This window comes from Apium graveolens, chromosome 5 (assembly GCF_009905375.1).
Source record: "Apium graveolens cultivar Ventura chromosome 5, ASM990537v1, whole genome shotgun sequence".
Lineage (NCBI taxonomy): Eukaryota > Viridiplantae > Streptophyta > Magnoliopsida > Apiales > Apiaceae > Apium > Apium graveolens.
The window spans coordinates 187066305-187127421 of record NC_133651.1 but is presented as its reverse complement, the minus strand read 5'-3'; the positions used below and the strand labels follow the sequence as shown (position 1 = coordinate 187127421).

The 61117-nt window shown below is 36.1% G+C and overlaps 2 protein-coding genes and 1 non-coding gene across 4 annotated transcripts; 1 reads left to right on the top strand and 2 right to left on the bottom strand.

Annotated features, from left to right (window-relative positions):
• The first annotated feature begins 11914 nt into the window (after window positions 1-11914).
• Window positions 11915-16232, top strand: LOC141724669 (protein arginine N-methyltransferase 1.1-like). 2 transcript variants are annotated; one of them, XM_074526892.1, is made up of 9 exons: window positions 11915-12151; window positions 12235-12245; window positions 13104-13259; window positions 13496-13559; window positions 13643-13785; window positions 15039-15126; window positions 15227-15342; window positions 15510-15660; window positions 15826-16232. In XM_074526892.1, exons 1-9 carry the CDS (start codon window positions 12013-12015, stop codon window positions 16029-16031), a joined length of 1074 nt encoding a protein of 357 aa, XP_074382993.1. In that variant the 5' UTR covers window positions 11915-12012; the 3' UTR covers window positions 16032-16232. The 2 variants fall into 2 exon arrangements, with proteins under 2 accessions (XP_074382993.1, XP_074382994.1); XM_074526893.1 differs by lacking the exon at window positions 12235-12245 and having other exon boundaries at window positions 11960-12151.
• Window positions 16233-16393: 161 nt separating this feature from the next.
• Window positions 16394-19481, bottom strand: LOC141724670 (uncharacterized). The gene is made up of 7 exons (XM_074526894.1): window positions 19183-19481; window positions 18846-18956; window positions 18500-18568; window positions 18245-18376; window positions 17217-17294; window positions 16985-17113; window positions 16394-16854 (listed from the first exon to the last, which is right to left on the bottom strand). The coding sequence occupies exons 1-7, from the start codon at window positions 19366-19368 to the stop codon at window positions 16684-16686; spliced, it is 876 nt and encodes a 291-aa protein (XP_074382995.1). The 5' UTR covers window positions 19369-19481; the 3' UTR covers window positions 16394-16683.
• Window positions 19482-25804: 6323 nt separating this feature from the next.
• LOC141662492 (small nucleolar RNA R71) lies at window positions 25805-25911 on the bottom strand. The gene has a single exon (XR_012550607.1). It is a non-coding gene; the product is annotated as a small nucleolar RNA R71 (small nucleolar RNA).
• Window positions 25912-61117: the final 35206 nt, after the last annotated feature.

Sequence of the window (61117 nt, the reverse complement as noted above, 5' to 3'; positions counted from 1 at the left end):
TAACCCTAATTCCTTTTTCTTTTTATTTTTATTTTCTGATTTTTAATTATAATTAACTGATTTAATTAATAGTAATTCAGGTATTTATATTTATGAAAATAATACCCCTAAGTAAAATTAAGGGTCTAATTACACTCCTAATAAAAATATTTGGCCCCTGTTATGGATAAAAAACGAAAGTTATTATATGCTGTATTTATTACTAAGATTCGGGAGCTCAAGGCCTTTAATGGCTGCTCTCGTGTTTCGTGACTCAATCTGCCTTTACGAGATGCCTACGTATCTCTGTGAATTAGAGAATCAAGCCAAAAAACGTAGTTCTGATTGGTGGGGGTGAGACCCCTTATATAGATGTGGGAGTCCTTGATTTGGACTTGGTATAGGAGACTTGGTGGACAAGCCTCTGAATTAGGATAGACTTAGGAGTCCTAGGAAGTAGGAAGCTGATCCCTTATCCTTTTAGATCCCCTTGAGGCTAATCTATAAGGATTTATATCCTTATCGGGACTCTTCTCAATAGCTGATTTTTCCCTTATTAATTAATTACGAAATTAATTAATAATCAGGGCTTTTGGGCCTTTCTTATTCCACCAGGCCTGATCTGGTCCATCAGGCTTGACCTTTCTGGTCTGAGTTTCATATATCTTTTTATTGGGCCTAGCAGCCCACAACTTGTACAATTAATGCAGTATTTAATTATACAATCATAATTTATTTATCCCTATCATTTGCCCCCCAACTTTTGGGAAACATTGAATAGGTTTCGCAGAAGTTAAGTCTATTTGTTCCCTTACAGGGTTTCGTTTTTCCGTAAAGTGTGGAGCGACCTACACGTTTACAACGAATTTTTCCTTTTATTTAGGAATTATTTTGATTTCCAGGAATTTTTCCCTTATTTCCGGGATTTTTCCCTAATTTCTGGATTTTTCCCTAATTTTTCTGGGATTTTCCCTAATTTTTCTGGGATTTTTCCTTATTTTTCTGGGATTTATCCTTAATTTCTGGATTTTTCCCTTAATTTCTGGATTTTTCCCTTAATTTCTGGGATTTATCCTTAACTTCTGGGATTTATCCGCAATTTTCTGGATTTATCCGCAATTTTCTGGATTTATCCGTAATTTTCTGGATTTATCCGTAATTTTCTGGATTTATCCGTAATTTTCTGGATTTATCCGTAATTTTCTGGATTTATCCGTAATTTTCTGGATTTATCCGCAATTTTCTGGATTTATCCGTAATTTTCTGGATTTATCCGCAATTTTCTGGATTTATCCGTAATTTTCTGGATTTATCCGTAATTTTCTGGATTTATCCGCAATTTTCTGGATTTATCCGTAATTTTCTGGATTTATCCGCAATTTTCTGGATTTATCCGTAATTTCTGGTTTAAAATGCATACAAAATTGATTAGGATGCAGAAGAAATTGATCAGGATTCAGCCAAATCGATCAGAATTCCTGCTCGATTTCGATCAGGATCCTGATCGAATTAACTCAGGATCTTACACTCTGGTCGACAGGATTCCTGATCGATTTCGATCAGGGCTCTGATCGAATTGATCTTCAAAGTGACACCCTAGTCGACTGTTACACGTGCTTAATCGACCAGGATTCCTGATCGATTTCGATCAGGACTCTGATCGAATTAAGTGATTTTCTATCATTCTGATCGAATGGAATATCGATCAGGATTTTCTTCTGTGTCGATCAGGACTCTGATCGATCTTAGGGGATTTCTTCCCTCCTGTTCGAATAAAATATCGACCAGGATTCTCTTTGGTATCGATCAGGACTCTGATCGATCTTAGGGGATTTCTTCCCTTCTGTTCGAATAATATATCGACCAGGATTCTCTTTTGTATCGATCAGGACTCTGATCGGATTTTTGGGATTTCTTCCCTTCTGTTCGAATAATATATCGACCAGGATTCTCTTTTGTATCGATCAGGACTCTGATCGGATTTAGGGGATTTCTTTCCTTCTGTTCGAATAATATATCGATCAGGATTCTTTTTGCGTCGATCAGGACTCTGATCGATCTTAGGGGATTTCTACCCTCCTGTTCGAATGAGATATCGATCAGGATTCCTGTTTTTGCGTCGATCAGGACTCTGATTGGTCCAGTTTAAAATTCTGGTCGATTTTTGACCATTCACTTTCCATAGGAGCCTCTAGATTATTCCTGATATTTCTAGTAGATGGGCTTTTAGGTTGGGCCTGTCTGAATGGGCCTAGAAACGCCTCGTATTCCGAGCTTTTCGCCTATATAAGTGTAGTGTGAAGTGAGAACCCTCACTTCACTTCTCATTTCTCATTTCTCATTTTCTCTCATAAACTTCTCTAGAGTTCTCCCTTTGAGTAGGCGATTTCCGGCGAGCTCACAGCCACCGTAGCTTCCACCGTTTTTCAAGCATTTCTGGGTTTCAAGCTTTTAAACGAAGCACATCAATGGCGGACCGCGACTTGGCTCGTTTGCAGAAGATGAATGTCTCTAAGAGAGGTACAAACATTCAAATTCAATCTCCATATACTTCTCTCATTGACATGATTAACTCGAGAGGTGATGAATATCCTTCTCTATCTGAGTTAGATTCGTATAATCATGGTAACACTTTTCATGAGTTAGATGGTAGAATAGAATCTATGAACACCCTGTACAGACTTCCACCCCACCTTAGGATCACTCCAGCCGCCCCTGGGGATAGGACTTGTAATTGGGAGGGGGATACCCTGTTCATTTATCGAGGAGCCCTGACCGCAGGTCTTAGGTTCCCATTCCACGAATTTATTCCTCGTTTATTAGCCGATGTACAAATCAACCCTTGTCAACTCCCTCCCAACGCCTGGAGGAATATTATCTGTTTTATGGTCCTTTGTCTCAGGAATAACTTCCCTCTTTCCGTAGCTGTCTTTAGGAAAGTTTTCCAATTCTATAATAGCTCCATGAGTCAACCGGGATGGGTTTTAATTCGCCAACGACCCAAAGTTCCCCATATCTTTGATAGTAACTCTATAGTCGAGAACAACCCTAAATGGAGGGATGAGTTTGTGAGGCTGACCTGGGCTGGGGGTGATTGGGCCACACTCTTCCGTAGGCCATTTTGCAAGGTATCAGATGGTAGTCCTGGTAGTATCAGATTGACTGATGAGGAGGAGGTGGCCTACCAGGCCTTAATTTCAGATGATGGGAAAACGGATACCTGGACCCTTTTAGAGGAGTTTTCCTTGAAGAAAGTTGGTCTCTCCCAGGCCAGTGATAAGGGTAAATTTATACCTGCGTAATTATTTTTCCTTCTCTTTAATCGCACTTTTTCTTTTTTTCTGGATTTTAATGTTCCTTCTACTTTTCCTTTCAGCTTGCGAGGCCATCAATAATGTTAACAGGCCTAAGGAGGGGGAGTCAGGCCGTCAGAAAAGGGCCAAGCTAAACAGGGACCCTAGGAGCAAACCTGACGGTCCTTCTTTTCTTAAGCCCCACGTCCCGGTGGTCGAGCTGGGGGACGATGTGGATCCTCCACTTAAGGCACATTCCTTCAGGCCTAACTGGGGCTTCAGGAGGAGCGATACGGTGGTTGGATCCACCAAACACGCTAAAGATTGGTCTTATCACTCCGTCACTCCCCATGACTTTACTGACATTGTTACGGGGAGTGATATTGAGACTATTGAGCTGCTGGGTTCTCAAGCCCAAGCTGCGGTAATTTTCTTTCTCTCCTTCTTTGAATCCCAACTTTCTTGTATTCCAACGAACTTGTGCTAACTCATACATATTTCTTTGCAGAGTAATACCTACTTCCAGGCGGCCCTCCATCAGGCTAGGTCCTGGAAGGGTAACTCAGATGGGTTTGAGAAAGAGATGAAGAAATGGGAGGAGAGAGCCAAGGTCCTGGAGAAGAAGCTGGACACGAAGAAAGAGGAGCTGGCTCAGGCTCATTCCGAGCTGGTGAAACTTAGGAGCGATAAGGATAAGCTCATTGATGACTACATGGATTCTGACAAGTTTAGGAATCTCATGGAGATTCATGATGAGGGTCTTTACTCCCTACAGTTCACTCAGGGATGGGATGCGGCCGTGAAGGCTGTTTCTGAGAAGTACCCGGGCTTAGTCGACCCTAAGGACTTTATAAGTCCTGAGCAGGCTGAGTCAGAGGACAGCATAGACGCCCTCTTCGACTCTCCTCAGCCAGATGATCGCATCTTGGATCCTAACACTGCTTCTCCTCCCGCTTCTCCTGCGAAGGACGCTGAAGGCGCTGATAAGGAGAAAGAGAATGAAGGCTCCCGCATGGAGGAGTAGTTTTTCTATTTTGTAATTTTATCCTTAATTTATGTCTGGACTTTTGTTTGTATTAAAACTTATTACCCTGCGGGGCTATGCTACTTTCCTTATTTGCATTCTCTCCTTCATTTTTCCGATACTTTAATATTCAAACTTGGCTTAATGGGCCACACAAGTATTATCACAACTCAAACATCCATAGGTTGAAATAATTTTGAACTCTTCAATTTCAAGTCTGGTTTTCCAAAACCTTACATAATATGGGTTCGACCCTGATCTATAATAGCTAAAAAAGAAAAATACTATGCAAACAAAGCTTCAAGGTGCTTTTAAACCTACTTGTCATTATGACAAGTGAGAATCGTACTTCGACCATGTTACACGTAGTAAACCTTCAGGTTTTGTGCGTGCCAGGTTCTCGGGACTTCAAAACCATCCATAGTCTCCAGCTTGTAGGTTCCTCTACCCTGAACGCTCTTGATTCTATACGGCCCTTCCCAATTTGGGGCAAGCTTTCCTTTCTGTCCGACACCAGAAGCCTCTATTTTTCTCAAGACTAGGTCACCTTGTTTGAAAAACCTCTCTTTAACCCTTAAGTTGTAGTAGAATGAAGCTTTTTTCTGATATTCTACTATCTTTGCATGTGCTTTATCTCGCACTTCATCAATTAAATCCAGGGCTAATCTCTGCCCTTCCTCATTTTCTTTCTCATCGAAAGCCTGAATCCTTGGAGAGGAATGTGATATCTCTACAGGAACTACTGCTTCCGCCCCATATGCCAACATGAAAGGAGTTGCATCTGTCGTGACTCTACAGGTAGTCCTATAAGCCCATAATATGGGAAGTATCTCATCTACCCAATTATTTCTCGACTTTTCGATCCTCTTCTTCAGTCCATCCAGGATTATCCGATTTGCTACCTCTGCTTGCCCATTGGCTTGCGGGTGAGCCACAGAGGTGAACCGTAACTCAATTTCATTTTCTTCGCAATACTTCTTGAATTCCTCATTGTTAAATTGTGTTCCATTGTCAGTGACGAGGATACGGGGAATTCCATATCGGCACATAATGTTTTCCCACAGGAATTGTGCAACCTGCTTAGTTGTGATTTTGGCCAAAGGTTTGGCTTCGATCCACTTGGTGAAATAATCAATGGCTACAATCAGAAACTTCCTTTGTGCTGTGGCCATAGGAAAAGGCCCTAGAATATCCATCCCCCACATAGCAAAGGGAATAGGTGAGTTGATAGAGGTCAGCATCTCGGGGGGTTGTCTGGCGACTGGTGCATGCTTCTGACAACGATCACACTTCTTTACATATTCTTTGGCATCAGCCATCATTTCTGGCCAATAGAAGCCTAAACGAGTTATCTTATGAGCCAAGGCCCTGCCCCCCAAGTGTTGCCCGCAAATGCCTTCATGCACTTCCTCAAGAGCCAAGCGTGCCTCATCGGGCCTGAGACACCTCAAGTAAGGAACCACGAAAGATCTTTTATATAGAATCCCATCTATCAAAGAGTACCTTAGTGCTCGAACAGTTAACTTCCGTGCCTCAATTGTATCGCTTGGCAACCAACCGGTCTGAATGTGAGCCTTGATGGGATCAATCCATGACGTCCCCAAGCCTACGGGAGCCACAAGCTTAACATCTATGCTTCGTGTCTTCAAAACACGGAAGTACACACTTCCTGAACTTTCTTCAATCTCAGATGAAGCAAACTTTGATAGCGCATCTGCTTTAGCATTTTCTTCCCTTGGAATGTGTTCAACATGGCATTCATTAAATTGGGTCATCACAGCCCTTACTAGGCGAACATACTTTGCCATCGTATCATCCCTTGCTTCAAATTCTCCCTTTACCTGGGATATGATCAACTTCGAGTCTCCACGGACCTTTAAGTTTTTGACTCTAAGTGTCCCAGCTAGACCAAGGCCAGCAATCAGGGCTTCATACTCTGCCTCATTGTTTGTGGTTGGGAAGTCTAGCTTCATGGCATACTCAATTAAGAATCCATCAGGGCTTTGCAAAACCAACCCTGCTCCACTGGAATGTGTTTTTGATGCTCCATCAAAATAGAGAACCCAATATTCTTTCTCCTTGTCCCCATTGTCGACTCCCTTGTCTTGAGGTGTGGTATCTTCCTGCCCCCCGACTTCTTGGTTGGGTATGGTACATTCCACCACGAAGTCAGCTAGTGCCTGGGCTTTTATGGCCATACGTGGCTTATACTTGAGATCGAACTCTCCCAACTCTATTGCCCACTTAATTAGTCTCCCACTTGCCTTGGGACTGTGAATGATATTTCTCAGTGGCTGATTTGTTAGCACTTCAATTCGGTGAGCTTGAAAATAAGGACGCAGCTTTCTTGAAGCCATCACCAAGGCTAAAGCGAATTTCTCAATGGCTGAATAATTCAACTCAGCACCATGCAAAATTTTGCTGACATAGTATACGGGTTTCTGGACTTTCAGTTCCTCCTTAACCAACACCGCGCTCAAGGCGCTTTCTGAAACAGCCAAGTACAAGAATAAAACTTCACCCAGACCTGGCTTGGCCAACAACGGGGCCTGACCCATATACTTCTTTAACTCTTCAAATGCCTTCTGATTTTCCTCACTCCATACAAAGTCTTTAATGTTCTTTAATGACTTGAAGAATGACAAGCACTTGTCTCCTGACTTGGAGATGAATCGTCCTAGCGCAGCAACCCTTCCTGTGAGTTTCTGAACATCCTTGACAGTTTTTGGGGGTTCCATGTCCAGGATTGCCTTTATTTTATCGGGGTTAGCCTCAATTCCCCTCTTTGAGACCATCAATCCCAAGAATTTTCCAGATCCTACTCCGAAAGCACACTTCGTGGGATTCAACATCATCTTGTGGTACCTCAGGACCTCAAAAGCTTCCCTCAAATGGGTTATATGATCAGTCTTTACTAGACTCTTGACTAGCATGTCATCAACATAGACTTCCATAGTCTTCCCAATAAGATCCTTAAAAATTTTATTCACCAACCTTTGATAGGTGGCTCCTGCATTCTTGAGACCAAACGCCATAACAAGATAACAATAAACACCAAAGTCAGTGATAAATGATACCTTTGGAATGTCATCCTTATGCATTTTGATCTGGTTGTATCCGCTAAACCCATCCATGAAACTCAGCATCTCATGTCCAGCGGTGGCATCAATCAAAGTATCAATTCTAGGCAGTGGAAAACAGTCTTTGGGGCATGCATCATTCAGATCGGTGAAGTCTATACACATCCTCCACTTTCCATTAGCCTTCTTCACCATTACAGGGTTTGCTAACCACTCCGGAAATTGAATCTCCTCAATGAAACCAGCCTCTAAGAGCTTTTCCACTTCCTGCTTTATAGCCTCTTGTCTTTCCGGGGCAAAATTTCTTTTCTTTTGTTTCACTGTCTTCCGACTTGGATCCACGTTTAGCTTGTGAGTAATTAACTCCGGGTCTATGCCTGGCATATCAGCTGCTGACCATGCAAACACATCACTATTTTCTTGCAAAAATTTCACTAATTTCCCTCTAAGGGGCTCCTCTAATGTGGCTCCAATGAAAGTCATCCTCTCCGGATTCTTGGGATCTAAAGGAACCGAAACCAATTCTTCTGCTGGCCTTCCTCTATTCTCATCATTTTCTCGAACATCCATATCTTCAATAGGAAGAACCTGCCCCCCGACTCCATCTGCCCTCAAAGAGGCCACATAACAGCTTCTAGCCATTTTTTGATCTCCTCTCTCTTCTCCAATCCCGTTTCGGGTGGGAAACTTCATGACTGAATGGTAGGAAGAGGGGACTGCCTTGAAGGCATGTATCCCTGTTCTCCCCATGATAGCATTATAAGTTGAACTAGCCTTTACCACTACGAAATCCAGCATCTGCGTTGCTTGCCTTGGCTCCGTACCTATGGTGGTTGGCAACTTGATTATCCCTTCCACAGGACATTCTACTCCAGCAAATCCATATATCGGCATGTCGGTTGGTGTTAACTGGGAGTCGTTATACCCCATCCTTAGAAAGGTGTCGTGGAGCAAGATATCCACAGAAGCACCATTATCCACAAGGACCCTCTTAACCGGGCTATTTCCTATTATTGGTGTTATGACCAGCGGGTCGTCATGGGGAAACTTCACACCCTCTAGGTCGGAATCATCAAAAGCCAATGTTACTTCTGTCCTGGCCCTCTTCGGGGCTTCTCCAACAATATGCATAACCTCTCTAGTATATGCCTTTCTGGAATTTTTGGACAATCCAGCAGCAGTTGGACCTCCAAAGATCGTGTTTATCACAGGCCCTTGAGGTCTCGGCCCTCCATAAATGGTGTTTATAACTGGTCCTCTAGGTTGGGGATTCCGCCCCTGATCATCTTGGTCCCTCCTACGATCTTCAAAGTTCTTCCTTCCATTATTATTTCTGTCCCCTCCATCTCCAGTATACTTATTCAATCTTCCTTTTCGAATCAAAAACTCAATTTCATCTTTCAATTGCCTACACTCATCGGTGTCATGGCCAACATCTTTGTGAAACCTGCAATACTTGCCCCTATCTAGCTTGGCGGGATCAGCCTTCAAGGGCTTAGGCCAGCGAATATCTCTGTCTTTCTCAATCTCCATCAAAATCTGACTTCTGGGAGCGTTCAGCTTAGCGTATTCAGTGAACTTTTGCCCAGGTCCTCCCTTCTTGGGGGTTGAATCAGGGTTTTGTTCGGTTCTAGGATATTTGTCCTTAGCGATATACTCCAAATCAGTTTTTCGTTTCTTGCCTCCAGTGGGCTCATTACTTACTACGGTCTTCCTCATACTTTCTTCAACCTTGATATACTTCCCTGCCCTCTCTTGGAGCTGCAACATGCTCTCAGGGGGTCGTTTGGCCAAAGACATCTTAAAAAACTCGTCCCTAGTTCCTTGTTGCAATGCTATCATGGCTACCTTATCATCAAGATCTGGGACTTTTAAAGCCTCCTTTGTAAAACGATTCAGGTAATCTCTTAAGGATTCCTTAGCTCCTTGCACAAGACTCATAAGAGATGCTGAACTTTTCTCATGGACCCTTCCACTGATGAATTGCTTAATAAAAGCCTGACTTAGTTCTCTGAATGATCCAATAGAATTTGGGGGTAGGCGACTGTACCATCTTTGAGCCATACCCGACAGGGTTTGAGGGAAGGCCCGACATTTTATAGCATCATTCACGGGTTGCAGCAGCAGTGCATTAGAGAATGTCCTAACATGATTAGCGGGGTCTCCCGTGCCATCATAGGCTTTGATAGTGGGCATCTTGAATTTTCTCGAGATATGGGCATTCATTATCTCTTCTGTGAAGGGTGGAGTTGGATCATCAGGATCTCCAAGGGGAAGGAGATTGCTTGGATCAGTTCTTGGGACAGCAGCCCTTCTTCTTACCGGACCATCCAGGTCTATGATAGGAGGAGGATTTCTCCCCCTAGGAGGTATGTGGGATCTGGTGGCTTGGTGAGCCTCCAAATCACGCCTCAGCCTTTGGATTTCAGCCTCATGAGCCCTGATCTTTTCCTGCACTTCTTGGGGATTCGCCCCTGGGGTGCTTTGGGGGCGTTGCCTTCCATCGGCCATTGGCTCTTTTCCAGGGCGCCTCCTTCTCGGGGCCACTTCATCATCCGAAGATTCGGAGTCTCTCTCAGTGTATGGACCAGAAAATTCCCGATCCTCAGGGATAGGATCCAAACCTCGTATATAGGGGGGCGACCGCCCTCGTGCTTCGCTTCGCCCAGCATATCCACTTCCTCCAACCTCAGGGTGAAGGGGCATCCCATAAGGGGGGTTAGTAGTAACAATAGTTGAATATTCATACCCGACGGGTCGAGAATTCACAGGTATATGTATTTGTTGAACTTGAGGATTCGTACCTTGAATAGTCGGGGGAGTTGTCCCTTGTGGCTGAGGATGAGTTGCCCCTGTCTGGGCTTCCCCCTGAGTAGATGCATAAGTTGAATGGGGAGGAACCTCCACGGTTGATGAAATCACCTGGGTCGTCCCTGATGGTGTTCCCTCCTCCAGAGTGCTAGTTGTTCTCCGTGTTCTCGCCATGGTTGTTGTTCCGTTTTCCCACAGACGGCGCCAAATGTTATGGATAAAAAACGAAAGTTATTATATGCTGTATTTATTACTAAGATTCGGGAGCTCAAGGCCTTTAATGGCTGCTCTCGTGTTTCGTGACTCAATCTGCCTTTACGAGATGCCTACGTATCTCTGTGAATTAGAGAATCAAGCCAAAAAACGTAGTTCTGATTGGTGGGGGTGAGACCCCTTATATAGATGTGGGAGTCCTTGATTTGGACTTGGTATAGGAGACTTGGTGGACAAGCCTCTGAATTAGGATAGACTTAGGAGTCCTAGGAAGTAGGAAGCTGATCCCTTATCCTTTTAGATCCCCTTGAGGCTAATCTATAAGGATTTATATCCTTATCGGGACTCTTCTCAATAGCTGATTTTTCCCTTATTAATTAATTACGAAATTAATTAATAATCAGGGCTTTTGGGCTTTTCTTATTCCACCAGGTCTGATCTGGTCCATCAGGCTTGACCTTTCTGGTCTGAGTTTCATATATCTTTTTATTGGGCCTAGCAGCCCACAACTTGTACAATTAATGCAGTATTTAATTATACAATCATAATTTATTTATCCCTATCAGCCCCAATTTTTATAATTTTTGGGTATTAATAATGAATTTTTTTAAATATCCAATAAATACAAAATAAATACTAAAAATTCCCAAAAATTGTGAAAAATACAAAAATACAAAGAAAAATGATATATGATAATTTCATAATCATATAAAAATAAAAATGTGATTTTTGTGGGGTTTTTGGTACCCGAAGGGGTCCGGAAAAGTCGTTTTTCGCGAAAAAGGTCAATTTGTAAAACGTTTAGGGGTTCAGAATAGCGATACGGTATAGGGCATTTTTGGCAAAATAGGGCCAATGATTTTGTTTGAAATACGGGCTTTTAAAACATAGTTTTGAGCTGTACAGGTTTTGATATAATATATATAACTGACGATAGAACGCTCAATAAATATCCAAAACACGTTTGGATCAAAACAACCAACACATAACACATAGCAGTTAGGGTTCAACGACTTAACACATTTAATCACATAATAATACACATAATTTATTATTATTATAATATAATACAAGCGTAATTCCTCGGTCGTTACAATATAACTATAATTATATATAAGTAATTATTTTATTATTTTTTATTAAACATATAAATATCGTATATTTATACAAATACATTTTAAATATAGCATTTTTAAGCAAATATTATTTTTAAAATATAAGTTTTGGTTATGGTCAATTTGAGAAAGAAACTAAGAAATTCCATGATATAATTGTTTAAAATAGGAAATATGTATATTCAGTTTTCTGTTTATTTTTATAATTTTATAAATACTTTTTGATTTTTTATCAATAAGACCAATTTTAACTGATTATCCAGTTTTGACCGACTAATCAAATTTTTGCCGATTTACAAGCTATATTAATAAAATTCGCTTAATCGGCCATGATGTCCCGGGTGTTTGAAGTTGGACAGTAAATTTGACTTACAGCCGTAACGAAAAAACGAGGGGGAGGGGGAGGCTAGCAAGTTGAACCCACTGGCTGCTGCAACTTGTATTATAAAAGCAACTTGAAGTGAACCCCCCCTCAAACTAAAACCCTAGAAATCTAAATGGAAATGCAAAAGAAGCAAGATAAACAGCAGCCTTCACATGAAAACATGATGATGATGATGATGGACATTGAAGACGCTTCTGCTTCGGATGATAAAACCAGCGCTGATTATTACTTCGACTCCTACTCTCACTTCGGTAATCTCCTCCTCCGCCTCCTCCGCCTCCTCCTCCTACTTCTTTCTTGTCAATTTAATTTCTCTTCCCTTTTTTCTTTGCAGGTATACATGAAGTAAGTGCCTCTTCATCTACATCTCGATCATTATTGCCCTTCATTACTTGTCATCCCTTTCTTTACCGACTCCCCTATGCTTATTGTTGTTTGTGTATTTAACCCCCCTTATCCACCAACAACTTTAAATCATAGGATGTTAAACTTCAAATTTAGTTAGTGCTGGATTCAATTGAACTGGGCTGAGCAAAACTGAACTGAAACCAAAAAACCGAACCGAACCGTGCTAATTCAGTTCGGTTCGATCCCCATTTTTCAGAAATTCTCAGAAATTCGGTCTATTTGGTCAGAAATAAAATTTGGTTCGGTCCGGTTCTTGTAAAAAATATTTCGGTCCGGACCGAATAGACCAAATCATAAATATTATAATTTTAAATTATATATATTTTACATATATCTTAAAAATTATAATAATAAATTTTAATTTGTAATTGTATTTATACACTCTTAGAACTCTACATATCACGTTACTTTAATTATATTTTAGATTTTATAAATTTTGATTTAAAATTTTTAGAGCAATTTTATTTTTTTCAAAAAATTCGGTCCGTCGAATTATTTCGGTTTGGTCCGGTCCGGCCCATAATATAATTTCGATCTGGTTCGGTCCAAGAAAAAAAAATGATAAATCGGTTTTTCAGTCTATTCGGTTCAGTTTCGGTCTACCGGACCGAACCGACGGAATGTTCAACCCTAGGATTGAAACTTTGTTGACTTAAACTTAGGTTACAAATTTAAATTCATGTCATGTTGATTTATTATCTCTTATAAATGTTTTTTGTTCGTCACCTCACCTCTAATGGTTAGAGATTTATATTTCGTATGTATATACTCTTTTAACCTCTTTTTGAATTGCAGGAGATGTTAAAGGATGTGGTCAGAACAAAAACTTACCAGAACGTCATTTATAGGAATAAGTTTCTTTTCAAGGACAAGATTGTTCTTGATGTAGGTGCTGGCACCGGGATTTTATCCCTCTTTTGTGCTAAAGCAGGGGCAAAACATGTTTATGCGGTATAAAATTACACAAATTTACATTTTGTAATTGTTATGACCGACTAGTTTATTAATGAAAATAAACCAGTTAATACATTTTAAAAGTAATTATTTGTTAGTTTTCAGTTACAGTCTATACTTTGCAGCATTACAATTATTGTTTTAGCTAATCGTTGATGTCATGTATAGTAGCATCTATACATGGAGCTTTTCGAGGCAAGGAAATAATTGACAGCTTACTCCACTGATTATAGGTTGAGTGCTCCCAGATGGCGGACAAGGCACAAGAGATTATTAAAGCAAATGGTTATTCAAATGGTACTAACTTCATGATGATTTAACAACTGTAGTGAGACCTGGACTTAATTCGCAACTAATTCGTTTTTTTTCCGTATATAAAGTTATAACAGTTTTGAAGGGAAAGATCGAAGAAATTGATCTTCCAGTTGCACAAGTGGATATAATTATTTCTGAATGGATGGGGTACTTTTTGCTGTATGAGAACATGTTAAACACCGTCTTGTTTGCCCGGGATAAATGGCTAGTAAGTTGCTGTCATTTTTTTTAGCACTCGTGATTCAAGTTTTGTGTTTTGTTAAGATTTTAAGCTGCTGCATTCATTGCAGCAGGAAACTTCAAACAATTTTGTTCTTTCTCAAGCACAAGAATTATAATGTTTGAAACTTTTATTTTTCCTTACAAAGATCAGTCAGACTCTGCCAATGAAGTTACTTAGCAGTCTGTTTGTACTTTGTAGAACTCCTGCAGTTCTCTAGATTAACTATCACACTTTCAATGTACATATTATATATGGCCTTGGAGCAACTCCGATATAAAGTCTTAGTTCATTTCTTTTAAAAATATTGGATCTTAGTAACTTGGGATATAAATAGCTATTTTGAACTCCAATAATGTTACTTTTATCCATTCCTTATTTCATATTATATTATTAGAAGTACTTTCCGTACACTATACAATAGAGCGGGAAAGATAGTACTTTAATATTCTATTAAAAATAAAAGTTAGGAGAATGAGGATGTTGCGTATTTGTAAGTAATGGATGAAGGATCTTAGTCAAAGAAGAAACCACTAGGATACTATTAGAACACATTTTCTACACTCATTCCTAAAATTATAACTTACGATGACAAATAGCTAATCTCTTGGAGTTGCTCTTAGGTTTTAAACAGAACACAATAATCAGGCTCATTCCTTGTAAGTAAGAACAGACCATAATCTTGCCGTTCGTATTCAGTGCTTCTACCGATTAAATGTAACAATTTCCGCGGCCATTTAGTACTGAACAGGGCTCCATATCATTCTGTCAGTGGTCACTGTTCATTTTAATGCCTTTTCTCATTTCTTATTCGCCGTTAAGGTTTCATTTGAAAGAGCTCCGAGTAACCAACTTCAGGAGTTGCTCTGAGATAGTGGTTATGTTGTTTACTTGAACTAGTTTTTCGGGGTTTTTTTATAAATTGGAATCCTGTGCGAGTGGGAAGTAGAATTGTCTGCTGCTTTTTGTTATTGTATCGGGATTTGCTTTATAGTATCTTGTATCTATTAAGTATGTGTCCTTTAACCTCTATAATTTGTGAAATCATTTCTATATCTGTTCTTTTTTCCGTAACATTTATAATTATTAGACACATGGTTCTCCACTTTCTTGATCCATGGTTCTTAAGAACATAATGCGAGAAGGAAAAATAAAAAAGGAACATTTCACAAGTGTCTTTTGTAAGTTCATATTTATCATTTATGTCTTTTTTTTTTTAATTTCCTTGTCTATTTGTGTAGATTAACGACGGACTTGTGCTGCCTGATAGTGCTTCGCTCTATGTGACAGCTATAGAGGATGCAGACTACAAAGAAGAAAAAATTGAGTGTGAGTTTACCACTCCTGAACATATTTAATAATGTTATTGGCGAGTCTTACTGCAATACTTAATTTGTGGGCGTTCTTGGCAATGGTTGGGTGGCTCCAGTTTGGAAGGATGTGTATGGCTTTGATATGAGCTGCATCAGAAAACAAGCTATGACAGAACCTCTTGTTGACATAGTTAACCAAAATCAGATTGTTACAGACTGCTACTTACTCAAGGTTAGGAATATGTGAAAATTTAGTGGTAATTATGTGTTTGGCAAAGTTTGAATATATTGTGATTATAGTTCTAATTGCCTTTGGCTACTCTGTTGGGAGAGGGCTGAAGTGTGGCTATTTACATATATCCTTGCATCCAGAAATTGACTTAATCTATGCTTGTACAGACCATGGATATTTCGAAGATGACTACTGGGGATGCTTCCTTCACTGCTCCTTTCAAGCTAGTGGCGGAGCGTGACGATTACATCCATGCTCTTGTAGCATACTTTGATGTCTCTTTTACCCAGTGCCATAAGCTGACTGGCTTTTCAACAGGTATGCCGTTTTTTATCTTGTATTTTAGACTTGTTTTTTCTCGCATGAGGTGGTTTGACCCAATATTCGGGGGGGGGGGGGGGGGGGGTATTTTTAAATTGATTGGACTAGTGTTGAAAAAAATATAATTAAGCATAAAAAACTTGTTTGATTTTGTTGTTACAGGACCAAAGTCGAGGGCCACGCATTGGAAGCAAACAGTTCTATACCTTGATGATGTGCTCACCATATGCGAAGGAGAGACAATAGTTGGAAGCATGACTGTGTCACAGAACAAGAAAAATCCTCGTGATATTGATATTTCCATCAAGTATTCATTAAATGGTAGACGTAGCCTGATCTCGAGGACTCAGTCTTACAAGATGCGCTAATCTTTTGCAATACATAATCTCAACTACTCAATCTTGCAAGATGAGCTAATCTTTTGCTAAATGCGTCAGATCTGTAACATCTTTATAAACTCCCTGGAGGTATCTGGGGTTGCTTCTATATTGCTTTCAGTTAACATTTTTTATTGGTGAGATGCTTCAAGTTAACGTTGTATGACATTAAGCAATTTTTTTTTTTTTTTTTTTTTTGCCTAATTTTGGCTTATAGCCTTACAAATGAGTATTCCTTTCTATTAGTCCAAGAGTTGTAATTCAACTATTTATTTATGATTGCAGTTATTATATTTCATAATCAGTTACGAAGTTGACTTTAGCTTCCCTTACTATATCGCCAACTTAACAAAAACAATGAAACACAGTGACCTAATCTCAATATCTCATCATGCGGTACAACGTACAATCAAACAAATTCTTTTCTTTAATATTAATGCTTCAGACTTTCGATTCTGAACATTTAAAATTGAAATCTGTTTCTGAAAGTGGCTATGCAAATCTCTGTTTCCTATTATCAAAAATAAAATTGTACATGTGAGAAACTAAATGCCCAATGGCTTGTATGTTTTGGCAAAGTTGAGTCATGGCTCTAAAGTTCAGCTTTGCTAGAAGTTGCTTTCTTTCCAAGTTGAGTCATGCTCTAAAGTTCAGCTTTGCTAGAAGTTGCTTTCTTTCCTCTCCACCACTGTCGTACTCGGTGAGAGACTTTGTTTGCATGGTTTCGTAGTACTTCACTTGTGTCTTGGATTCCTTTTGTAATCTTCTGTTTCCAGTCATCCTTTTTAGCTTCTTTTTGCCTCAAAACTTTTCCCTGCAAGAGATTTTAAAAATATCAGCGCTGTTTCACAGTAAATACTGTGCATTCCCCTGCCCAGTTAGTTGTTACACCCATCCTTCATCCACAAGCAAACTGATCTCTAATATGGTTACCCTTCTCTTACCAAGTTCGAAGGGAAGTCAGACTCATCATCATCTTCTTCATCATCTGCATCTTCATTTCCGAGATTCTCCATGTTGTTCATCAGATCTTCCTTCGAATACATTTTCATGCCAGGTGCACCAGGCATACCCTAGATCATAGTGAGAGATGAGACCCCGGAAGCCAGAATTATTAAGAAGTTAAAAGGGAACAAATACTTCAGCTTTTTTTAGATACTGGATATGTATGCATACCTCCATGGATTTCATCAGCTTCTCCATTTCTGCCTCTTTCACCGATTTCGGAATAAATGCTTCACCAGGAGTCCTTCCCTGATTAAAAAAAATCATATATTATGATACCAATACTGTAAGATTAGTATGTGTAAATGAAAAAGACATTTGAATTTAGTTGAACACTCCAGGCAGCTCAGCGAATGAAATGCCATAGTTGATTAATTTACATGATGAAATATAAACTCGACGAAACACAACATTTTGTTTTGGAGCATTTTATTGCTACTTCAGCAAATTTACACGTAAAAAGTTCCTAGAAATTGCATGTGATGTTTCACTTGATACATAGTAAAAATTAGAAAACAAAGGATATGCAGCACAGGACTACAAGACTAGGCAAGATCTTCCCATTCAATACATTTTTCTTTCATTTAACGTCATTTTATGTTCCTAGCAACACTTTCTGATAAAAGATAGCATAGTTAAAGCATGCGCACTCATCTTGCATCCATTATAGGGAAATGATGTTTGGAAATCATATGATATGGAAGAGTGGGAACTGGCAATATTTTCCAGCCTGGAGTCTTGGAAAAAATTATCATAATTTGAGAGAGTTTAGCAATAAATACCAGGAGTCAAAATATTGGCCCAAAATACCACATTGGACCTTCATGTGGGAATTGTAAGAGGAATCTTTTTGACTATTTTGGGGAGATCAGCATCTCCCAAATGCGAAGCATATCCCTCAAAACTCATGTTAATTTCCACTTACCATGTGATCTTGTACCGAGCTTTAATTTTTCTCTCAATTATGGTGCTTCTTTTTTTCTTTTTGCTAAATATTGGGGTGCTTCTTAACATCTAGACATCTTTCTTCCCAACACAAATGCTACACCTAGACCTAGACACAGTGATACTGAGAAAAGACGGTCCGTAATTATAGACAAATACAGAGAATGAAAATTGCAAAGCTCCAATGATAATACTAATGGTTATGCTTGAAGCGTGGATATCATTCAAGATGCAAATGATACAGTGCTTTTTACCTTAGGAACTGGCGGTGGCTTGGTACTGCATGCTTCACTGAGGTCTTTACAGAGATAATCAACCAATTGACTAATCTGAGGTTTTTTCTTGTACAAAAATTCTGCAACATCTGTATCATAATACCCCATGACCTGCATTTAGCCAAGAAAAATAAGTAGGTAATCTAGTAAAAAGCAGAATTCCAGTAAATTTCAAGCACTAAACTACAGTGATATTGCAGCAATAATACATATCAATGTCATCAGGAACATCACCTCTTGACAAGCCCGCTCAATTGTTTTGCATTCTGAATTGCACTGTCCTTCAGAGTCATATTCAACAAGCTGAAACAAGAAACTTTTTAGGTAAGACTTGAGTACAGTTACCTAATAAGTGTATAAAATTGAGCACAATAAACGCAGAAAAGATTTGTGACATTTGTCTCTACAAGATACAGAAAATCTCTCGTCTAGTTACACCATTACAGCTTTCATTTACAATGGTTGCTACTTGGTTCTCAAATAAAAAATATTCTCGCTCATTCACATTTAATAATATCTAACCAATGATCACAATTCACAAGTACCTTTACACATTAGAAGCCAAAGACAGCATTCTTACCTCCAATCTATCTCCTTCTTCAACAATATCAATTTTGAGAATCCAATCAGCTTGTTGCTTCTTCAAGTTACAAACATTTTCTGATATCTCTATAATTTCATACTCGGAGATCTGATCAAACATTCAAACCCCCAAGATTAGCCAATACTCAAAAACTCAATAACATATCAAACCCAATAAACAATCAAACAGAACATCAAAATGCACAAAACCCAATAAACATATCAAACACATACTAATATATAAACTCAAATTTGGTCAAATTGGCTTCAAACACACTAATCAATCCTCTAAAACAAATCAAAACAGCTGACCCAGTTGCTAAAAAAAAGACGACCTTTTTAGGAGAGATCTGTTGTTGTTTAGTCTGAACTTGATGATACAAATGATATGCAAGTTTTTGACAAACCCCACATTTTATATATGGAATGTCTTCTTTTCTTGCTACCCCATCTGGTTTCTTGCAATAACAAGGTACCCATGTACATACAAACATTATATATAAAATAATTAATGTATTCATTCTTCCTATTTTTCAAGCTTCAATCAATGGGTTCTTTTTTTGAGATTTTGGTAGTAGTATTCACTCTGTTGAGTACTCGAGTTTTGTATGTTCGGTTAGTTCCCCTAGTTTGTTATGATTAGTGTAGGAAACGGCGTCGTCAAATTGTTGACTGATTTGTACGTGTTGTTCTGCTTCTCATTGGCTTATTGAAGATTACGTGGAAGTGGACCAACATGTCTAGCCAATAGAGGGAGGTTACGTGGCATTTTATAATAAAATATTAAATCAAATTTGAATGTCGTCCACGTTCAGCAATCTCATAGAACAGGAGCATTCATTCACACTAGCATCCCATCCCCGAAAACATACCAGTGAGTTCCTAAAAATTTGCTCATATTTTTTTTTATATCTCAATCCCCATCCCCATCCCCATCCCTATCTCTATATTTTATTTTATTAATTCTTTCTCCCCCCTCTTTTCATAATTTTAACCATTAACTATTATTTTATTATTTGTTACTCTAAATCTACACTTAAACTTGTATAAAATATAAATTGGGGAATGAAAAACAAGTCGTAAAATACGGGGACTCAAATGCTTATCCCTAAAATTTGGAACCGGATGTAACATGATATTTGAGCTAAATTTCATAAATTTCATAAATTATGGGATCGGGGATGGATGGGAAATGAGATGAGAATGCTCTAATACCGTGTTCCCGAAATAGTTGTACCAAATAAAAGAAAAAAAATGTTGCATTTAAATTTATTTAGCTTGTTTCCAAAAAAATTTTAAGAAAGAGAAAAAAAAATCTCTAAAAATTTGAAAGAAAAATTCTTGTATAATTGAAATACCAAAAAGAGAAGAATTTTTTTGTATATTTATTCCCAAAATCTTCTTCTTACTTTTGGAAAGATTTAGATATAAAAAAAAAATACTCATCTTTCTTTCTTTTCTTTTCCTTCTTTGACTTTGGAACAAAGTGAAAGAAAAAACATTTAGCAATCTTTATAAAAAAATGCCTAATATGCAATACTTTCAGTTTTAATTGTTTAAAATATTGATTGACGGTATGTCACGTTCAAAATACCTAAATCCAAATTCTAAACATATGTATTCAATTTTATTTTTTTAAGCAAAGATATGCATTCTGTACGGACATATTTCTTCTAAAACATTAAAGGAATATGCATTATGTGAATGTGTATTCATCAAAAGATAAAAAGTAAATACACTTTATTGGAATGCGTATCCTTTAATATATATATTTTTAAAAAAATAAATACGCATCTCCCATATACGTGTTTCGTAAATATTTTGGGCGAACACTCTCGTCAATTAGTATTTTGGGCATTTGCACTCCTAAATAATGAGTATTTTGGTTTTTCACCTACATTTTTTTTTGAAAGAAATAAATTACATATTATTATTATATATTACAAATTTATAAAATTTTCTTGGTCACAAGTTCGAATCTCACGGGAGGAGAATGTATGATTATGTCTCATGAGTCAGAGTTTGTCGCTTAAATGCGGGTTACCTTGATTCACGTGGTATGCAGGCTATTGCGTGATCCCGTGTTTACCCAGTGCGCACCCAAAGGATAGCGGCTGCGGGTTAACTACGATAAAAAAAATTCCATCGTATAAATAAAAATATAAGGGCATCATTATATTTAATTAAAAAGTAATTACTAGTATAGATAGTCATTTTTGTTCTTGGAAAGAAGAAAATTTAAAATTATACATGCTTAACTGTTATTTCATATTTGTTGATTTTTGAGATTATTAGAATTATATTATTAAATATATTTTGTTAATTCTATGCAATTATAATTTTATCCATAAAAAATTGTATAGTACATAATAATACTTTTCCATTACGAACCATCCCAACTTTATATAGCATATATTAATTTATCATTTAACATTTACATATTTATTTATACAAATACATCTCAACTTAGCCGGTAAAAGAAAAGTGTGCCTTAGAGTGACATACATTTAAATTTAACATAATATTTAAAATAATTAAATTTATAATATTTGTAACAACGAGACTTTTTAGGTAAAAGATATTTATGATTGAAAATACTTTGAAGATGTAACATATGAAGTTTGAAATCTTTATCCCTATCATCATCTATAACAAAGATTACTATGAAGGTCTCATAGACAAATATTGATAATTTTTTTGTTGATCTCACTATTTTTTTCCCTAATATGTCTCGTTAGATTGAAATTGCAAGGATGATCTTCTATGATCGTGTCGACTTATCAGTCATTTTGGGAAATAAAGTATCTAAATTTCAGAGAGGCGTCTTTGTAAGTACGTCCCATGTAAAAATAACTATGGATTCAGATTTGTCTCATGCACATCGAGCCAAAATTCTTCACGGAAATGGTCTCTCTACTCTCCGGAGTAAGAGCATGATCTGCATACATATTACCCTTTCCTAAAATTGCTCTAAGCGGATTTTAAGGGTTAATTAGTTGATGTTAATCAACAAAGGGAAACAGAAGCAAGAGACCCTATTCCCTTTGTTGGTGTTTGTTTTATAAAAATAATCATTCTCTTTTCCCTATTTTAGTTTTAGGTTTATCCATTTTTCCTCGATCTACATTCCTCACCTCTTGCTAGGTATTTTCTTTCCCTTTCTCAAATTTTTTTCATTTTCAATTGTAATTTCTATCTTGAACCATAAAAAATATAAATTAACATGTAAATAAATTATATTGTTATAGATGTAAATTTTTTTGATTTTTTTAAATTGGGTAATGTCATAAAAATAAGATATAAAAATAATAATGTAATTTTTCATTCCGTTTCTTAATAGGGAACCAAACATGTAAAATAATTCAGCATCATTTATTTCCTTTTTGGTCATTTCCCTTTTCAAATTCCATTATGTTTCACTTTTACGAACCAAAGGCCCCCAAGTATGTTTGGTTAGATTTAGTTTGACTATTTTTCGATTCCCTAGTAATTTATATGAAAAACACCAAACATTCTTCATTGAAAAATATTGGTCACTTTGTAACAAAATAGTAATATAATATGACACAATCCGACCATCTTCTCCTAATAATTTCATCTAACTTATTTCAAGTAGTTATATTAATACAAGTTTATACATTTGTATCCTCACCAAAAAAAGTTTATACATTTGTACAAAACACTACTTTTAAATGTAAAATTTATATTTTTCATGTTTGCATAATAAATTTTTTAGTTTAAATTTTTGCAAAATGTTGAGTTTGTTACACTACTAATTTTGATGACAACAACGTTGATTTGACTATATCAGCAAGCTATTTAACTGGAAGTGAAATATATTAGAGAAAGTATATTGTGCATGTTTCTAATTCTATTTTGCAAGACATAGTATCGACATATTTGTAACACTGATAACAATGATGTTATCAATATATATTATATGTAAACAGATCATGTAAGCAATTAAGCTATCAGTCTGGAGGAAGAGCCTGTCAGCAAGCTGCGAACCTCCGCCTAGAAGTTGTTGCAGATCAAGTTAAACTCCGTTTTTCAAGGAGATTTTATGGGATTTCACTTGTAGGGACTCTAATACAGATATATATGTTATCTATTATATTAAAACTCAGTTTTCAATTAAATACTTTATTAAAATCTTTATCCTACTTAATATGAGTTTGTTTATTTCAAAACTCGTATCCATAACAAACTTTTAGATACATGGTTAGTATATTTAGAAGGTGTCTTTTATAAAAATATTTTTATTCTCTAACCACCTTCAATATACATACAATATAGGTATATGTTAGGGTTTAAATTATTCAAATGAATCAACAGAAGAGTTGGATTCAAGACCATTGTAATCTGGTTTGGATAATCTGAAAAATAGCTTATGCACTATATATTTTCAAACTAAACTGAAGACCTGGTCTTAAACATTTTATCATCTTATCTTCAGTTTAAACCTAGTTTATAAGCTGTTATTATTCAAATCATCATAACAAACAAATGTGGGAGTTTGACTCAAGACAGTTGTATGTTGTTTGATTATTTTAACATTAATATCTTATAAATACATAGTGGTATGTTCATTTACAACTGATCACATGATACACACAAAACTTTCTGAAAATACAACTTCACACTTCATTGAATATCTTTTAGTTGAGCTCTATTATATACATATATATCTATATTGAGTTAATAGTTTGAGTTGTAACTGTTTATTCAACTTGTATTGCTTAAAGTGTAATCGTGTTGCTGATTAGTTGAACTCTGATAACAAAAAAATAGTGAATTAGTTTGCTAGAGAAGGCTTTATACTTGACTTAGTATAGGGCTTAGAGTATATTTGATACAAGGAAATAAATGTATCAGTAAGTTGTTATTAGTGTCTGATAAGTGACATTTTATACAACTTAGAGCGTCTCATAACGGCTTGAATTGGTGTCTTGAACTCAAGTATTTTATGTGTTTAATGCGTTTTTTAGTATTTTTGCATTTCAGGGTATAACTTGCTTAGATAGATGGTTTTCATCGAATAAAGCTTAAGGAAGTGCTTGGAATTAGTCTAGGGGTGATGAGCGAAGAAATCAGTAAAAACAGAAGCAAAATAAGGAATTTTCCAGAAAGGTTGCAGGCGCCCGTCTGTTGGGAGCAGGCGCCCGCGTGGAGGATGCAGGCGACCGCCTGTGTGCGGAATTTCAGATTCTGAATTTTATTAATTCGAGTATAATTGGGCTTCTATTAGTGCTGGTTCTCTTGGGCTATTATATAAACCTTATGGGAAGTCGTTTTCTTCATAGAGGAGATAATCAAGAGCGAAGGAAAGAAGATTGAGAAGACCGTTTTAGCACGCAACAACGAAGAAGAGGAAGCATACGTTTATCTTGTGATTCTTTTAATTCGTTGTAACTATGGATGCTAGTTTTCTTTATGCTTTGAACCTTAATACTCTTGTAACGTACTTCATTATTTATTAAGTATTTTTATTAGTTTATATCGTTGTGTTATTATCATGCTTTCATATGAACCCATTGTGACGATGAGTTCTATTATGGGCTAATCGTGATCATGGGATCCTGGCGAATTTACTATGAATTTTTTTAGTTAATTGTTTAATACCTTGATATGTGGTGATTGTATGATATCTAGCATAGGTTGTGCTTATTCGTCTTATGTGCGTCGCGAACATGTAAGATAGCCTGTTAATCTCTTGTGAAGCGACAGTGAATCTTGAGATTTAGAACTTGCCATGCTAGCATAGGTTCATGTATTGTATGCATGATTAGTGGGTAACTCTAACCGTTTTACTTGCCCTGTGTAATCATCATGAAAAAATTGCGCTTAAATCGTTATGTTGTCAAGTTCTGTAGACATATAGGGTCTCAACATAATTGATGCCTATTCAACTTCTATCTTAATTGTGGATGCTTGGTAGAATGGTATTCGTACAACGAAAGTTGGCGTTTATCAGTTTCGTTTTGTTCGATTAATATCATCACCATTACATGCGAAGGTTAATGAAAATAACTATTGAATGAAGTAGTAATGAAGTTAGGATCTCATGTGTGTTTAATATTGTTAATTCAAGTGTTTAATTCTCGTAGTAATTATTAGTTATCAATCTTAATTGTTATTGTCTTGACATTGAAGAATAATCATACATTGGTGAGTAAATATTAATTAAATATAATTAATCAGAGTCTCTGTGGGAACGAACTAGAAATCATTCTATATTACTTGCGAACGCGTATACTTGCGTGATTTATTTAGCGCATGCTTTGTGCCTAACAAGTTTTTGGCGCCGCTGCCGGGGACTCGGTGTTAATTTGTTTAGTTAATGTACTTGCCATCAGTGGTCATTATGATTCATTGATTAAGACTTATTACTTACTGCTTCCGGTTGTGTTTCAGGTACTCTAGCGAGTGTTTATGCAAACACGTTCTCGCACTCGAAATAGAAATCTGGATAAAGCTGAGGAGACAGATACAACTCTTGACTTTCCGGAGAAGATAGTTTTTGAAGATTCAGACAAAGAGAGTAAAAAGAAAGAACCTGAAATAATGGGTGATCGTGTAGTTCAAGCTGATCCAGCTCTTATGGACTTTTCTCGGCCTAAAATTGATGACATTCAGTCAAGCATCATTCATCTGGCTATTCAGGACAATACTTTTGAAATCAAGCCGGGCACTATTCAGATGGTGCAGAATTCTGTTTCTTTCGGAGGTGCTACGACTGAAGATCCCAACATGCATATCACGAATTTTGTCGAGATCTGTAGTACTTTCAAATATAATGGTGTTACTGATGAGGCTATCAAGCTGAGGCTTTTCCCATTCTCTGTGAGGGACAAATCTAAGGACTGGTTACATTCTTTACCAGCTGGGTCCATCACTACTTAGGAAGATCTTGCGCAAAAGTTTCTGGTGAAGTTCTATCCAATGGCCAAAACTGCAGTTATGAGGAGTGCTCTTACTCAGTTTGTGCAGCAACAAGGAGAATGTATGTGCGAAGCTTGGGAGCGCTACAAGGAGATGTTGATAAAGTATCCACATCATGGTATGCCTGACTGGATGGTGATCACTGGTTTCTACAATGGTTTGGGGGCCCAATCTCGGCCCATGCTCGATGCAGCTTCTGGAGGCGCCTTGTGGGCCAAAAGCTATACTGAGGTCTATAATCTCACTGAAACTATGGCTGCGAACGAGTATCAAAACCCAACTCAAAGGATGATGCATGGGAAGGAAGTAGGTATTCTGGAAGTTGATGCAGCTACAGCTATTGCAGCGCAACTCCAGGCGCTGTCTATGAAGGTCGATTCTTTAGCCAACTATGGAGTAAATCAAATAGCTAGTGTCTGTGAGCTTTGTGCATGCTCTCATGCTATGGATCAATGTTCTCTTGTTAATAAATATGTTCAGTATGTGAACAATTTTCAGAGACCGCAGCAGTCTGTGCCCGCCACTTATCATCCCAATAACAAAAATTATCCCAATTTTAGCTGGAGCAATAATCAGAATGCTGTTCAGCAACCATATCAGCAAGCTGTAAGTAAACAGTTTAATCCACCTGGATTCCAACAACCTCAGCAATTTGTTCAAAGGCAATTATATCCTCAATAAGGAGGTGCTGCTCCACCTTCTAGTGCTGATTTTGAGGAGTTAAAGCTGTTATACAAAAGTCAGGCTGTTTCTATCAAGACCTTGGAAAATCAAATTGGACAAATAGCCAATGCCTTGCTCAATCGTCAACCCGACACACTTCCCAGCGATACTGAAGTGCCAGGAAGGAAGGAAGCTAAAGAGCAAGTCAAAGCTGTCACCTTAAGGTCTGGAAAAGTTGATGATGCTGAAAAAGAAAAAGATGTAGAAGTTGAAGTTGTAGATGAAGAAGGAATGCAAAAGGAGAAAGAGGGGGAACCAAGGAAGACTACTGTTGAACACACTCTGCTTGAGGGTAATACAGGGGAGAAATAGCTCTATCCTCCACCACCTTTTCCTAAGCGATTGTAAAAACAAAAGCTTGACAAGCAATTTGGTAAGTTTCTGGAGGTGTTCAAGAAACTTCACATTAACATACCTTTCGCTGAGGCCCTTGAGCAAATGCCTAGTTATACGAAATTCATGAAAGGTATTCTTTCGAGGAAGGTGAAACTGGATGATCTTGATACCGTTGCTCTGACGGAAGAGTGCTGTGCCATTTTGCGACAAATGTTACCTTTAAAGCTTAATGATCTAGGTAGCTTCACCATTCCTTGCACCATTGGCAAGTTGTTATTTGACAAGTGCCTTCAAAAAGCTAAATTTTCCTGATCCAAAGCCCACCTACATGTCTCTACAATTGGCTGATTGTTCGATTACATACCCACGAGGCATTGTGGAGGACGTGCTAGTAAAGGTGGACAAGCTCATATTCCCTGCAGATTTTGTCATTCTGGATTTCGAGGAAGATAAGAAGATTCCCATAATCTTGGAAAGACCTTTCTTGGCTACAGGTCGTACCTTGATAGATGTGCAAAAAAGTGAACTCACTATGAGGGTGCAAGATCAAGATGTGACATTCAATGTGTTCAATGCGATGAAATTCCCTACGGAAGATGAGGAGTGCTTTAAGGTGGTTTTGGTCGATTCTGCAGTTATTTCAGAACTTGATCATGTGCTAAAGTCTGATGCCTTAGAAAAAGTCTTATTGGGGGATTTTGACAGTGAAGATGACGAAGGCAATGAGCAGCTACAAATATCTAAATGCTTCTCCTTGGAAATGAAAGCTAGACATGCCATTTGAATCTCTGGGAAATACTGATCTCAAGAATATTGAGGGAAAGCTCAAACCATCTATTGAGGAAGCACCTACTTTGGAGCTTAAACCATTTCCTGAACACTTGAGGTATGCTTTTTTAGGTGATGCATCTACTTTGCCTGTTATTATTGCATCTGACCTCTCAGGTAGTGATGAGGAAAAGCTCTTGAGTATTTTGAGAGAATTCAAATCGGCCATCGAATGGACTATAGCAGATATAAAAGGGATCAGCCCTTTGTACCGCATGCACAAAATTCTTCTAGAGGAAGGTAGCAGGTCGACTGTTAAGCAACAATGAAGGCTTAATCCTATCATGAAAGAAGTGGTGAAGAAAGAAATTTTAAAGTGGCTGGATGCAGGAATTATATATTCTATTTCTGATAGTTCTTGGGTGAGCCTCGTTCAATGTGTACCTAAGAAAGGAGGTATTACTGTGGTAGCAAATGAGAAGAACGAGCTTATCCCCACTCGAACAGTCACAGGATGGAGAGTATGCATGGACTACAGAAAGTTGAATAAAGCCACGAGGAAGGATCACTTCCCTCTTTCATTTATTGATCAGATGCTTGACAGGTTGGCTGGTCATGAGTATTATTGTCTTCTGGATGGCTATTCGGGATACAATCAGATTTGCATTGCACCAGAAGATCAAGAGAAGACTACTTTCACTTGTCCATTTGGCATGTTTGCTTTTTGCAGAGTTTCTTTTGGCTTATGTGGTGCACCTGTGTAATATCCCATATTTTCAAATATTATTATTATGATTATTTGGAATTGTTTATGTGATTTTTATGTGAATTTTGGTGAATTATCTGGTAATTGGAGTGATGTTTTGGATGTTTATATGTGATATTCTTTGAGTATACTAATTTTTATATGTGCAGAATAAAGTATAGATAATTGTGATGTTTTTCTGGTAATTTTGGATTGTTATATGATTTTATAATGATTTATGAATTTATTAATTATTTTTTGAGTATTTATAAAACTATTTTATAAAGCCGGGAATCGTCCAACTTCATTCGTTTTTGCGTTTTTACTACCCAAAACTTTTTCAAAAACTCCTTCCTAACCTAATCTGGATATTCTGAACATTTTCCGTGCTTTGACTTTTTCAATCCGGATTACGGTTTGACCCGTACGCGTCCCGGCGCAAAATTTTCGGTACGATAATCGTTTTGATAAATCAACAAAACCCGTATTATTGAAAGACGGGATATTATTACATTATCTTCGTATAAAGTGTTTTATAAGAAGCCCGATTTTGATAATTATCCAAATCTGATATTAAATGGTATCGTTTTCATAGTTACTTAGCGGCTAAGTAATGTATTTTCGGATTCGATATGACCCAATAGAATACTCGTTACGTGTTTAAACTGCATTTATATGAATCGATCTGCAATCTGGACTCGTATTTCTGTGCGTCTTTATCGAGGTATTCATTTTATCTCGTTTTATGTGCATTTAAATGTATTCTATGGGTTTTCGGTGCTTTCTGTTAATTTAGGAGTCGTATCTGTTTTTCGAAAATAAACGGCACGGGACCCCACCGGGACGTCAAAACCCACAAAATTCATATTTTTATTTTTATAAAATTATTCATATTTTAAATACCCAGTATTTCTGCATTTTTGAATTATTCGCAATTTTGGGGAATTTTAATACGAATTTTATATTTTACTGTTTTTAAAATTATTCCCCGTAATTATCATTTGGGGCTTAATTATTTTAATTATGGGAATAAAAACACCCTAAATTGCTTTTAGGATATTATTTTTACAGGTAATATAAATAGCCCATTGTATTTTATTTTTTTCATTAAAAACCAAAAATTCAAGAACAAAAGTGGGGGTGAAATTTTGTTCTTGATCTTTGATCGATGATTCCAGGAGCCTCAGTAATCCGTTTTTGATGTATGAATAAGTGAAACGAAGCTCTTGAAGAGCCCTTCCTTTTGATACCAATTTCATGATCTGAGGGTAAGTATAATGAAAAATTGATTTTTAGTTTATGTTCCTGAATTTTGATTCTGAAAAATGATGATTGTTGATTGATATTGATGCTATAGATAACTTTAAAATGATTTGGAGGGTTGATTTGTATACTTGGTTGAGTTTTAGTTCGAAATTGATTAATCCGAGTTTTGGTTTTTTGAGATTTTTGAATCGATTTTCCAGCTTAAACTGATGTTTTTTATTGTGCTTGAGGTCAGGATTAGATTGTACTTATTGTAAGCTTCATTTTGGTACCAAGGCCATGAATTTTGGTGTAGAAATGAGAGTTTTCGATATTTACCGGGACCTCGCCGGATTTTGGTTCGTTGTTGGCCGGGAAACAAATTCCCGGGATTGTTTGGAGATGAAAATAGTTGAATCACGCTCCTGGAAGTTCAGGGAATGTTTTGGTATAGAAAAGCAAAAGTTTTGATGCGTTTTGGAGGGGTTTAGGCCCGCCGGACCGTCGAACGGCGCCGACCGTTTTCTGGGTAACCCAGAATCCGGCGACCTGTTCTTCAGGTCCCGGCCGTTCAACCACCATCCCACGCCCCGTTTGATCGGGTGGGGAAGAAGGCAGCAACTCAGAAGTTGTTTCTGAGTTTTATTTTTTTAAAATCAAAATTCTATTTTAAAAATTCCTAAATTCCTTTTTTAAATACCAAAAATAAGTTGGTTAATTATTTAATAATAACTGAATTATTTTAAATTCCAAAAATTATATTTCTTTTATTATTTTCAAAAATCCATATTTGTTTTAGTTATTTATAATTTATTTTAATTAATTATTTATAGATTTAATTAGTTGATTAATTCATTTAATCATTTAATTTTATTTATAAATAGTTATATAAAATACAATTATTTATAATTAATTCAAATAATTCCTAAAAAATATTTTTGAGCTTTTAAAATTTATATTTAGGTATTTATGAATCAATTGATATTATTATTAATTGATTTATTTATATTCATTTCTTATTTTATTCGTAGAAAATAAACCGTTGGTCCGTTTAATACGAAACGAACGCGTACAGACTCAGAAAAATATTCCGCTATCAATAAAAATACTTTTGAGACCCAAATTCTTTTGTTTCTAAAGGTCTCTTGTTTTACAAGTCATTTCGAGTCGATTTTTTATCGATAATTCTTATTTTTGACCCGATTTCAGTTTTAAACGTACCTAGTTGAACCTTTTGGCGAACCGAGTTATATGTGATAGGAATTATGTGATACGTGAGTTATGTGTTTACGTGCTATGTGAATTACGTGTGTATATAAGTTAAGAGTCTTGTGTTTGACTGTTTTAATTATGTGCGGGGTATCGTATGGGTAGAAAATAGGGTGTTGACGCGCAGTTCGTCGAGTAATTATCGTTTAGATGATTAAAGTTATATGTTTTAATTATAGATGCGGATCATTCGAGTTGATCAGGATAAGAAGTTGGATAAATAATGAAATGGAATGGTATTGGATATCTGGCTTCTAGCAATCGCAGGAGCATCATATCAGTAAAGTGTTGAAAAGAAGAACAGTGATGTTTTGAGGCAAAATGTCAGAATAAATGCGTCATTGCGAGTGTGACTAACTACTAAAAATCAAAGGCAAGTATCCCTATCATCACTTATTATTCAAGTTATATTTATTTTAAATCTTCTTATGCAAGTATTGCTTTCCCTATTCTCATTTCTGAATAGATAAATGTTTTACATATCGCTGAAATAAATGATTCTGTTTATGCAAGTACTTATCTGCTATTCTATGTTCAGAATAGTCAAGTGTTTTTCTTATCCAACTATCGGATTTATAAATGTTTTGGATTTTGAGAAAGATGACATTGTTTCGGTTTTCCTGCCCAAGTAAATGGGGGAATAAAATTATTTTGGGTGTCAATTATTATGACCCTTTTTTCAATAAAAAGTTTTAAGATTGGATCATAATTGTGTAAGTGACCGGGACGGACGGTCCAGCGAAGGGCTATTTCTAAGTGTTATATGGAATATTATGACAAATTTTTTGCCACAGGCAGGTATATTGCCTTTTGTTTGAGTACTCGTGTTTTGGGGTCATGTTTCAACGAATCATGACTCAGTGCTATCACACGGGCTGATCAACATGTGATAGTACGTCTGTTGGAGAATGATCCGAATCTAAATTATCACATCATTTTTTAATATTCATGGAATAAATGATTTATCAATTGTTTCTGTTTTGGATTAACGATGAAATGCAAATTTGATTCAGTTTCTGATTTTGGGGATACTTACTTTGTTGTTAAATATCAAAGGTGGTATTAGTATAGATGATTGATGTTGACTTCAATATGGGATGTTGTGATCATCAAAGTTCGCATTGATATCTAATTTGATATGACAACAAAATGAGTATTAATAGCAAAAGTTCGGTTTTGAATAAAGTTTATGATTCAATCCATAATCATTGCTTCTTTTTATTGGTGTTTACGATATTTCCGTAAACACTGTTTTATGAGTCTTATTCTCGTCAAGATTCAAAGTATTGCTGAAGCATTTCGCTAAAAAAAAATATCAAAATGTTTTTGAATACAATTACGGAACCAATTATGGGGTTCCTCAACTAAAATTTTATGATTCAGCAATTTATGATTTTTAAAGGTTTTGCTCTATTGCAGACGTCGGTTTTATATCAAAAAGACCCTATATATATGTTACAATGAACTTGTTGAGAATTTTTTCCGCTCATACTTGTCTGTTTTTAAATTTAACCTCCAGTGAGGATTAGCTTGCGCTATTTAGCCGCGTAATTCGAGGAAGCAAATAAGAAGCTCTTAGAAGGTGGGTCCAGGGTTAGAGGACTAGTGTAAGTTCGATTGTATAAAGTTGTTTATATTATATTATATTATAATTATGTTATTTTATAGTTGGGCCTAGTATACTTCTTTTCGAAGTTATACTAAGGGGTTTAGCTTTGAGTTTGGAATTTGTTGAAAAAAAAAGTTTTAAAAGAAAGTGAAAATTTTATTTGTGGAATTTGGATTTCTTGTTTCTAGAACTGTAACCTTAAAAGATCTTGGATTAGTTTGGGGTCATAGATGATAAATGTCTTCCGCTGACATTTAATTATTAATTTAACAGATTATTTTTGATTGAGGTTTCATAGTAACGACCAAATCCTCTGACCCCGGATTTGGGGGCGTTACAACCTGCCACTTTTCAGAGATGCATGATGGCCATTTTCTCTGATATGATTGGAAATAATGTCGAAGTATTCATGGACGAATTCTCCGTCTTTGGACATTTGTATGATGAATGCTTGAATAATCTCTGTTTGGTGCTCAAAAGGTGTGTTGAGACCAATCTGGTTCTTAATTGGGAAAAGTGTCACTTCATGGTGCAACAAGGCATCATTCTTGGGTATAAGGTCTCTAGTAAGGGTCTTGAGGTGGATAAAGCCAAGGTGGGCGTTATTAAAAATCTTCCGCCACCTATTTCTGTGAAAGGAATCCGTAGCTTTCTTGGTCATGCGGGTTTTTATCGGCGTTTCATCAAGGACTTCTCTAAGATATCTAAGCCTTGTGCAACTTGCTCGAAAAAGATGTGCCTTTCAAATTTGATAAAGAATGCTTGGCAGCATTCGAGACTCTCAAGAAGAGTTTAATCACCGCACCAGTTATTACGGCACCGGATTGGAGAGAACCTTTTGAGATGATGTGTGCTGTAAGTGATTATGTAGTGGGAGCAGTTCTTGGGCAGCGACAGACTAATATCTTTCATGTGGTCTACTATGCTAGTAAGACGCTAAATGGAGCCCAACTGAACTACACCACTACTAAGAAGGAGCTCTTGGCTATAGTTTTTGGTTTCGAAAAATTTCGATCTTATCTACTTGGGACAAAGGTGACAGTGTTCACTGATCACGCTGCCATCCGCTATCTGGTCTCAAAGAAGGATTCAAAGCCTAGACTTATTCGTTGGGTTCTCTTACTACATGAATTCAAGTTAGAGATCAAGGATCGAAAAGGTACGGAAAATCAAGTAGCTGGCCATCTCTCTAGATTGGAGAATCCCGATTCTACTTCACATGATAATACATTGATCAACGAATCTTTTTCGGATGAGCAGTTGTTCGCAATTCAAGAGGAAGAGCCGTGGTTCGCAGATATTTTGAACTATCTTGTTAGCAATATAATGCCTCCTAATATGAATGCGGCTCAAAAGAAGAAGTTATTGCATCAGGTGAAGTGGTACATGTGGGATGAACCATATTTGTTTAGAAAAGGAGCTGACCAGATCATCAGGAGATGTATCCCATTCTGTGAGACGGAGGGGATATTACGAGACTGTCATTCCATAGCTTATGGTGGACATTATGGTGGTGAAAAGACAACAACTCGTATTCTTCAAGCAGGTTTTTTTTGGCCTACGTTGTTTAAGGATGCACATCAGTTCATTTTAAGGTATGATCATTGCCAAAGAGTTGGGAATCTTACCAGAAAGGATGAGATGCCTTTAAATGTGTTGCTTGAAGTTGAAGTCTTCGATGTTTGGGGAATCAATTTCATGGGACCATTTATCTCGTCCTGCAATAATTAGTACATCTTGATGGCAGTCGATTATGTCTCGAAATGGGTAGAAGTCAAAGCTCTACCGACTAATAATGCAAAGGTAGTGTTGAGTTTTCTTCATAAGCAGATATTCACAAGGTTTGGAATGCCATAAGTTATCATAAGTGACGAAGGGTCACATTTCTGCAATCGTAAGTTCACTTCTATAATGCAACGCTACAATGTGAATCATCGCATTGCTACAGCCTATCATCCGCAAACTAATGGTCAAGCTGAAGTGTCTAATAGAGAGATCAAGCGCATTTTAGAGAAGGTCATTTGTCCGTCAAGGAAAGATTGGTCTTTGAAGCTCGATGAAGCTGTTTGGGCTTATAGAACAGCATACAAGACTCCACTTGGGATGTCCCCGTTTCAACTTGTCTATGGTAAGGGATGTCATTTACCTGCGGAGCTTGAGCATAAGGCTTATTGGGTATTGAATAAGACCTTGATCTAGATGCAGATGGGAAGAAGCGAATGCTTCAGTTAAATGAACTTGATGAGTTTCGACTTCAAGCGTACGAAAATAACAAAATGTACAAGGAAAAGGTAAAAAGGTGGCATGACAGGAAGCTATCGCCTAAGTCATTCGTGTCGGGGTAACAAGTTCTTCTATTCAATTCTCGTCTCCAACTTTTTCCTGGAAAGTTGAAATCAAGGTGGTTTGAACCATTTATTGTCAAAACTGTGTTTCCACATTGAGCGGTGGAGATTTTTGAGAACGATCTGTGCCAAGCATTCAAAGTAAATGGTCAGAGATTGAAGCACTATTATGGGGATACGACAAACCGTGAAGTGGTTAGTGTTGTTTTATTGTCAACTTGATCACATTACTCTACGTCAAGCTAATGACGTAAAAGAAGCGCTTCTTAGGAGGCAACCCAAGATATGAGACCATAGGACACCTGAGAATTTAGTACTTTATCCAAAACCCCAAAAAAAATCCGAAAAAAGTTGGCCGAATTTTTTTTTCCAGAAGCCTTGCAGGCGCCCGCTTGCTAAGATCAGGCGGCCGCGTGCTAGCAGGCGCCCGCCTGCTGGTGCCAGGCGACCGCCTGCGCCCCTGATTTTTGAAAAATCATTTTTAGCCTATAAAAAAATAAACAAAACAAAATCAAAATTTACAGAACCCATATCACCCATTACCCCACGAATTCTCCCCATACTTAGCCACAATCCCCACTCCTAATCAAATTTTAACCCTAATTTTTCCCTATAAATACATACAACCACTACATACACATCCCACACACTTTCAACTCTACAAAATCTCTGCTACACACCAAACATAAACTCTCCAACTCTTATTCTCAGTTTTCATGGCCCCAAAGAGATCACGAACTGTGGGTAGCAGTAGCACCAATCCGACTGCTACTGATTCTTCGAGGAATACTGCTGTGAGGCCCCGATTGTTGGATAGGGCTACTGAAGAAGAGTACTCCAAGCTTCTGACCAAGCTGATTATGAAGGAGAGGGGGTTCTTGCCATCAGGGAGGGATGGTGAGTTGCTACCGATGATTGCTGAGAAGGGATGGATTACATTCTGTGAGTCACCTGAGGCGGTACCGATGAGTGGTGTTTGCGAGTTCTATACGAATGCCAAGGCCGACAAGAGTGGGTTTTCTGTTATTCGTGGGCTTACTGTTGATTATCAGCCTGAGGCAATTCACCGTGTTATTGGGCAGCGATAAAGAAAACCACATGAGGAGAATTAGAATGCAAAGGCCCCTGATGATTTTGATTCGGACTTGATTATTGCTACTCTCTGTCAGCCGTGCACAGTGTGGAAGTTTAAAAGGGGAACCAACAATTATTGTTCTTTCCCTGTTGTCACGATGAACAGGTATGCTCGTGCTTGAAATGCATTTATATGTACTAATATTCTTCCTTCTTCACATTCACATGAGGTTACAGTGGAAAGGGCGAGATTGTTATGGGGAATTCTTAATGATGAATATTATGTAGACCTTGGTGAATTCATCTAGCAAGGGATTTTGAATTTTTTAGGGGAAATCGCAGTACTCTATCCCGTATGCCTCTATTATCAAGAAGCTTTACAAGGCATATGGAGTCTAGTGGCCGTCTTATGAGCATCTGCAGATGTCGGCCACTCCTATTGATTTATCGACTTTGAATGCGATGCAGGAGTGGACGGGTGGAGAGCCTGAGTCACATGGTTTGGGGTATCGCCTTCCGGGAGGAGTTCCAGCAGCTGGTGCTACCATGGCTAGGCCCAGTCAGGCTCAGGGAGAGGCAGGTTCTTCGAGAGCCCAGGGATGAGATGTTTCAGGATTGGCTGATGTCCAGTACATGAGGCTTTCTAGGAGCATGGATGCGATGTATGAGTTGCAGAGTTGGTTTGCGCAGGAGCTCACCCAAGCACTTGGGACTGCATTTAGAGGCCTTGGAGCTAACATCCAGTGGCTCGGTTATGGTGAGGATTCTACTTATCCACCTCCTGACACTCCACCCTATGAGGGTGATGATGATGATGATGATTCATCTGAGTATGTATACCCTGTGTTGCTTTCTATTACCTTCACTGGGGACAGTGAAGATTTTAAGTTTGGGGGTGGTAGTTAAGGAACATATTTGTGTGTGTGTCATGTAGTTGCATATTCATGATAGTTTAGTCATGTAGTTGCATATTTTTGCCATATAGTTTTTTTTTTTAATTTTATAGCTTTAATTATCATGTCATATAGCTCATGCATATACCATGATCCCTTTGTGTTGCTTTATTGATTAATATGTGATATTGATACGAGTGTAGTGATAGCGTTAGAGTGATGTTAAATCTTGTTAGGTTGGCATGCATGCTAGAAACACTTGTAATTTCACTAGGTCTTAGAGTATGCTTATGGACTAGATTGTTGTCATGGTTTGATGGTTTTTGAGGTAAATCTATTGCTTATGCTTAGAATGCATGATAGGCTCTTAATGATAAAAGACATGAAAAGTTAAAAATTGGAGATAAAAATTGGAATTCATTGCTAGTTATGGCTAGGCGTCAAATGGCTAGTAGCCGGCTCATATTGTATACGAGTAGTCTAGGGTTGAGCAAGATGGAGCGAAACGCACTTGCTCAGTGAAAAAAAAAGAAGAAGAAAAAGAGGAAAAAAAGAAAAAAAAAAGAAAAGAAAAAAAATGGTTTAATGCAGAATTGATCACGAGTGAGCTCTTTGGAATTCGAGTTATTAATTTCTTAGGGGACTTTGTGCCTAGTGACCTAAGGCTTTTATAGTATGAGATCCGCTAACCTAACGCTCGCTAAATGGGTACCATTGCATAAGTCTTTTATGGATCTAACTCATTGCACGATCAAATAAGCATTTGTTTTATATGTTGAATAAAATCATGATTCCGTAATAAACTCCAATAATCTTGTAGTGTTATAAGTCATTTTGTGTCTAGAATATATTCTTCATATAAGCTTGTGATTGCCTTGAGGATAATTAAGTTATGGTGATTGATCTAGTTTCAAAGCATATCTGTTAAGCATTCGCACACACCACGTTTCTAGTTGTATGTTAGCTTGCATGATTTGATTGATCTTTAGTCGCCTAATTGCATTTTGTTGATATGTCATGTGTTGGTTGGTTTAGTCATCACGATGGGGATCGCTGCATTCATATAAGTTATATTCATGCATGTTTTTATTCTATTTTTGAGTCTGTGATGCTTGAGGACAAGCATCGATTTGAGTTTGGGGGTGTGATAAGTGGCATTTTATACCACTTAGAGTGTCTCATAACGGTTTGAATTGGTGTCTTGAACTCAAGTATTTTGTGTGTTTGACACATTTTTTAGTGTTTTTGCATTTCAGGGTATAACTTGCTTAGATAGGTGGTTTTCATCGAATAAAGCTTAAGGAAGTGCTTGGAATTAGTCTAGGGGCGATGAGCGAAGAAATCAGCAAAAACAGAAGTAAAATAAGGAATTTTCCAGAAATGTTGCAGGCGCCTGCTTGTTGGGAGCAGGCGACCGCCTGATAGAAGGCGCCCGTGTTGAGGATGCAGGCGACCGCCTGTGTGCGGAATTTCAGATTCTGAATTTATATTAATTCGATTGCAATTGGGCTTCTGTTAGTGCTGGTTCTCTTGGGCTATTATATAAACCTTATGGGAAGATGTTTTCTTCATAGAGGAGATAATCAAGAGCGAAGGAAAGAAGATTGAGAAGATTGTTTTAGCACGCAACAACGAAGAAGAGGAAGCATACATTCATCTTGTTATTCTTTTAATTCGTTGTAACTGTGGATGCTAGTTTTCTTTATGCTTTGAACCTTAATACTCTTATGATATACTTCATTATTTATTAAGTATTTTTATTAGTTTATATCGTTGTGTTATTATCATGCTTTTTAATGAACCCATGGTGACGATGAGTTCTATTATGGGCTAATCGTGATCATGGGATCCTAGCGGATTTAATATGAATTTCTTTAGTTAATTGTTTAATACCTTGATATGTGGTGATTGTATGATATCTAGCATAGGTTGTGCTTATTCGTCTTATATGCGTCACAGACATGTAAAATAGCCTGTTAATCTCTTGTGGAGCGACATTGAATCTTGAGATTTAGAATTTGCCATGCTAGCATAGGTTCATGTATTGTATGCATGATTAGTGGGTAACTCTAACTATTTTACTTGCCCTGTGTAATCATCATAAAAAACTTGCGCTTAAATCGTTATGTTGTCAAATTCTGTAGACATATAGGGTCTCAACATAATTGATGCCTATTCAACTTCTATCTTAATTTTGGATGCTTGGTAGAATGGTATTCGTACAACGAAAGTTGGCGTTTATCAGTTTCGTTTTGTTCGATTAATATGATCATCATTACATGTTAAGGTTAATGACAATAACTATTGAATGAAGTAGTAATAAAGTTAGGATCTCATGTGTGTTTAATATTGTTAATTCAAGTGTTTAATTCTCGTAGTAATTATTAGTTACCAACCTTAGTCTTGATATTGAAGAATAATCATACATTGGTGAGTAAGTGTTAATTAAATATAATTAATCAGAGTCTCTGTGGGAACGAACTAGAAATCATTCTATATTATTTGTGAACGCGTATACTTGCGTGATTTATTTAGTGCATGCTTTGTGCCTAACAGTGACGGGGTGAAAGGGAGATATATTACTGAATCTTGTAATCGTTGTTTAAACTGATGAATAATATATTCTCTTACCAGGTTTAGTAAGGGACCAAAACGTAGACCATTAGGCATAAGGGTCGAACCTGGCTAAATTTTTTGTGTTTTGTTTACTTGTTGTTATTTATTTTCAGCATTCCATATAGACAGTCAGCTCGCTGACAGCTTATAATTAACCTTATCAGCAAGTTATCTCGGCTTTGATAAATATTTGGTAACACATAAAAAATTGATAGTAGTTAGCCATAACACCTATTCACTCCCCTCCCCTCTCAATTTAGAATTTCATCAGGCTTTGTTATACTAACATTTCTGTAAAAAAAAGTATCGATCTAATTGATGACTTATTTCTTGGAAAGTATGATTTTAGAACTCATATTCTCACTGGAACTGACAACTAAATCTGGTAGAAAGGTCAAATAAAACTCACTTAACCAGGGATCCACTTATTTTAAGGGTCGTTTAGAAAGGTCCATGTAAATTCAAATATGATAAAGACAAATTTAAAGATGTTGATGCACTCACTCCTGATGAGCTGTTATAGATTGGTTACAATGAAAAAGTAAGGAACATGCTTATCATGGGTTTTATTCAATCTGAATATGACAAAGTTTCTTCTCTCAAGGCTGCAAAAGAAATTTGGGATGCTCTTGAAACATATCATTAAGGATCCAAGACATTGAGAAAGGTGAAACTTAGTGCTCCAATAAATGAGTATGAAAACTTCAAGCTAAAAGATGGCGACACTATCAAGGAAGCTCAAGTAAGGTTCTAGAATATAATCAATGGTCTACAAAGATTGGGAAAAAAGATTACACAAGAGGAGATCAACATGAAATTATTAAGTGAGGTTTCATTTATCTACCAAGCTAAGACTATGGCTTTTGAATCTGCTGTAAATGTTAATATTATGGATCATCTTACTATCTTTGCTGAGCTGGAGCAATTTGAAACAAGAATTGAAATTAACAATACTGAACGTGTCAAGCCTCCAACTAAGAAGATGAAATATCTAGCTTTGTATTTTATTTTCAACAAGCTAGAATTAGATGAGGACTCAGAATCAGATGAGAAAATGACACTAATGTCCAGAAAAATCAAGAAGCTGATTCAGAAGAAGAACATGACGAAAATAGATGAAGGAAAATTTTTTTGTGCAAAGAAAGATTCAAAGGCAGATGCATTTTATAAATATGGCAAGAAAGTGCACTTTAAAAGAGATTGTTATAAGCTGAAAAATAAGTCAAAACAACCTAAGTAGCAAACTGATTTCAGAGATAAAAAGAAATCAAAGAAAATTCTAACTTGGAGTGATGATGAAGATTCTGATTCTGATGATTCAAGTGAAGAGATGGTCAACCTAACTCTTGTTGGACTTGGAGAATTATATAAAACTGATTATATTGGCTCAGACTCAAGTAGTGATGCAAATTCAATTAGTTCTAAAATATATAATGATAATATTTTTTTGGATGAACTAACCATGCAGGATAAAAAAAGTCAATCAATGATTGAGCGTATGAATCTGAAGAATGAGAACTATGAGCTAGATTAGGAGAATATTCATTTTTGAAAAGTTATATCAGATTTAATGGATTCCAAATCATGTAGGAATGATTACAAATCTCAAGGAGCAGATTGTACAACTTGAAGGAAACAACATAAAAATTCTGAAAAGAAATGACACACTTATAAAGGAGCTCGGCTAACTAAGAACTGATCGTATGACTCGAAATGCATATTTGGAGGAATTCAAATTGAACAAATCAGAAAGCTTAATTGAGATATTTAAACAAGCTAAAAGATAAAGGAACTGGATGATGAAATTAATAATCTTTAGAAGGAATGAGAAAATTTGTTAGTACCTAAATCGATGACAAAACAAACCAAAGTTTTATTTGATAAAGGTGGTCTTGGAATGACTTTCACATCAAATGACAATCATTGCAATATGAAGATAATAATGATATTACATATGATTATTGTTGCGTAAAATACTAATGTGCAAGTGTACATAATCGCAAACAAGTAATATAGTAGTAAATATCATATTTCGTTCCTCAAGGACTGTAAGTTTATATCAATTTCAATAAATATCAAACAATTTGGTTATAGAGCACAAAATTTGATTGAAGATTTTTATAACTAAACTAATTAATTAACAACTAAATTAACTAACTAAAAATATACTAGTATAGAGAGCAATTGAATATTATATACGAAAAGCTAAGTAAGGATATTACTTCCTCCTAATATGCTCATGTTAGTAATAAAGCAGTGTAATACCACAACAAGATCACAACTCACTAGCTAGAATTCAACGGTCGTAGGTTACTCTCAAAATCACTACAGTATAATTCCTATAAAATAAACTAACATATGTCTATGCCAATTTACTCTTCAGAATTAATTTAAACACCAATTCACAAAGCTATGCATGGTCACAATATATATCTATACCGTAACAATATTATAATCAAAAGATATAAACATGCACCATTCAAGTTTTATGTCAATTAATCATAACCCTCTCAGTATTATAATTAACTCATTAACCTACTAAAGTTGATCAGACAATAGCAAGTATATATCATGATGTCCACTTGAATGACTAAACTCTAAACTGCATATAATACTTCTTATCAAAACACCAACAATTCCATACCAGGGTTCCATAAAAATCATAACTCATATAAGTTTAGCTCATAATTAACGTATCAAAATAATCCCAAGATAACCAACACATGTTCATAAGAAGAGATAAATGTTAGTGTGTGCCCTAGAGACAACACTATGATGTTTTAGTTAAAGACATTTGGATTATTAATATTTATGTTCTATCGATTATTCCCTTTATAATTTATTAATTCTAAATTTACTACGATATAAATGTTAGATTAATATATGTCCTTAGAATATGATATGCAATTCTATATCTCTAAGTACGTGACTTAGAAATGAGATTATAAGAATAGTATCAATATTCCTAAAGGTCCATAGTCAAGTATTATTATTAAGGGACAATAATAATGCATTAAGACTAGTGTGTTTATTGACTGATGATCACATCTTATTTATCATAGGTATGGTGATACTAAAGTCAAAGACACAGGAAGATGTACATGTACATGATACTGGACAGACCCGATGTGAGATTCTACGTGTCTGTTTTGTCATAAGTAATTCTCGCAGTGATAATGACGTAATAGTCCTGAAGTCATTATATTTCTATACGAGAATTAATATACATTGATTTCATTAAAAGTTATCCTTGATCGGGTAATGATAAAAGTGGACATTGGGTATATTATGAATCGTATGAGAAATATGAATGATCTAGATGGGATTTAACCCTCCTATTTTTGGAGTGATATTATTGGCCTCTTGTGTGAGCTAGACTATGAAATGCGTGACCACGCTCAAATATTGATTTGATATGATAGTCTACTCATTGATCAAGGAAACTTGGATTAAACTATGATGAGGATGACACATTACATGTCTCTAGTTTAATCTATAATATTTGGTTAAAGGGATTATATTACATTGTACATTATTCACAAAAGGTTTAATCGATCACCGATTCAATTATTATTACTTGGGTAGCAATGATGTATTACTAGATGCCGCTCATTGTTTACGATTTTAAATTAGATTTAAAATTCGTCGTCAACGTAATAATAACCTATAGGGTCATACACTAAGAATGCTTGAAGGATTATTTAATTTAATTGGATTTAAATCTTATTAAAGAAATTCAAATTATTTATAATATTAATTAAGTATGACTTAATTAATTAGATAAATATTGATATTCGAATTTACTAATATTAATTATGAAATTCATTTGTTAAATAATTAAGTGAGACTTAATTATAATACAAATAGGAATTTCGAATTAATAATAACTCCTAATTAGTTAAGAGTTATAATTCATTTTTCTACTCTCGATATAATATCTCTTGTGTGACTGATTTTACAAGCAAGACTTTTACTAAAACCCTAGCCACCAAGGGAGAAGATGGAGATAGCAAGAAGAAACGAGTTTGTGCTAGTACACATTTAATCCTTGAGTTCAAGCATTCGTGTGGATACTGATTGAGCGTAGATCGCGAGAGCGGGATGCGTGGTGATTGAACAAGCTTTGGATCTCCATTAGTCAACCAATTGGTAAAGCTTCTTAAGGTAAACAATCTGATCTACGAATTAAATATATGTTTTTCACTGGATCCTGCGGTGGGTTTCAAAAATTCTGATTTTTACGTTTTTAATTATTGTTATCGTTGCGTTTATGTGCTCGAAATCCAACAATAAATACAAGATAAGAGAAAATAAAACCAATTGAATATCTTCAATGACTGAATTCTTCTTCGTTGATGGCTTCTTCTCCTCCTCCCTTGTGCGGCTACTTGTCTCTTGCCTCACTTCTCTGTATTAGGTCTGTAAGGTCCCGTAAGAGGGTTATTTTAAGCTAAGAGGGGGGTTGAATAGCTTAATTACCAATTTAAAAATTATTATGGCGTTTTAAAATAATTATCCCATTTTAAAACTTAACCGAGTAGTTATGCAGTTTATATATACTGAAAAATAAAGTGTAAGAAAGAAAATACCACTCGGTGATTTTATCTTGGTTCGCGATGGCGCAACCTCTAATAGATTCGCTCACCCCTACGTCCAGTCCCCGAGCTCCTCTCCCGGACTTGGGATTTTCCCTTATAATAAACTCGCTCCTTTAATAGGCGGAGAAGCCTTTACACCATTACAAGTATTTATCTTGGTGCATAACACAAGGGTCACCACCTCAAAATAAATGTAATACCTACACAACTTATCTTAGACAATAACTCCCCGCTATTTCTTCAAAGTTGTTGTAGAACCTTTGTGTGGACTTGGCTTCCTTAGCTTTTGTCGGTCTTGGAACTTAGTGATCCGGTCTTGGGTCTTTCCTCTTCTTCACAGTGCAAAGACTACTAACTCCCTGTTAGTACGTCTAGGACTTGGGTCTGAGAACGAGAATCACCTCACGGTACTTCACCTCACTGCAAAACTAATAAGACAAACCACGAAATAAAACAAGTAGAGAAAGATTTGTTTTGAACTAGTATGTTACGGTACTAGCCCACAAGATAGTATAATATTCAAATAAGAATATTTAAACTAAATAAGATTACTTGACTTAAGATAATAAAAAAATAATAGTCCAAGTATATTTATGATTACTCCTTTATAGATTAAATAAATAGGTGGAGTAATATGAAAAGTCTTTTTATATAAAGCTCTTATGGCTTATGACTTCTTTAGTATTCTTCTTCTTTTGATTATGTATTTATGGATCGAAGAATACTTTAATTATAATCTCGGAGCTGTAATTTACCTTTAAGTATGTTAACTTTAGGTGTTAAGGTATACTTGTATATTGGCGATTATGTAGTCAAAGTATACTCTTTAACTTCAAGCACGGTTTATAAGATTTATGAGAGTTAGCCAAGATCCAAATAAGTTAAGTGCAAGTATTTGGCTTAAGATTGTGTTTTCGAAGTTTGGACGAATAATTACGTTTATTTTATAGATATCATATTATAACCCCACGAAACACTGAAGATATTAGAAGGGGCTTATACGATATGACTCGTAATTGTTTATATACACGATATGTGTTGACCAAGATCCAATTAAATAGCGTGAAATTAATTGGCTAACTCGTGGATTTGATTCGTCCTTAAATTTAACGGATGATTACGAAGTATTTATAGATCGAGTTATAATCCCCCGGAACACTAAAGATGGTAGAAGGGATTTAAACTATGCTTTGTAATATTTTATGTGCATGATATTTGTTAGCCAAGATCCAATTAAATAACGTGAAAGTAATTGGCTAACTCGTGAACTTAATCCATTTTGATATTTGACAAATTACGAAGTGTTTATAGATCTAGTTATAATCCCCCGGAACACTAAAGATGTTAGAATGGATTAAACTATGCTTCGTAACTATTTTATGTGCATGAATATTTGTTAGCCAAGATCCAATTAAAGGGTGTTAAAATAATTGGCTAACTCGTTAACTTGTGTTAAATAAAATCTCACCCTTAGAGATTAAGTACTTATCTTTATGGATCTTCTTGATGAAATAATTTTTACAAAGATCAAGTACTTATTCGAATTCCGAGTTCGAATCTTAGTTCTCTTTTCCCTTGAGAACTTTCTTTATAAGAGATCTCGTATTAGAGATGAAGATGAAGTAGAGAAGTTAAGTACAAAGCTCAAATAAAAAGAACTCAAATAAGAAGCTAAAAGTTACCACTTTTGAGAAACGGTCGGAAAAGTTCGCCGGAAAAATTTGCCGGAGGTTCGTCCGAAATTTGGTATTTAGGTCGAACTTGGGCAGCCCTTCGTGAGGCCGGGAAGTGGTAGTGGATGAGCTCACTTGGTGGAATGAAGCTTGGTTGGGTGAAGCTAAGCTTGGGTTTCAAAAACCTTGTATATATGTAAGTATATAGAAGAGAGAGAGAAGGTTTTTGAGAAGAAGTGTGTGTATATAATTTGAAAGAGATGAAGAGAGGAACTTCTTGAAAAAATCCCCACAACTTTGTGGCTCTTTAGCTTGAATAAAATGGGTTGGGGTGGGGGTTTATTTATAGGAGAAGTTGGGTGGATTGAATGGTGGAGATTTGAGGAAAATGGATGGTGGATGTTGTATGTCACATGGATTGATGTCATGGCAAGTAAGTTGTGTTTCTTTGACATAACCATATACAAACAACTTTATGGGACCAAAAACTCAGCTGATTTATTTTATTTATAATGTATTTTCCTTTTTTTAATCATTGTTTAATCATTTAATTAAGGATTAAATACCATTAATTATGACCATCTTAAAAACTCCTAAATAAATACCATAAAAACTATGATAATTTCTCCGAGAAATGCTGATTTACGAACCGAGAGAAAAATTGCTGTAGGTGTACATGAAATGAGTTATACACCTGGATATTAATATTCCAACCATGAATATTAATACTATTTGAATAAAACACTTTTGATATATGTAGAGATATATTTTGGAGTGAAGAGTAAAATATTTTTGATATAGCAAGAAACCTCTAAAGAATATTTCTGATATATTCCTTATTCGAGCTTGTTGCCATATTCCTGTTGTAGCATAGATCTAAGAAATGTCATATCTTGATATTTCTTCTTTGATCATATTGCCTTAGAGATATAATCCATAATAAATGTAATTTTGATATTTTGGAAAACTGGAATATCTCTTATATATCTGTAATATAAATATGTTTTGAAAGAAATGATTTTGCTAATTTGACTTTTTAACTTTGATTTGGATCAATTAAATTCATGTCCTAATGGAGAGGATCTACGTGTAATTTAATTTTATGCTTAATTAGATAAATACCAAAATAAATAACAAATCGAGGATATCCTTTCAATCTCCCCCTTTTTGGTATTTGCCAAACAAACATAAAATTTAATTTTTGCAAGTGTGTGCTTCCTCTTGGTGTATGCATGAATTTTGGAAATATATTTTGCACATAACACATTTAATCACTTAGAGGGTTTAAGCTCCTTTCTTAAAATCCTGCAAAATGATTTGTTAGATTTATCACAAAAAATAGAAGCAGAGATAGATCCTTATCTATCAAAAGTAGAAAAATTTTAAAATTTTGAAAATGAGGGGTCTAAATCCTCTTCCCCTTTTGTTTGGGACATGCCAAAAAGAGTATATATATATAGTGTTAAACAAATAGTTTATCTAATCTTTTAAGGCATAATATTCAGTTCAGAAATTTATCACGAGAAAGAAATATTTTAGGCATGCATGCATGGTTTGGTTAAAAAGTTAAACATGTATTCAGAATTGTGACCAAGATGCACTTTGACTGAGACAAAGAGATATTAAGATATAATTTTAAGATCCAACTCTGATTATATCTATTAGTAGTGAGTCCCTTTTCAATTTTATTGATTACCATAGATTGTAGTCGTATAGTTTTTATAGGGAGACTTGCATATTGTTAGATATATTTGATAATGTCATGGCTAATATGTTTTATGTTTAGCTTTCAGATCTTACTTGAACAGGATAAATCAGTACTTAACTGTTGATCAGTACTTATACTGGAAGTCAGGACTTAAGGATATCAGTACTTATGTTATCAGGAGATAATCATTAGAAGATAGATATCAGAACTTAAGTGCTGAAGGACGATCAGATAAGGACAGTAGCTGATTAAAGGAAAGAAGATCAAGATAAACATAAGAAGAGATATGCATGAAGAAGGAATTCTGTAAAGAATGGAATACTTGGAAGAAAAGATTTCTGATTGATATATTTTAGGAAGCAGAATTATATTCCATATCAATTAGCGATTATCTTGTAACTGTGTAGTATATAAACACAGACATAGGGTTTACACTAAAAGTGTTATCATTATTCGAGAAGATTATTCATTGTAACCCTAGCAGCTCTCGTGATATTGTTCATCACTGAGAGGTAACAGTTCCATACTGTAACAGAGTTTATTGTTTCAATAAAGTTTGTTTTCTGTTACTTAAGTTCTTAAAGTTCGATTTGAGTGTACTATACACTGTATTCACCCCCTCTACAGTGTGTGTGTGACCTAACACATATATTATAGTGTGATTTATCCAGCTGTTTGAACAAGACTCATATAAATTATTAGTCATTTTTAAGCTATCATATCAGCATGTCCATTACAGATTGTACAGATATTTCATATGCATGCAACTTAGAAAGATTGTGTATAAAGCCAATTTTGTACTTTTTCAGTCTGGAAATTAACATGATTAGTGAATACAAGGCCTTAGTATTTTATAATCTAGAATTTTTAATACATTCTAATTTGTCAATCACAAGTTTCAAAGACTGTCACTAATACAATCTATTTTCTTGTTACAAAGTTGGAGATCTAATACATACTATTTGTCATTTCGACTTTTCTAGCTATTGTCAGGTTACAAAATCTAACACTAATACAATCTATTTCTATTCCGGATATAAGTATCAGAATTATACAATTAGAAAGCTAATACATTCTAAGAAATCAACATTTCTAAACAACCTATCACCAATACAATCTACATATAATCCATAAATTTTTCATACAATATTTCTTAATAACACAAGATACAATGTAAGGTTGGTTTGATTTTAGAATCCATTATATCCGTATGGTGTGTATAGTGAAGTAAGACTGTAATGAATGAAAAATTATACCTGTCATACCTTAGCTGAGTGAGACTTGATGATTTTGGCATAATGCTTTTATAAGCTGAACTGATCAGATTTGAACTTTGCATGTGTGTGTTTGGCCTGCAGCTTAGTTAGATAATACACACATATACAAGTTACCAAATTTCTTAACTCTCAACTGATCTGAAAAATAAAAAGACAAGTATTATAAAGTGTTAATTTTGACAGTCAGTTTGATAGATAAGATTAAAATGACAGAGTAGTCTAAAATCAGTTTACAGAAATAATTAACTTCACAGATTAATTATTGACATATACTGAGTTGAGATGTATACTTCCAAAACAAGGATATAAATTAAAAGCAAATCAATGGAATCAAGATACAGATCATGTTATAAATTCTTAGGTACACCTCTTGTTCCTGCAAGTGCTGATTAGTGAATATTATGGAACATAACAATAAGCCATAATTCATCAGCTATTCTAGTTTCTATTTGGATCCTGTAAAAGCAGTTTTATAAAATATAGAGTAAACATGCCAGATATATCAGGTTTGAATCCTGCACAAGAACTGGATTGCACAAATTCATATTTGAATATCAGATTTTTTTAAGTCAGGTTTGACTTTGTTCCTGCATATGGACATTAAGCATTTGCAAACAATTTTGCAGTAAGAAGTCAGAATCAAGATAACTAACAGTCCATGATATATAATCAAAAGTGTTCTCAATAATCAGTGTGGTTTACTGATTATCTAGAACAATCCTGAACCTGTTTTAAGTCATTATAAACCAGAGAAGTACATCCACTTCTTAAATTCAAGTATCAACATAATTCAAATATTACAAACCAATAAGCAACACAGAGTCTTTTAAGTTACAGACAAGTCATAGATTCAAACAACCAAAGAAGTACAGAACAACAAGTACCAACACAGAAGCCATCACACTGGAAGACTGCTAAGGAGATATGGGATGCTCTGGAAACAAAGTGTCAGGGAACAGAGACAATTAAGAAGAACAGGAAGACAATACTCACTCAAGAGTATGAACACTTTGACTCAAAGATTAATGAGTCATTGAATGATTTATATGATAGATTTGTCAAACTTTTGAATGATTTGTCATTGATTAATAAAGAGTATGATCTTGAAGATTCAAACCTTAAGTTCCTGTTAGCTCTTCCTGAATGCTGGGATTTGAAGGCAACGACAATAAGAGACAACTATAATCTTGATGAAATCTATGGAATGCTCAAGACTCATGAGCTTGAGATGGAACAAAGAAGCAAGAGGAAAGGAGGAAAGTCCAGGACAGTTGCTCTTAAGGCTGAAGAAGAATCCCCCAAAGCAGCTTCCTCAAAGAAAGACAAGGGTAAAGCTCTTTTCATAAAGTCTGATACTGAGTCATCAAGTTCTGAGAGTGATGATGACTCAGATTCTGAAAGCTTGCCTGAGACTGATGCTGATGAGGAGATGATGAAGCTGTGTACTCTTATGGTGAAAGGAATCACAAAGATTGCATACAGGAAGTTCAGGAAGGGAAAGAAGTTTTCCAGGAAAGGCATAAGTTCTGATAAGAAGAATTTCAGAAGATCTGAAGGCAGAGGAGGAAAGTCTGACAGAGGAGATTACACCAATGTTAAATGCTATAACTGTGGTGAGAAAGGCCACATATCTCCTGATTGCAAGAAGGTAAAGGGTGACAAAGGCAAGGCTCTTGTCACAAAGCAGAAAAGCTGGACAGACACCTCAGACTCTGAAAGTGAGGAGAACTATGCATTGATGGCAAATGCTGATAAAGAAAGTGCTGAGAGCAGTTCTGAAGCTGCTGAAACAAAGGTACCTCAGACTACTTATGCTTTTCATACTGATGATATTAATGAGTTGAGAAGATATCTTAAAACCATGTTTGTTAGTTATAGAGATCAAACTTTAACATGTGAGAGATTAACTTCTGAAAATCTTGCATTTAAGAAAAGAAATGATTTCTTAGAAAAAGAGTTAGTCATGTTCCATCAAACTCAGAAGGATAGAGATGATGCCTTTTATGTTAGGGATGAAGTGCTAAAAATGAATGAATCTCTAAAAACTGAGTTAGAAAAGGAAAGAGAGATTATCAGGACTTGGACTAACTCTGGCAAAACAACTCAAAATTTGCTAAGTAGTGGAAACTGGAAAGAGGGCTTAGGTTATGGAGAAGATAAGAATGATAAAGGAACTGAAAAAATTAAGCCTGTTGATAAGCAAAAGCCAAAGTTAAAACCTGTTAAGTTTGTAACTGTAAAGTCTGAAAATGAGAAATCAGAAGTTATAAAGGAATTAACTTCTGACAAACTAAAACAGGAAAAGACAACTGAAGTGAACATAAGCTTAATGACAAAGAAGCAGCTTAAGCATAAGCTGAAAGATGTTAAGAATGCAAACAAGGTAAAATCACCTAGGAAAAATAGGAATGGAAAGGAAGGTGTGAATAAAAGCAATAATTATAAACCTGTTCCTGATGCTCCTAGGAAAACATGTCATAACTGTGGAAGTTCTAACCATCTGGCTTCTTTTTGCAGGAAGAATAAGAATATTAACTCCTTACCTTCAAAATCAGGAGTTAAGAGTCAGTCTGTTAGATACAAACCACAAAATCCTTGTTTTCATTGTGGTAGTTTATGGTATTCCATTTATACTTGTAAGGAATATCATAGTTTGTACTATGATTATTATCAAATAAAACCTTCTTTGAAGAAAGTTTCCATTGTTCCTTCTAGTGTAAATTCTGATTAAAAGTCTGATAGTGTAAGTTCTGATAAGAAAAATGTTAACATAAACTCTGATGCTAAATCCGCTGCAAATGTTAACAAACTTAATAAGGCCAAAGGATCCAAGCAAGTCTGGGTCCTTAAAACTAATAATTAGTGGTCTTTGTGATTGCAGGGCAACAGGAAAAATATTCTAGTTCTGGACAGTAGATGTTCAGGACATATGACTGGAAATAAGGCCCTGCTATCAGACTTTATGGAGAAAGCTGGCCCAAGTGTTTCTTATGGAGATGGCAACATTGGAAAAACATTGGGATATGGCAATATCAATCTTGGAAATGTCATAATTAAAGAAGTAGCTCTGGTCTCAGGACTTAAACATAACCTACTGAGTATAAGTCAAATCTGTGACAGAGGTTATCATGTTGATTTCTTTGAAGAATACTATGAAATTGTGAGTAAATCTAAGGGCAAAGTTGTTCTGAAAGGATACAGGCGTGGTAACATTTATGAAGCTAAGCTTTCAACAAGTACTGATGGTTCTGCAATCTGTCTGATGAGTAGAGCATCAATTGAAGAAAGCTGGAATTTGCATAAGAAACTCTCTCATTTAAATTTCAACAATATAAATGAACTGGTCAAGAAAGATCTTGTGAGAGGATTGCCAAAAATAGTATTTGCTCCTGATGGTCTTTGTGATTCCTATCAGAAAGCCAAACAAAGGAAATCTTCATTCAAGAGCAAGACTGAATCATCAATTCTTGAGCCTTATCATCTACTACATGTTGATCTATTTGGTCCAGTAAATGTCATGTCTATTGCAAAGAAGAAGTATGCGTTGGTCATAGTGGATGAGTTCACCAGATACACATGGGTGTATTTCTTGCACACAAAAAGTGAAACTGCATCTATCTTGATTGATCATGTCAAACAGCTGGATAAAATGGTAAAAGATTCTGTGAAAATTTTAAGGAGTGATAATGGCACTGAGTTCAAGAATTTGATAATGGAAGAGTTCTGCAAAAACCATGGAATAAATCAGGAATTTTCTGCTCTTGGAACTCCATAGCAAAATGGAGTTGTTGAAAGGAAGAATAGAACTCTCATTGAAGCTGCACGTACAATGCTCGAAGAAGCGAAGCTTCCAACCTATTTCTGGGCTGAAGCTGTGCAGACTGCTTATTTTACTCAAAATGCAACACTCATTAACAAGCATGGAAAAACATCATATGAGATGGTGAAGAAAAATAAGCCAAATCAGAAATATTTTCATGTATTTGGATGCAAGTGTTTTATTCTCAAGACTCATCCTGAACAGCTATCAAAGTTTGATCTAAAAGCTGATGAAGGAATCTTTGTTGGATATCCACTTTCCACAAAAGCCTTTAGAGTCTATAATTTGAGAATAAAAGTGGTCATGGAATCTATCAATGTCTCTTTTGATGACAAGAAGATTACCGGTCTTGAAGATTTCATTGACCATGATCAGCTGAGATTTGAAAATGAAGACTCAAATTCTGATACTGAAAATCCTGACAGTCTAAGTCCTGATACTGTAAACTCTGATGGATTAAACTCTGATGTTATTGAAACTGTGGTAACTACGTCAAAGGAAGATGCACCTATGCAGGGGGAGCATACTCAAGATCCTACCTCATCTCAAGAAACATCAGAACATGCATCTGGCTCTTCAAGTTCTGATTCGTCAAGTTCTAATAAGCCAAGTTCTGATAGTGTTGAAAATCTAAATACTGAAGAATCCAACTCAGAGAGCATAGTTTCAGGGGGAGCATCAGAAAATGAAAATGAAGATAACATGGATCATGGGGGAGCATCCAGTTCTAGAGATAACCTTCCATCTGCAAGGAAGTGGACAAAATCACATACACCTGATTTGATAATTGGAAATCCTGATGCAGGTGTCAGAACTAGAATATGTACTTCAAATGAATGTCTCTACAATTCTTTTCTCTCTCAGACTGAGCCAAAGAAAGTTGAAGAAGCTCTTCAAGATGCTGATTGGGTGCAAGCAATGCAGGAAGAGTTAAATGAATTTGAAAGAAACAAAGTCTGGACCCTAGTGCCAAGACCAAAGAATAGATCTGTTGTTGGTACAAAATGGGTATTCAGAAACAAAACTGACAGTGATGGCATAATTACAAGGAATAAGGCAAGACTGGTTGCAAAAGGATATTCTCAACAAGAAGGAATTGATTATGATGAAACATTTGCACCAGTTGCGAGGTTAGAAGCCATAAGGATATTTTTGGCTTATGCTGCTCACAAAAAGTTTACTGTCTTTCAAATGGATGTGAAAAGTGCTTTTCTCAATGGAGAATTGGAGGAGGAAGTATATGTTGAACAACCTCCAGGCTTTGTAGATTCCAAACATCCAGATTATGTCTACAGGCTTGATAAAGCACTTTATGGACTTAAGCAAGCTCCTAGAGCATGGTATGAGACTTTAGCTCAGTTTCTTCTGGAAAGTGGATTCAACAGAGGAACAATAGACAAAACACTTTTCTATCTCAACCATGGAAAGGACCTACTTCTTGTCCAGATTTATGTTGATGATATCATCTTTGGATCTACAAATGACAGACTTTGCAAGAAGTTTGCCAAACTGATGCAGTCAAGATATCAGATGAGTATGATGGGGGAACTTAGCTATTTTCTGGGCCTTCAAGTCAAGCAGAATGAAGAAGGCACTTTCATTTGTCAATCTAAGTACACCAGAAACTTGCTGAAGAAATTTGGAATGCAAGATTGTTCAAGTGCATCCACTCCTATGGCCACTGCAACAAAACTGGATAAGGATACTGGTAAATCAGTAGATATTACTGATTATAGAGGTATGATTGGTTCTCTACTCTATCTAACTGCTAGTAGACCTGATATCATGTATGCTACCTGTCTTTGTGCAAGATTTCAAGCAGATCCAAGAGAACCTCACTTAACAGCTGTGAAAAGAATCTTTAAGTATCTTAAAGGAACAGCTGATCTGGGATTGTGGTATCCTAGAGAATCAGACTTTAAACTAATAGGTTACTCAGATGCAGATTTTGCAGGCTGCAAAATTGACAGGAAAAGCACAAGTGGAAGCTGCCAATTTCTTGGAGGCAGATTGGTTTCTTGGTTCAGCAAGAAACAAAAGTCAATTTCCACATCAACTGCAGAAGCAGAGTATATTGCTGCTGGAAGCTGTTGTGCTCAGATTTTTTGGATGAAGAATCAGTTACTGGATAATGGGTTAACATATTTCAAAATCCCTATTTACTGTGATAATCAAAGTGCTATTGCTATGACAGGTAATCCAGTTCAACACTCTATGACAAAGCACATCAGCATCAGGTACCACTTCATCAGGGAACATGTGGATGAAGGTATAGTGGAATTGCATTTTGTTCCCACAGATCAACAACTAGCAGATATCTTCACAAAACCACTATGTGAAGCTACTTTTACAAGATTGGTAAATGAACTTGGAATGGTTTCAGGTTCTTTTCTCTAAATCTGCTTAGTCTTGTTCTGTGTTATCAGACTTTATGCTCAGTATTTACAGAATTAATCTTATTGTGTATTCTGTGCTTAATTGATAAATGTTTTTAAGTACTGACTGTTGTCTGATATATGTTTCTAAACTCTGATAAGTGATATGTCTGTTTAAGTAATTATTCAATCCTATGAGGATAACTGTGCTAGATACTGACCTAGTAGTCTTCAATAAAGAAATGATTCCATGTAAGAAGTAATTATTTCAGTGGAAATCTTATGACACTAGCAAATTCTGATAATTGAGCTTAGTTAAGTTTACTTTGTATATTTTATTACTAAGTCACAAATTAGAATAATGCTACTCATCTGTTAAGTTCTGATACTAGTAAAACTGCTGAATGTACTAAGTGCTGATAAACCTCACTTATCAAAAGAAAAGGCAAAAAGATCAAAGAATAAAATCAGGTACTCCTTTGAGATCTAGAGTAAAAATGTGGTAGGGATGACCCAAGTGCATTGCTGGTATTAAGTAAATATGCATTAGAAAAGCAAAATATTTTCTTGGTGACTTCTCACACTCTATGATTACTGGAGAAATACTCTGATAATAAATTCTGATAAGCAGTCGTGACTCATTTACACTGAGAAGCCACTGTAAAATAGAATTTCAAAAGATGCATAAAATTAGCACAAAACAGTTGAGGTGGACTCAAGCATGAACTCATTCATCAGTAGGTTTCAGGACAATGACAACTCTTTAGCAAAATTTTAGTTATGCCTTATTTCTAAGATGTACTGAAGTGAATCAGACTTTACTCTTTGTCTGTTATTTAGCTAAATACACACACTAATCACTCCATCTGAATGATGAAAATTTCTGTGGAGGTCTATGATATTTTAGATAAACAGTCATTGTGTCATTATTGCACAAATTCTGAGGACAAGATCTGGTTGCATATTCTGATGATTAAGTTCTGAAGTCTATAACTCTGAACTTGTATGAGGATTTACTAAGATGGGCATTCCTTTTTCGAGTTAAGAAATTATGTTCTGATGACTGTTAAGTTCTGGTATAGGTCTAAGTTCTGATTTCTCAGTCTAATCCTTTACTTGGCTTATCTGTGAATAAAATTTGGTAACAGTCTCAGTTCGAACTAGAATATGTTGAAGTGGAAGATTAATAGTCACTATGATTAGGATTAATGGTATTCGTACTTGAACAGTCCACTGTTACTTGTTTCTTGTGCGTTTTAAACCATGATTCCTCTTTCCAATGAATGTTATTCTTTTTCAAAGTCTAGGGAGACGAGGTAGAATTAATTCTACCTGTCAGCATTCAATTTCTTTGCGTCTCCTGGCATTCTCTTGCCTATATAAGCAACCACTTCACATCAGCCTTCCCATCACACTTTTATCACAAACTCACTCTCGTTTTTCATTTATCATCACAAATGGCTGCATTTGGCTGGTTCTACAATTATGGTGATGAGACTGTGCATGTCTTTTTGAATGGAATTCCAACTCCATACCCTATCACCAACATTCCTCACAATCTCTGGATTCAATTTCCAGAGGTTATCAAACGTGATCTGGTGGCCGTTCGAAGAGAACTTCATCTTCATCGTCTCCGCCAGCAAGAGCGAATCATCCGACTCGCCATTCTATTTGTCGAGAGTAGGAAGAAGAAGATGACTTAATCTCGTCTTCTTCCTGTTTTTCTTCATCATCAGCTTTGTCAGGCTTCTTAGCTAGGACTAAGGCTGTTGATGTTAGGTTTAGAAGCTTAGGGAAAATCTTGTATAAGTATTGATGTAATTTCCATTTCATGAATGTATTGTCTTGATATATTAATGAAAGTTGTTTTTACTTCAAGATTTTGTCTCTGAGTTATTTTATCTTGTGTTGATAAATCCTGATTGATATTCTGATGACCATATAAATTTTGTTTTATATTAAGTTCTGATTCATTTTCAGCACTTACTTATCTAATTTATCTTGGTCATTTTCATGTGATTTATTTTCAGAATATTAATGATGCAGTGAAAAATAATTCAATCAGTGATAACAGTTTAAATTTTGAATTAAAACTGTTTCTCTTGATAAATGGAATGGTTTTTCCTTGAAACTAGGCAAATGGACATTTTATCAAACACCTAACAGGCACTTTTGAATCTCAATTTTTCACATGGCACCAAAGGATTTAATCATTGATGGAGCTAAGTTTGTTCCAAATAACTATGCTGCAATTCTTGATCATGCTGAAGCTCCATCTGAATTGCATTTTGTGCAAGATCTTCTTGTACACAGTGAGATTGGGTACGCATTAACACAGCCTGAAGTCTTTTCGAGTCAACAAGTTCTGACGTTTTGGCGGACTGGGCACTTTGATGATGGTGATAAACATGGCACTCCCAGTATTATTTTTGAAGTGGGTGATTCATCTTATGTAGTCACTCCTGGTACAATACGCAAAGCTCTACATCTCCCAGAAAATTGTACTTTTTCAACTCCAGAGGAATCAACACTTCAGGAGTTAATGGCTGATTTGGGATATGAAAAGAGTTTGGTAAAGCTTGGGCAGTTAAAAAGGGCTAATATCAGAAGAGAATGGAGTTTCTTCTTTGACTGCATCACCAAAGCTTTTGGGAATAAATGAACGAATTTTGATACTATCCCAATTCTGAGTCAGCACATAGGGTATGCTATTATCCATCAAACTCATTTTGATTTTGCAACTGAAATAATTGGTTTTATTGGGGATAGGATGACAGAGGATAGAAATATTGTCTATTTTGCTAGATTCTGTCAACTTCTATATACTTTTTGTACTGATGAACCCCAATTAGTCAGTTCCTCCACCCCACCTTTTCGAGTTGCAAAATGATATTTTAATGATCTGGTAAATGATGATATTAAGAAAAAAGTGGTTAGACCATTACAGATTCCTCAGTCTGTAAAACAGATCCTAGTAAATGCTGATCCTGATACTTATAGATCTGTTTACTCTGATGTCCAACCAACCACAAACACCCAAAAACCATCATCCTCAGCACCTACCACTCATACTACTCAACCTACCCTCATGATTTATCTCAAATCCTATCTCTCTACTTCACAGACTGTTCAACCCTCATCCTCCAAGCCAAAGAGGACAAAAACTATTCCTCAAACACCTCAAAAGAGGAGGAGGACTGTACTGAGAGATGAATCTGATACTGAGGAACAGGTTTCTTCTTCAGAACCTGTTGTAGGTGAAGCTGAGAAAGTGACTTCTCAGAAGGATTCTGGAATTGAGGGATCTAGGCTTCTCAAATGGCTTAGAAGAATGACAGTTCCTGAAACTCCCAAGGAATCAAAATCAACAACGAGATACAAGAAACAGAGGGCAAAAAGGCCAGTTTCAGATGATGAAGAGGAAGCAGCTAAGGAAGGGGATCAGGAATCTCTGATCTCACAAGACAAAGAATTTGCTCCAGTCACTTCTTCTCCATCAACTCCATCTCAGGAAGCTGTTTCTGAAAAGGCTAACACACCTTCTGTGTCTTCTGTTGATCCAGGCACAAGTGCTGATATTGATGTTCAACACTTGGTTGTGTCTGAAGTATTTTTCTTAGAAGCTCCAACAACAAATATTCCTTCCACAACACCTGTTACTGATGCTGTTCAAACTCCAGAGTTATCAACAACACCTTCTCTGCATCAAGATGCTAATGATCAGAATTTAGGTGAGCATCAGGATATGGCTGTTGATCAGAACTTAGAACAAGATCAGCAATTAGAGGATGCTGAAGCCTCCATTGCTACTCACACTGTTGTCTTATCAGAAGATACTGATTCTTTAAGTTCTGCTGCTGCACATGCTGGAGATACTGGTGATGCTGCTCCAACTGCTCCTGTTGTAGATACTGATGCAGCAGGTCCTTCCGGACATGCTCCTCAACAGACTCTTCCTAAGTCTGAATTGGTTAAGCAGTTTATTACCGGGGAAGCACCAGTACCTTGGAGTGAAACTCCTGCAGGTCAGGAGTGGACTAAGGAATGGAACTCAGTTTCATGTGTTCCAACTGAAAAACATCTTGCTGAGCACTTGACTAAAGCTGATGCAATGTTAAATTCTGATTATTTTAAAACTCAGCTTAGAGTCACTGCATTGAGTAATAAACATTTACAAGGTCTTCATTCAACTACTCATGTAGAGCTACACAAGATTCAGGAGAACTTTATCAAACAGGAACAAGTTTGGAAAATTGATAAGAAAAAGTTCTTCCAACCTACCATTGACAGGATTGCTTATATTGAGAAGACTCAAGATCATCAACAAGCTCAGATTGATGAAATTCTGAAAAATCAAGCTTCTCAGCAATCACAACTAACTGAAATCCAATCCTCAGTGGAATTACTTATCTCTCTTTTACTACCTGCTGATGCCAAAAAAGGGGGAGAAAGTGATTAAGTCCAAATGCAAGACTGACAAGACACTGACAGGAAAGGATAATAATGGAAATGATGACCAAGGATACTCTGGAATGGGTAGCGGTCATAGTCAAGGTAGAAGGTTTACATCAAGACAAGCTAGTCACATGACAAGTTCTGATACTGGGAAAAGAATAAGTTCTGCTGCTGGTAAAAAGTTAAGTTCTGATGAACTTTTAGATCTTGATGAGGAAATGTCAAGACGGTTATTTCTTCAAGAAAATCCAGGAATGGACTTGGAAAGTTTTAAGGAAGAAGACGCCAGACTTAAATCAGAGAAAGTCACATCTAAATCTGAAGCTTTTGGTAAAAAGTCACTTCCAAAACTCAAAGGCATTGTGATCAAAGATAGGACACATACTGAAGCAACATTGGCTAGATCACAACCATAGATAGATCCAAGATACAAGGGTAAAGAAAAGGTTGGTGAACCTATCAAGGTTTATGTACCTCCCGAGGAAGAAGAAATTACTGATGAAAAGGATGATCTTGCTCTGACTTCAAGAAAAGTTCTTAAAACAACCTCTGACATGGCTCAAGTTGTTCAGAGTCAAGAAATTGTAAGTTCTGATATTCAGAAGAAGCAAGTAACCTCTGACACAGCTCAAGTTAACTTGATATCAGAAAATAGATCAAAGACACTCCTACTAGGATTCACTAAAGCAAAACAGACTCAATCTTTGAAGACTACTGCAAGTGGTTTTGAAGCAAGAGTAGTCACTGGAAAGGAAGCAAGAGATAAAACTGGATTGGGAAGTGCTGATGAAAGAAGAGTACACAACACTACCAATGATCCAACTTCCTTGAGTGAACCGGGTATTGGAGCAACTCCTGAGAGATTGAATCAACTGGAATCTGTACAGATGGTTTATCATACCTACTTGAAAGAATACATCATGTTGTATTTCATGACAGATGGTAGGGTTTGTCATATAAGACAAAATGTCATTCCATTGAAGTATTTTAAAGAATTGGAGCATGTACTTTTCTTACTTCAAGTGGATGACAGAATAACAGGGACTGCTGCAAACTACTTAAAAGAACAGATTCAGAGACAGAAAAGGCTTTATTCTGTTAAGTCTGACAACACATATGTTCCAAAGTACGGAGATCACAATGGTGATATTGTTGATATGAAGCCTAATACTGCACAGATCAGAACATATCTTGGTATTAAGGGACTTGAATTCAATCTGGAGTCTGACAAAGCTTATGTCATAAGACTAGATCAGGAGTTGAGAAAAGCAAAGATCAATGATCTCAGAGCTGCAATCTTTCAAACTGGTGAAGATACTGCAGAGCTTAAAGATGTCAAAAGGAGAATGATTGATGAACTCAGATATGCTGAGAAATGTTTGTTGAAGAACTATCTCAGAATAACTCCTGACATCAGAGAGATCAGAAAATAATGAAGCCAAGTCGAAGATCTACAACTGCTTAAATTCTGATATTTATGCAGACTGAAGTTGTTATCAGAAGTTGAATATTGGTAAAGCTTTAAGGACTATAAGTTGTAGTTATCTAGTCTAATTCTCATGCATTTGTACTTAATGTTTTTGACATCATCAAATATCTGTTAAACTTGTATATTATGCTAATTTACAAGTTGGGGGAGATTGTTAGATATATTTGATAATGTCATGGCTAATATGTTTTATGTTTAGCTTTCAGATCTTACTTGAACAGGATAAATCAGTACTTAACTGTTGATCAATACTTATACTGAAAGTCAGGACTTAAGGATATCAGTACTTATGTTATCAGGAGATAATCAT

Coding starts and splice junctions, on each gene's coding strand:
- LOC141724669 (XM_074526892.1), top strand. CDS start 12,013: ATGGAAATGCAAAAGAAGCAAGATAAACAGCAGCCTTCACATGAAAAC. Junction 13,260..13,495: donor GGGCAAAACATGTTTATGCG/GTATAAAATTAC, acceptor CACTGATTATAG/GTTGAGTGCTCCCAGATGGC. Junction 15,343..15,509: donor CAGACTGCTACTTACTCAAG/GTTAGGAATATG, acceptor ATGCTTGTACAG/ACCATGGATATTTCGAAGAT.
- LOC141724670 (XM_074526894.1), bottom strand. CDS start 19,368: ATGAATACATTAATTATTTTATATATAATGTTTGTATGTACATGGGTA. Junction 18,957..19,182: donor AACAGATCTCTCCTAAAAAG/GTCGTCTTTTTT, acceptor ATGTTTGATCAG/ATCTCCGAGTATGAAATTAT. Junction 18,569..18,845: donor AAGAAGGAGATAGATTGGAG/GTAAGAATGCTG, acceptor TTCTTGTTTCAG/CTTGTTGAATATGACTCTGA.